Raw genomic sequence first — 61868 nt, forward strand, 5'->3', positions numbered from 1 at the left:
AAATGTGAATGGTCATTGGCATATTAATAGTGGATGTAGTAATTACATGACAGGAAATGTAGATCTTCTTGTTGATGTGAGAACAAATGTAGTAGGGAAGGTACAAATGCCAATTGGAGCATTGATGGATGTAGCTGGAATGGGTTCACTAGTGCTTAACACTAACAAAGACAGGAAATACATTAGAGAAGTTATGTATTTACCTGGTTTAAAAGAAAATCTGTTGAGTGTTGGACAAATGGATGAGCATGGCTATTACTTACTTTTTGGAGGAAAGATGGGCAGTGTATTTGATGGACCTTCACTTGACTGTCTCATTGTTAAGTTAGAAATGAAGAGACATAGATGCTATCCTTTGTCACTGTCATCAAATGATCAGATGGTGTTGAAAACCAGTGTGTCTCATTCAACAAGAATTTGGCAAAAAAGAATGGGTCACTTGCATTTTAGAGGGCTCAATCAGTTAAAGGATAAAAATATGGTACATGGTTTGCCATACCTAGAAGAACACAAGTGAAGTGTGTGAAGGGTGTCAACTTGGAAAACAGCACAGAGATGATTGACCAAAAGAACAAGCATGAAGAGCTAGTGCACCACTGGAGTCAGTGCATGTAAATCTGTGTGGACCTATGAGAACTGAATCTATTACAGGGACTAAGTATTTCATGTTGCTCATTGCTGATCACACCAGAATGACACTGGTGTATTTTCTCATGCACAAATATGAAGTTTTAAGCTATTTTAAGAAGTTCAAAGCTATGACTGAGCTGGTTTCAAAGTGAAATGCTTGAGAAGTGACAGAATGGGAAAGTTTATGTCCACTGAATTCACTCAATTTTGTGATGATTTAGGCATTCAAAGGCAACTTACACTAGCCTACACTCCTTAACAAAATGGAGTGGTAGAAAGAAAGAGAGAACAGTGGTGGAAATGGCAAAATCAATGCTACATGACAAAGGAATACCTTACTATCTTTGGGCTAAAGCTGTTCACACTACAGTCTACATTCTAAATAGGTGTCCTAAAAAATCTCTGGACAACATCACTCCATTTGACGCTTATTGTGGGAGAAAACCATGTATTGCTCATCTGAGAATATTTGGCTCAAAGTGTTATGTACATGTTCCAACTGAACTAAGACATAAGCTTGAATCGAAGAGCACAAAAAAGGTGTTTGTTGGATATGCAACATGTGAGAAAAGCTATAGAGTATTTGATCCAAACTCTAAGAAGCTAATTTTGTCTAGAGATGTAGTGTTTGATGAGACTCAAGCTAGGATTGGAAGTCAACTAGTAGCAGCCAATTCTTTGTAACCTACTTAGAAGGTCAGAATGAAGTTGAGCCTATAATGAATGAGATTGAAGGAACACCAGTATCTAGTTGTGTTCCACATTCAAGGGAATCAACTAGTAGTAGTCAAGAAATCACTGATGTCACTCAGTTTTATGATCACACACCTTTGAAATGGAGGAATTTGAATGATGTTCTTACTCAATGCAATTTGTGCATTGTGGAGCTAGAAAAATATGCAGAAACAGCTCAAGATGAATCTTGGTTAAAAGTAATGCAAGATGAGTTGACCATGATTGAAAAGAATGGCACATGGGAATTAGTTAACAAACCAACAATGCAGCCTGAGTTAAGTGGGTTTACAAAACCAAATTAAACCTTGATGGCTCAGTTTTAAAGAACAAGGCAACGTTAGTTGCCAAAGGTTATGCTCAGAAACCTGGTTTGGAATATAATGAAACGTATGCTTCAGTGGCTAGATTGGACACCATCAGAACCCTCATTGCTTTAGCAGCTCAAAAGAACTAGAAGTTGTACCAACTTGATGTTAAATCTGCTTTCTTAAATGGAGCATTGCATGAGGAAGTGTATGGATCAGCCATAAGGATTTGTAGTGAAAGGCAATGAAGATAAAGTGTATAGGCTCCATAAAGCTCTCTATGGATTGAAATAGGCACCTAGAGCCTGGTATAGGGAAATTGATACATATTTCTCACATTGTGGTTTTCAACTGAGCTTAAGTGAACCAACATTGTATATCAAGTCAAGGGGAGAAAATGATATCATAATTGTTTCTATCTATGTAGATGACATTGTCTACACAGGTAGTAGCATAGAGATGCTGAGAGAATTCAAAGAGGACATGATGATGAAGTATGAGATGACATAGTTGGGTCTACTCCACCATTTTCTAGGAATAAGGGTCATTCAAACTAACTCTAGCATCTTTATCCATCAAAAGAAGTATGCCTCTTCTCTGTTGAATAAATTTGGTTTGAATGAATGCAAATCTGTGACTACACCACTTGTAGCAACTGAGAAATTGAGTAAAAATGATGGGAGTGGATCTGCAAATGAAGAACAGTATAGAAGCATTGTAGGAAGCTTGTTGTATCTCACTACTACCAGACCTGATATCATGTACGCATCTAGTCTACTTGATAGATTCATGCATTGTCCTACTAACACATTATGGAACTGCTAAGAGAGTACTTAGTTACATAAAAGGGAACTTTGGATTATGGCTTGGGGTATGTGAAAGGGAAGAAAACAATCCTAATTGGATTATGTGATAGTGATTGGCGATGATCAATTGAAGACAGTAAGAGTACCTCAGGCTATGCATTTTCTTATGGAAGTGGAGTGTTCTCATGGGCATCTATCAAGCAAAATTGTGATGCACTTTCAACTGCAGAGGCAGAATAGATTAGTGCATCAGAAGCTACAACGCAGGCAATCTGGGACTTTGGAAAACTTCAAACTGAAGCAACTCCATTGCAGTGTGATAACACATATGCAATTGCCATCACTAAGAATCCAGTGTTTCATCAAAAGACAAAGCATATCGATAGAAGATATCACTTCATCAAGGATCCATTGCAGGATGGTGTAATTGATCAGGTGTACTGCCCTACAAGTGAACAATTGGCAAATATCTTCACCAAGGCTTTGACCAAAGACCGATTCAACTACCTTAGAGATTTGCTTGGAGTCAAATCAGCTCAAAGCTTAAGGGGGAGTGTTGAATTATAAGCTATGTTGAATTGTGTATTCATTTGTGCTAAAACTGCCAAGTGTAGGGCTCAAATATGTAAGGCCATGAGTGCCATGTGGAATGATCCTAGTTGTTAGCTATATGAGTGGCTGTGATTCACCTCTAGAGAGAGAGTGATCCAGCAAAGAGTCCTAACGGTTTTATTCTCTTTTTACACGCCTTGTGTGATGTGAGAGTAGTAATCAATGAAAAGAATTATTCCTCTGTGATTTGTAGAGAGAAGAAGCAGCAACCATTTTCTTCTATCAGTACATTCATCTTCTTTTCCGAATTACATCACCTAACTCTAACAGGTATACGTATATCTGTGCACATGAATATATAGGTATATGTATCCATGCCTATCATATTTTGCTCTCTTTTAAACCAATGCAAACGACATCTTTTAATTAGTTAATTTTCTAGTATATATCTTATATTCTTTTTAAGGTTAATTGCATGCTACACCTTGTAATTTTCGAAATGGATTGCCATGTTCTAATTTGCTAACATTGTACTATGATGTTTTAGAATCATATCAATTTATGCGGTTTAGATGTTGAACTTTGTGGTCATTCATTAAGTTGATGACATGATGATCATGAGGACTCATTTATAGGTTAACGAGGAATTAACAACCCGGAACAAAAATAACCATCATCGAGTTTTATCTTCTCTTCATAGTAGACGTTTCGTATCCCAAAGACAACAAATAACGGTACAATTTGGTTATAGTGGTGAAAGTGTGGCTTAATTTTGCACAGCTCATAAATGAATCCTCATCAGTTTAACGGGGGATTAGAAACAAACAAACGAAAGATAAACGAGTATGTTTTCAAAATCTCATTGTCATTATTTTTTTTATAATTAAAAACACTAACATAGAGGATGTAAATTATCAACCTTTTTTCTTATATGCATACCATAAAACCTGAATAGAACTTTCGAAGAAGGATATCTAACATCAAGTTTTCAATTTAGTAAAACAATATTTGTGTCCAGTTCTCCATTTAGTAGAACAGTATATGTGTTACATGGAAATTATGATCACACAATGCTATATATGTACAACCCGATCATCTTACTAACAATTTTCTGTATTTCTCAACCAATGTAACTAGCTAACATGTGTTGATCGATGCAGTTAGTTTTTCTTCCTCTTAAAATGTGTGGGTGTAGTGTGATCATGTAGGTTGAGAAAATAACGTTTTCCTTTATCAAAGTGTCATCTTGCCCCGTACGTAATACTGTATGCCATCTATGGTTTAGTTATCTTGGCCTCGCTTTCCAATAGGTGGAGGAAAAGCCTGAAAAATTAGAGCTAGCCTCATTTGTAACTGCTAGGAATTTTCGTTTTGTACCTTGTTACTTGTTCGCTAGAATTGTTGCACGCCATGTCGTAAATTTAACTTTCATGAATTGTTGTCAAATTGTTATCAGAGTATTATGGTGTCTAATTCAACTCTAACTAGTGCTAGTCAATCAATAATTTGCCTCAAACAACTTCGCGTCACACGTCCTCTCAAATTTCAACCTAATCATCACTAAATGATGGTCCAATTGGAATCCACACGTTATATTTAGTGCATGCTTATGTATTTCCCACAACTAAAGTATGACTGTATGTACGTCACTTTTTGCCAACTAAGGTCATTGTTGGAGAGTGACAGCCGTCTTCGGACGTGGGTTTGGACCTTGTGCTACTTTCCTCGGCACAAAACACACCATGCAACACAATTATTAAGAAGGAATATTAACGAAAAGGTTATAGTACTGTTTATTATAAAGAAAAATAACATTTTTATACTAAAAAATCAATTATTGTACTATTCACTTTACCTTTTATTTTGTCTTTATTGTTAAAACTCAAAGTTTTCAAGACGTTTTCATTAGTATTCCTTTATTAATATGTAAGCATGCGTCCTGAGTTCCGAAGAGAAGGGTAGTGTCATAATCATTGACGTCAAATGGTGGAAACATAACATATGATAATTAATAATAAGAATAAAGGAGTGAACTTTCACTGAAATTTACCAATAATTTGGAAACAAATTATGGTAGTGACATCATGCATTATAGAGTGTGCATACGGAATAGTACATAGATTAATCTGAGAGGTACGTACACTAGGTTAATTAATTAGTAGAAAACTTGGAAATAAAAACACGAATAAATTAAATAAGGGTCGTATTTTGTATTGAGCACAACTGATGCTAGAATTCATGTGATTATGTGAAACTAATGCTAGCATGCGACACGTTTGCATTGAGACTGATGCTAGCATCTCCACTAACTTAGGAAAAAAGTAACGTATTATACATAATACTATTACGGTCAACATCAAGAAGCTAAGATAGATAAGTAGAGCAAGTTGTAAACTTAATGGAGAACTCTGCAGAACGCATTTCCAAAGACCTTTGAGGTGGTGGTGCATTTGAGCCAATCATGCATATCTGCATGCTGAGGTGGCAATAAACATATAAACATAAACATAAATACTACAAACGCTTTTGAGGGGAACTTGAAGACGTACGTTGTATATTGGTAAATGTCACGTCGGTCATGTTGTGCGGAAGCTTCAACAAGTGTAAGTGAAAAATAATAAACCCTAGAAACTGATAACAGATAAATGGAACAATACCAACAAGAATACCAAGATTTATACTGGTTCGGTAATGCCTACATCCAGTTTGGAGACGACGGAGTATTTCACTATAATCAATGAGAACATACAATAGTGTTTATCACTCAATTTCCCAAAGACCCAAATAACCCAAGCTCACACACTTACAATAGGAAGAGAAAACCAAAAATACAAAGCAAGACAATTTGAGAAAATTCTTCTCTATGTCGAATGGCTTCTTGCTATTTTTCTTTCTTTCTTGTTGTATTTGAGTTATGCCTACACCTCCTTTTATAGGCCAAGGCCTCTCATTAAGTAATAAAGAGTTAGGCATAAGTGCATCCATTTTTTTCTTATTTCCCACATGTAGCATGCCAACCATAAAAGTAGCCGAAATCATTTGTTGGTTTTAGACTACTTTGTTCCCACATGTAGCATGTCAACCATAAAAGTAGCCGAAATCATTTGTTGGTTTTAGACTACTTTGTTTGAGCCAATAATCAACAATCTCCACCTTGGCGCAAACCCTCTAATTAGAACTCCCAATAGTCGTCTCCCACTCCCCCATGGGGCAATCAACAAATTTTACAAATGCCAATCAAGTCTAAGCAGTGCTTAAACTTAAGCAACAAAACTGGCTTTGTTAACATATCCGCAGGATTGTCAGCGGTCCCAATCTTTTGAAGAAAAATATCTCCCTCGTCAATAATCTCACGAACAAAATGGAACCTCACGTCAATGTGTTTCGTACGTGCATGATGAACTTGATTCTTTGCTAAATGAATAGCACTCTGACTGTCGCAATGAACATCCACATGGTCTTGTTAAACCCCTAAGTCATCAAGCAACCCTTGAAGCCAAATGGCTTCCTTTATAGCTTCTGTTACAGCCATGTATTCTGCCTTAGTAGTTGACAAAGCAATTGTAGATTGCAGAGTCGACCTCTAACTTACTGGACCTCCAGCAATAGTGAATACAAAACCTGTAGTGGATCTACGCTTGTCTAAATCACCTGCGTAATCAGAATCCACATATCCAACAACACATTGACCAGTAATTTTATCCTGCTGGAACAATAAACCAACATCCACAGTACCCAGAATATACCGTAGAATCCATTTCACAGCTTCCCAATGCCCTTTTCCTGGATTATGCATATATCTACTAACAATACTAACAGCTTGTGAAATATCAGGCCTAGTACACACCATAGCATACATCAAACTACCAACAACATTTGCATAAGGAATTTGAGCCATGTACTGACTCTCTTCAACAGTTTTAGGAGACATAGAAGCACTAAGTTTGAAATGAGGGGCAAGAGGTGTACTAACCGGTTTTGAATTTTCATTCATCCTGAAACGTTGTAGTACCTTCTTCAAATACTGCTTCTGACACAAACTAATCTTGCCCTTCGGTCTATCTCTTTCAATTTCCATACCTAGTATCTTCCGAGCTTCTCCCAAGTCCTTCATCTCAAATTCATTTCTCAGTTGAGTCTTCAACCTTTCAATCTCCACTTTGCTCTTACATGCTATAAGCATATCATCAACATATAAAAGCAGATAAATGAAGGTTCCATCTTGTAGTTTGCGAAAGTATACACAATGATCATAGTGACTTCTTGTGTACTTTTGCCCGATCATAAATCGATCAAATCGCTTGTACCATTGTCTTGGAGACTGCTTCAAGCCATACAATGATTTTTCCAATTTGCAAACCCAATTTTCCTTTCCAGCAACCTTAAAACCTTCTGGCTGAGACATAAAAATCTCTTCCTCCAAATCACCATGTAAGAACGCAGTCTTGACATCAAGTTGGGCCAACTCAAGATCAAACTGCACAACCAAAGCCAACAGAATACGAATAGAAGAATGTTTTACTGCAGGAGAAAATACCTCATTGTAGTCAATGCCTTCTTTCTGAGCATAGCCTTTAGCTACCAATCTGGCTTTGAATCTTACATTGTCTTTTCCCAAAGATTCCATCTTTTTGGCATACACCCATTTACAACCAATTTCTTTCTTCCCCTTTGGTAACTAAACCAGCTTCCAAGTCTTATTTTTATGAAGAGATTTCATCTCCTCATCCATAGATTTCTTCCACAACTCGTACTCTAAACTCATGACAGCTTCTTTGTAGGTGGATGGAATATCATCTTCAATAACGGGAAGTGCATATGCCACAATATCAGTAAATCGAACAGGCTTTCGAATTTCCCTTCTCGATCTTCTGGTTGCAATATAGTCTTGTTGCTGTGGAGGCTCTTAGGTAGGTGCCTCCTCTTCATCATCCTCGTCCTCATCATCATGATTAACTGTAGGACTAGTGTTTGTAACATCAGACCTTACTGGAACAACTGGAGTCTTCAGTAACTCCACCTGCTTTGAGCTACTCATGGTCTCGGTCGTTTCAGTTTCACCTTCATGCTTGTTCTGATTAACCATAGCAGCCTCATTAAAGGTCACATCTCTGCTTACAACAAATTTCTTCTCATCTGGATACCAGAGTCGGTATCCCTTCACGCCAGTGCTAAAGCCCATAAATAGAGCTTTCTTTGCTCTTGGATCCAACTTGCTTTCTCTGACATGATAGTAAGCAGGACAACCAAATATGTGTAAGAACTTGTAATCAGTACAAGGTTTATTAGACCATACCTCCATGGGCGTTTTGCCCTCGTTTGCAGCAGCTGGCAATCGATTAATGATATGGCTTGCATAAGTGATTGCCTCAGCCCAAAATGCCTTGCTTAAACCAGCATTAGATAACATGCACCGGACTTTCCCAAGCAACGTACGGTTCATGCGCTCCGCCACTCCATTTTGTTGTGGTGTCTCCTTAACCGTAAAGTGCCTCACGATACCCTTATCTTGACAGACTTTCAAGAAAGGATCAGACTTATATTCACCCCCATTGTCTGATCTGAGAGTCTTGATCTTTCGATTGCTTTGAGTTTCAATCATCTTTTTCCACTTCAGGAATATTTTCAAGACTTCATCTTTACGCTTCATGGTGTACACCCATATTCTTCTAGAGAAGTCATCAACAAAGGAGACAAAATAATGGCTACCTCCCCAAGATGCATTCTTGGAAGGTCCCCAAACATCAGTGTGAACATAATCAAGAATGTTTTTAGTGTGGTGAATAGCAGTGCCAAATTTTACCCTAGTTTGCTTACCAAACACACAATGCTCACAGAATTCCAATTTGCATGCCTTTGCACCTTTCAACAAGCCTTGCTTCACCAATCCTTGCAACGCTTTTTCACCAGCATGCCCTAGACGCATATGCCATAACCTTGTGGTGTCTTTGTTATCGTCAATAGCTTCGGTTATGGCTGCTCCACCAATAATTGTACTTCCCTGCAAGAAATACAAGTTATTTCGTCTTATACCTTTCATCACCACCAGTGCCCCGTACACAGCTTTAAGAACTCCACTCTTCATGGTGATCTTAAGACCCTTGGATTCCAAAGCTCCCAGAGAGATAAAGTTTTTCTTCATATCCGGTATATACCGAACATCACTTAATTCTCTGACTGTTCCATCATGCATCTTCAAACAGATTTTGCCTATCCCTTGTGTTTTGCAGGCATTATCATTACCCATCAAAACAACTCCACCATCCAGCTCCTCGAAGCTAGAAAACCATTCTCGAATGGGACATATATGATAGGTGCAACCTAAATCCAAAATCCACTCCTTGGAGTGACCATTAGTAGATGAACTAGCCAAAGCAAACTCGAGATCATTATCTCCTTGGTTTACAATATTTGCTTCAGGGCCCGCTTTCTCCTTCTCTTTGTTCTTCAATTTGGGGCAATCTCTCTTCCAATGACCCTTTTGGCGGCAAAAGGCACATTCATCTTTAGCAGGAAACTTCCCTCGTGACTTTGAACGAGATTTTCCCCGTTTCACATATTTTCTTTCCACTGTTCGACCCCTTGCAACAAGTGCCTCGGTTTGTGAATTGTGAGTCTTTAGTTCCTTCTTACGACACTCGTGATTCACCAATGCCGCAGACACCTCATCAAGTTTCACCTCGGTTTTTCCATACAACAAAGTAGTTGTCAAATGATCATAATCATCAGGCAATGAATTTAACAAACATAATGCCTTGTCCTCGTCAGGAATTTTCACATCAAGGTTTGCTAAATCAGCAAGTATTTTATTATAATCATTGAGGTGTTCATGCATAGAAATATCTGGACTATACTGAAAACGGAAGAGTCGTTTCTTCAGGAAGAGTCGATTTTCTGCGCTCTTGGTCATATACTTTTCCTCCAATTTTGTCCATAACTCCTTGGCAGAAGTTTCCTTCATATACGGGTATTTCAACTCCTTGTCAAGAAATGATCGAATAGCAGCACAAGCATGAAGATTAATTCGCGTCTACTGCTTGTCCTCAATATCTTCTGGTTTCTCTTCCAGAACCATATCCAACTCTTGTTGATACAAGACATCCATAACTTCACATTGCCACATACCAAAATTATTAGAGCCATTGAATTTATCAACCTCTAACCTTGTAGTAGCAATTTGGTGTCTGTTGGATGTAGGTGCCGACTCCTTCTTCTTCACAGGTTCACCTTCATCTCCAGCCATTTTCTTCGGCACTATTCACGGGAATGCAGCGCCAAGAAATTTTCCCCCTTTTTTTTTTTTCACTCCCACGAAAAAAACAAAGCCCTAGTCGAAAAACTGGGCTCTGATACCATTTGTTGTGCGGAAGCTTCAACAAGTGTGAGTGAAAAATAATAAACCCTAGAAACTGATAACAGATAAATGAAACAATACCAACAAGAATACCAAGATTTATACTGGTTCGGCAATGCTTACATCCAGTTTGGAGACGACGGAGTATTTCACTATAATCAATGAGAACATACAATAGTGTTTATCACTCAATTTCCCAAAGACCCAAATAACCTAAGCTCACACACTTACAATAGGAAGAGAAAACCAAAAATACAAAGCAAGACAATTTGAGAAAATTCTTCTCTATGCCGAATGGCTTCTTGCTATTTTTCTTTCTTTCTTGTTGTATTTGAGTTATGCCTACACCTCCTTTTATAGGCCAAGACCTCTCATTAAGTAATAAAGAGTTAGGCATAAGTGCATCCATTTTTTTCTTATTTCCCACATGTAGCATGCCAACCATAAAAGTAGCCTAAATCATTTGTTGGTTTTAGACTACTTTGTTTGAGCCAATAATCAACAGGTCAAGGCCACTGTGAGGAGAAATTTTAGCGTTCAGGGAAAATGGACTACTGAATTCCGACGGCACACTAAGAAAAAGTCCATGCCCACCCCTTGATATGAGACCCACATTTATCTCATTTTGTTTTATCCCACTCTCTCTCGTACCATCCTCACTTTCTCTCCCGCACATAAGCCTTTCTTGCAACGCCTGAGTGATTCTTCTGCGAAAGACATAATGGGAATTGTGTGAGAGGTGGGGTAAAAAAATGGAGTAAGACTGAGTCTCAAATCAAAGAGGTCGGCCATGGGTTGTTTTTTAGGGAACTTTAACGAAAAGCTCCGGTATTATTCACTTTAATGAAAAAACCACATTTTTTTTACTAAAAAGTCAATCCTGGCAGTAGCAGATCCAGAATTTCAACCTTGGGTGGTCCTAGTATAAAATATTCAAAGATTTTATAGACGGAAATAGTACACAACGTGCAAAAGATTTTTCTCAATTTTTTAAATGAAACATTTTGTCGAGTACTTTTTGAATATATGAGCGGCCTTGTTTTGTTCTTTGAAGATTAAAAGTCTTGTAAAATTTTCAATGTCAATTTTTCTTGGCATCTAATAACTTGAAAAGTCTTTCTTGAGAACATGTAAATTAAAGGGTTTTTTTTTTTTAATTTTTTAATTTATTAAGATATTCTTAACTTGAAAGGGGTTCTTTCTTTTTAGATATTAATAATTAGGAGGTGAAGTCATACTAGTAATTTAAAAGGTTAACAAAACATATTTAGCATATAATACTTCTGCAGGGGATAGAAAAAAAGGTGAACATCAAAATTGGGATAGAAAAAAGGTATTTAAATAGAATATGGTGGTGGGTCCAAATTAGAAAAGGGATAGAAAGAGTGCAAAACGACAACATTTCTTAAAAGTAAAAAAGCACAACCCTTCTTCATTTTGCCGGTTCTGCACTCAAGCTTTCCGGCAAATAAAACCCAGCGAATGGTGGCTCTTATATCTACTATGTTATCCTATTAATTCACTATAATTTATCCTATAGAGTCCTTCATAATCCTCCGCCTAGGGTTTAGGGTGGTCCTCCGAGGTTCTTCACAAGCGTTTCTTTGATGTTCGGAGGGTCCCGGGATCACCCCGGTCCCTATATAGATCCACCTTTTATTTTGTCCTTATCGTTAAAACTCAAAGGTTTAAAACTCTTTTCATTAGTTTTCTTTTTTTTTAAGGATAATACTTTTTTTTAACTAACGATATTATCTACACAAAGGTTGGTGGGGGAGTTGGCTAAACCTCACAGTGGACTACCAATAATATGGTTCAAATTCCCTTTTGGCGAGAATCGAACCTAAAACCTCAATTATAAGTGAATAGAAATATCACTTGACTATAGTACTAAGTGATTTTTAAGGATATCACTTAGGTCTCAGTTGTGAGTACTTACCTTTTAATTTTGTGTATGATATTTTTGTTGAAAAATATTAGTATTTTATGGTTATTGGATGAATAACAAGTTGGTAGACGATATAGCATTTTGAAGTTTTATAGCCGTTTCGGCATTCCTTTTTATTTACTAATATTTTTATTATTTTATAGTCTTGTCACATTTTGATATTCAACTTTTTCAACCCTTCTTTTTATTATTTTCGAAAATAATAGATATACTATTAATTTTTCTAAGTTTTTAAAAAACATAGAACACGTGAAATTTTTTCATTACACCAATTGAAAAAAATGAGGACACAAAATACTCACTAAAGAGCAGGTCCTTATTTGGATGTGGGTGGAAAAGATCCGGTGTTGAGGTTTCGTACACTAGAATTTCACACCGAGAGCCACGGAATCCATGAAGATGATTCCTCTCCCACAATCGCTTTCAGGACCCACTTGCTGAGTTGGCCAAGGCTCCCACTGTGTAGCTGATGGCCCCACAGTGTCTAGTGTGTTGTGTTGTTTTTGTGCGCTCCAAAAGATTCGCATCACATTTTCTGTCTTATTGCCATGCGGGGTATCTCCCAACTTTCCGCTACTCAGTGTGAAACTTCTGCCCCCAAGTTAAAATATTCCCCTTAATTAGTTGATTAATTTAACTAAAGTGAGTTGTCTCCTAATTTTGCCAACAGATCCTCTTCAGATTCTTTTGATACGAATTCTGAAGATTCATAAATCTTGTACTAAAAAGTCAATTCTTGTACTATTCATTTTACTTTTATTTTGTCCTTATTGTTAAAACTCAAAGTTTTCAAAACGTTTTCATTAGTATTCCTTTATTAATATGTAAGCATGCGTGCTGAGTTCTGAAGGGAAGGGTAGTGTCATAATCATTGACGTAAAATGGTGGAAACATAACATATGATAATTAATAATAAGAATAAAGGAGTGAACTTTCACTGAAATTTACCAATAATTTGGAAACAAATTATGGTAGTGACATCATGCATTATAGAGTGTGCATACGTAATAGTACATAGATTAATCTGAGAGGTACGTACACTAGGTTAATTAATTAGTAGAAAACTTGGAAATAAAAACACGAATAAATTAAATAAGGGTTGTATTTTGTATTGAGCACAACTGATGCTAGAATTCACGTGATTATGTGAAACTAATGCTAGCATGCGACACGTTTGCATTGAGACTGATGCTAGCATCTCCACTAACTTAGGAAAAAAAGTAACGTATTATACATAATACTATTACGGTCAACATCAAGAAGCTAAGATAGATAAGTAGAGCAAGTTGTAAACTTAATGGAGAACTCTGCAGAACGCATTTCCAAAGACCTTTGAGGTGGTGGTGCATTCGAGCCAATCATACATATCTGCATGCTGAGGCGGCAATAAACATATAAACATAAACATAAATACTACAAACGCTTTTGAGGGGAACTTGAAGACGTACGTTGTATATTGGTAAATGTCACGTCGGTCATGGCCACTGTGAGGAGAAATTTTAGCGTTCAGGGAAAATGGACTACCGAATTCCGACGGCACACTAAGAAAAAGTCCATGCCCACCCCTTGATATGACCCACATTTATCTCATTTTGTTTTATCCCACCCTCTCTCGTACCATCCTCACTTTCTCTCCCGCACATAAGCCTTTCTCGCAATGCCTGAGTGATTCTTCTGCAAAAGACATAATGGGAATTGTGTGAGAGGTGGGGTAAAAAAATGGAGTAAGACTGAGTCTCAAATCAAAGAGGTCGGCCATGGGTTGTTTTTTAGGAAACTTTAACGAAAATCTTCCAGTATTATTTACTTTAATGAAAAACCACATTTTTATACTAAAAAGTTAATCATGGCAATAGCATATCCAAAATTTCAACATTGGGTGGTCTTAGTATAAAATATTCAAAGATTTTGTAGACGGAAATAGTGCACAACATGCAAAAGATTTTTCTCTATTTTTTAAATGAAACATTTTGTTGAGTACTTTTTGTATATATGAGCGGCCTTGTTTTGTTCTTTGAAAATTAAAAGTTTTGTAAAATTTTCAATGTCAATTTTTCTTGGCATCTAATAACTTGAAAAGTCTTTCTTGAGAACAGGTAAATTAAAGAGTTTTTTTTTTTTTTTTAATTTTTTTAATTTATTAAGATACTCTTAACTTGGAAGCGGTTCTTTCTTTTTAGATATTAATGATTAAGAGGTGAAGTCATACCAGTAATTTAAAAGGTTAACAAAACATATTTAGCATATAATACTTCTGCAGGGGATAGAAAAAAGGTATTTAAATAGAATGTGGTGGGTCCAAATTAGAAAAGGGATAGAAAGAGTGCAAAACGACAACGTTTCTTAAAAGTAAAAAAGCACAACCCTTCTTCTTCATTTTGCTGGTTCTGCAACTCAAGCTTTCCAGCTAATAAAACCCAGCGAATGGTGGCTCTAATATCTACTATGTTATCCTATTAATTCACTATAATTTATCCTATCGAGTCCTTTATAGAGCTTCGCCTAGGGTTTAGGGTGGTCCTCCGAGGTTCTTCACAAGCGTTTCTTCGATGTTCGGAGGGTCCCGGGACCACCCCGGTCCCTATATAGATCCACATTTTATTTTGTCCGTATCGTTAAAACTCAAAGTTTTTAAACTCTTTTAATTAGTTTTCCTTATTTTTAAGGATAATATATATATATATATATATTTTTAACAAACGATATTATCTATACAAAGGTTGGGTGGGGGAGTTGGCTAAACCTCACAGTGGACTAGCAATAATACGGTTCAAATTCCCTTTTGGCGAGAATCGAACCTAAAACCTCTCAATTATAAGTGAAGAGAAATATCACTTGATTATAGTACTAAATGATTTTTAAGGATATCACTTAGGTACTCAGTTGTGAGTACTTACCTTTTAATTTTGTGTATGATATTTTTGTTGAAAAATATTAGTAGTTTATGGTTATTGGATGAATAACAAGTTGGTAGACGATGTAGCATTTTGAAGTTTTATAGCCGTTTCGGCATTCCTTTTTATTTACTAATATTCTTATTATTTTATAATCTTGTCGTATTTTGATATTCAACTCTTTCAACACTTCATTTTATTATTTTCAAAAATAATAGATATATTATTAATTTTTCTAAGTTTTGAAAAAAACGTAGAACACGTGAAATATTTTCATTACACCAATTAAAAAAAATGAGTACACAAAACACTCACTAACGAGCAGGTCCTTATTTGGATGTGGGTGGAAAAGATCCGGTGTTGAGGTTTCGTACACTAGAATTTCACACTGAGAGCCACGGAATCCACGAAGATGATTCCTCTCCCACAATCGCTTTCAGGACCCACTTGCTGAGTTGGCCAAGGCTCCCACTGTGTAGCTGATGGCCCCACAGTGTCTAGTGTGTTGTGTTGTTTTTGTGCGCTCCAAAAGATTCGCATCACATGTTCTGTCTTATTGCCATGCGGGGTATCTCCCAACTTTCCGCTACTCAGTGTGAAACTTCTGCCCCCGAGTTAAAATATTCCCCTTAATTAATTGATTAATTTAACTAAAGTGAGTTGTCTCCTAATTTTGCCAACAAATCCCCTTCGGTCTTCGGATTCTTTTGATACGAATTTTGAAGATTCATAAGTCTTGTTCATTCATCGTATATCGTATAATTAATTTTTATCAAGTATTATTTATATTTAATTTTAAATAAAAATATTTAAAATAATTTTAAACTTCACAATATACGATAAATAAATATGATTCAAGAATTTTCAAAATTCTCATAAAAAGGATCTAGCGAGGATCCGGATTCCTAATTTTGGCCCCTAATCCCGGCTTTTTCGGCTATTGGCTACTGATTTTTCATTCTTTTTTCCTTCTTTTTTTCGTGTCTTTGGGGTGGGGCAATTAAAGTTATTTTTTCTCTTTAAACAATGACCACAGAGAAGATAAGTTTAACAAAACCCGTAATTAGGGAAATGAAAAAATCATGACGAATTTCTTGTGCAGTGTAAGATTCTTGATTTGCTAATGGATCCGCAGATCTTTGACAATCATATATTGGAAGTTTTAACGAAAAACTCGCGGTACTATTCATTTTAACGAAAAATCATATTTTTACACTAAAAAGTCAGATCTAGTACTATTCACTTTACTCTTTAGTTTGTCCTTATCGTTAAAACTCAAAGTTTTCAAGCCATTTTCATTAGTTTTCCTTTATATTTACCCTACTTCGGTCCGTACTCAACGAAATTTTTTTATTTATTTAAACAAACGATATTATTTATATTATGAGAGATGAGGAGTGAGCTAAGTCTAACAATAGGCTAATAATAATGTGATTCAAATTCGCTTTCGGTAAGAATCGAACCTAAGTTCTCTCGCTTACAAGTGAAGAGGAATATCACTAAGTGGCACGTATTCAACGAAATTAGCACTACCTTTTTAGAGGTCTTTGTCATTAGAAATTAAAATATCTCAGCTCTAATTCTGATATTAAACTAAGAATTTATATTATGATCTGAAATTGACACTCTGAAAAATTCTCTAGGAGTGCATGATTTTTTTTTTTAAATGTCAATGATAGCTCACTTATGAGCTAACATTTTCAAAACCAAACACAATTTACCGTATGGTGGCTTCCTCAAATATATGGGCAGCTTTTTTTTTTTTTTTTTTTTTTTTAAACAAAAAAATTGATTACGATTATACAGTGCGTCAAGAAACCTATTAGATTAGACAAGTAAACAAGAAATTAGCAAAATTGACCAAGCTGGTTAGCACTAAACATATGTTGGTTAGCACTAAACATATGTTACAACAAGATGTTTGTAAACAAATAACACGTTGTATAGAGCCATCCACAAGCCCTGTCCATACTTTTAGGTCGGAGTGTCAGTGATTGCTCAAAACTTAGATTTATTATCATCCCCGATTAGAGAAGACGATGCAAGTTGTAACTTAGTTGGATTATCAAATTTGGTGGACATAGAAAGAACCATTAACTTTCACCTCACTGGGGATTAGAAATTGAAAAAACAAAATACTAATTAGGTAGGTATATCTTTATCCCATCTAAAAATTGGAGACAAATAATTAAGTTTGGTTTCTTCTTGAGACAGATCAAATATATTTTTTTATTTAAGATTATATACACATTATATATGTCAAAATATGAGTTTTGTTCTTGGCCTTCCAAAAATGGAGATTATTCCCTCGCTTTTATTGTAAGACCATGAGAGAGAGCTCAGTTTACAAAATGAAGCATGCCTATTTCTCCTATCACTGTCTGAAAATAAAAAGAAGGAAGAATTTGCACTTGGACTTTTAATTTTCTGAAAAAACATAGAAAAAGGCAAACATGGAATGATAATTTTGTTTGGTTTAACCTAAATATCAACGAACGAACCAATGGGTTGTCACATATATGGACAGTTCACTAAGGTCCCAATACATATTTGTCACAGCGTGCAGGTGTGAGGTGTGCATACAACTACCTATCAATGATAGGACACAATAGGACAGGTGCTTTATATTATATCCTATCTATAATAATATACAAAAACAACAACTTGTACAATATTGCTCAAATTTTGAGTGTTCAAACTTAATCCTTCACATTGCTAGTGGGTCGGTCGGGTTCGGGAGGAGCCAAAACGTGCGACAACAATCGTGGTAACTAAATTTCATTGAAAACAATCCAAAGCAACTTGGGTGTTTAAAATCTTTTGAGTATAGTTGGGCGTGATAAAATTTAGATTTTGAAAGAGACGGAACAGGCAGCTTGAAACAGAAATGGCAAAGTCCGGTGGGCTACACTGAACGAGCATGGATCTTCCAGAACAAAGAAAGAAAGAAAAAGATAACACAGCAATGAAGTTTTGGATTTATACATGCACACTATTGTGTTTGTGCCTTGTCACCTGATGGATGTTCCAACAGCCAGAGAGGTCGGCAAATGGGAGAACAAGCCCACAACTAATATGATTTATTCCTCACCATCCAATTCCATGCACTACTACGTCGAAATGAAATCCGCACAATTTGGAGGGTGTATAACAAGTTTAACTTACTTGAAGTTTGTTGGTGTTAGTTTAGCTTGATACTAGAAGCCATGGTGTATGAGTCGTAGATCGGAGGAGTACTAATAACCGAGGGTTTAACAGTAGGTGGTCTGCTGCTAGTGTGCAAGTCCTACAGGAGAACTGTTACTAGTAAACTATATATAGTCTGAAAGTACGTAGGTGGTCTGCTACTAATTGCAATGAAGCATTTTGAGTTACAACCCCACATATAGAGGTTTGTTAGAATGTTCATGAGTTTTCAGTGGCTCAGGACGAAAACCTACAAAATGTGGCCTCTTTAACTTTATCTTCACATAAAAAAATACAGTTTTTATTTCTCATGTGTGAATCTTTGGCTCAACATAGCTTCACTAAGTGGTGTCTGTAGTTAGGTCATTAAAAGAAAAAAAAAAAAAAAGGGTTGTGCAATCTAAACACCAATTTTTTCCTCTCACAAACCCCTTCCAATTTCTGGTCATATGATTGAATATATTGAATAACATCAATGGACAAAAATTCACGGAAGTGTGTGAGATGTAAAAAGATATGTGCGAATAGCACTATCCAATAAAAAGGGCTTTAACAAATGAGCTCTGCATAGAATAAAATTTTGGGGCCCCTTTGGTGTTGGAGCCTTGGGCGGTTGCACCTGGAGCCTTAGTTCAGGAAGAACCATGTTCAATGTATTGGACCTAGATGACTAAGGTGAGGAGAATATGAGTGCATACTTGGACTATGGTCGGGCTCGTGACACAACAATCGATATTAATTAGAGCCTGCTTTGAAATTGTGATTATTGGGTTTGCCATGTACACGCGAAGGCAACTCAAGCAAATAGCCGTACCAATGAAAAAAGGCGGATTAGAGCATGGCTTTGTTACACGGCTTCACCATGTACACTCAGGCGCAACTAAACAACTTCCTAAACCGATAAAGAAAGTTGGAGCATGCTTGTAGAGCAAGAGCTGGTGGAGCAGAGCTTAAGGAAAATCCCAGGGGCAGTAAGACTAACTAACTGGAGCAAGGGACCATGTCACTCCTAAAGAAAGTGCGAGTGCTGTAGTACACGGGCTATCTTGGCTTGAATCTTGCTAAGTTGGAGATTGTTAGTAGTATGACTTAACAATAATCTACCGATTAAAAGTAGGTAATCCATTACTATCTACATCGAGACTTGTAAGTTTAAACCTGGCGCCAAGAGGTCCATTGACCTAAATAGTTAAAGACGGGGATACAATGAATGCATGCTTGGACTTAGTAATGGGCTCAATACAACAAATTTAAACATTCTCATTTGAAACGATGATCGATGGAGTTTGCCCCTTAGTTTTCTTCTTTTATGTGAAGCCCAAGTTCTATTGTCCAATTCGTCTGCGCAGGTTTCAATGTGCGTTACTCTATTTGGGCTTTGGATTCTATCACGACACCATTCTATCGACCAAATTTGTTGCCAAAGTTTGGTGCTTTATCCGTGAATGTCAATATTTACGTGGGCTTTAATTCAATTCCTCGGGGCTCCATCTTTTAGGACATTTTGGATGGGCACGGTTCAATCTAATTTAGTTTGACACAAAATACATCTAATAGTTCGTTTTGGTTTGGTTTTGATTAATAGTATTATTAAGACCAAACCAAACCGAAGTAGTTCGGCCGGTTTAATCTTATTCCAACACATCAATAAAAATGTCATACATTTGTAGGCTTTTAACTTTTTAAATGTCCATGCATCTCATACATTCCAATTCGAGCAATAGATTTAGTTTTTGAAAACATGAAAATGTCATCAAGCAAGACTAGTTTCAACTAAATAAAATCTCATGCTAGCTAACAAATTATTAGTTACAATTGTGCAAGCATAAAATACAAACAAATCTCGTACTTGTTAATAAACTTATGTTATGTTGGCACTAATAATATGTGTATGGTAAGACCTCAAATAACTTATAATATGTGTAAAATAAATAATTAAAAGATATATGATATGTTCAGTTTGGCTTTGGTTAGATTCAAAAGTATAAAACCGAATCAAACCAGAATAAATGGATTCGCTTTGATTTTTAAATTGCTTGACTTTTTTCTTAGTCAAAATCAAATTAAACTGACCAAAAAAGTTCTGATGGTTAGTTTGATGCCCCTTTATTTTTTTGCTTTTTTATCTTTTGCTAATCGTTGGACAAATTCAGTGTCGGATCCCAAAAATTTGAATAAGTGACAAATACAGAATATCTCATGATCATATGGTTTTCACAAAAATACAGAACTACATCTATATCTCTTTTGTTGTTAATCATGTTAACTATAACACGCTTTAGAACCTACGTGAGACTACTTTTGAAAGAGATAAAAACGCTTTCTGACAATTAAAAGTAATTTCGTCCACATTTACTAAAAAAACCTGTATTTCTGAGTCATAGAAGTTCTTTTTAAGACATTTTTAGGAAACACTTACATAGACAAGTATTCCTCACATAAACTATCCAAACGGACAGCTTTTTGAGATCTCTGCATATTTGTAAATTTATGATTACTAGCCTGACAGTGAAAATTGGCTGGTTTCTGGATTCTCGATTGGAACTTACAAGCACGAGACAAAGAAAAGGATGGAGAAAAGTGAGAAAACAGACACAGGGTACGTTCAATAAGGCATAAGGCACAAGGCTGTGGAGCACATATACCTTTGAGATAATTACCGATACAGGGTCAGACAAGCTGCCAAATTGAATTAGCACAGTGACCTTATGGAAAATATACATGGTTATTGCTTATCACCAATATCCTAATCCCTGGAGAGGTGGACTTGAGACACCTACGTAAAATTCAGTATTCTTGCATTCTTTTTCCTTGAACACTTGAGAGAGATCACTCTAAATCGAGCAGCAAAGTGAGTAAAGATTAAGCTCAGTCAAGTGTTCAATTCCCGCCGAAATAAAAATCAGTTGATAGAGTTTTATGATGGTACTAGCTCGAATTTTGTATCCCTGCCACCACAGTACAACACTACTGTCTCATAATACTCAGTTATGATTCTGTTTTAGTGTACTTGTTATTAGTATGCTTTTTACCTTGATTCTCATTGTGAAAAAAGCTCATATATTATAGCAAAATGTTAAATAAGAAAAGAAAAATTGGAGGAGTTTGACTAATTTATATTTGTTGATTTTCTTTGATTAATTCAATTCAATGACTATAAGAAAAGAGGAGGGCACGGGAGGAGAAAACGGAGTGCAAAAATTATTTCTCAAAACTACCTTAATTTATGAAGAGAACAATTCAAGCTTGTATGTAAGAGGACAAACACTCTACCATAGATTGACCAACTAATCTAACACGCATTTTTCAGATTACTTATTTCAATTCAAATGCTTGTTGGGAAATTTGAAACCCATAAAATGAAACAGAAAATTACCTAAACCGAGAGCAATATTGGACCACAACACTATCATAAATCATAATCATGTCATATGGACCACCTCGTACGGTCGATGGCATTGGGCGCATGGTTTGGGCAAGAAATAATGGAGTTTGTTTTATTTTGCATATCTTTCATTAAAACAACAAATTAAGAACAACCATAGCCAAAGGCAGAGCAGGATTGCAGAGCTGTCTTCACTCCCTCCCTCTGGACTATATAAAATTGTACGTTTGGCATTTCATGAGATAGTGACTTGTTAAGGAGCCAGCCCAGCAAAGGCCATTGGATACCAATCCTGCGGTTTGTGTCGTATCCAACTGGCTATCTACTGCTTCTGCTACAACTGCAAGACTGCAACAAAACCAGGGATAAAGATCGATGGCAAATTTAAACCGTCCGGTTGGATATACTTGGGAGGGATAAAACATAGAAGAAGGACACCATTAACCAGTCACGAGTCGAATGTGCATTCTCTTCTAAATTCATCTGCAAAATATTCATGGATTTCAATGTCCTATGTCTCGTCTCTCGTATCTGTAATAATTTATGGAACAATGGGTCCACTGCTTGCATGCACTTTCGAATCTAGATTAGGGTTCTAGTGGCGGTATGATGACTGAAACAGTTCATTTTTAAGAACATTAATTCAAAATATATAAATTTTAAGTTGATTGTGTGCGTGCATGGGATAGTTAACCATGCACACATAGTTCGCACTTGCATCAATAATTGAAATTTATGTACGCATAAATATGAGATTATTAATAATAAAATTTCTACAATAATGTTGTTCGTATCACATTCTTAAGAACCTTTTGTGGCAATAAATGGTGGTAAGAGATTGATCAATAACATTTATAAAATTCTTAATCATTAACTATTTGATTAATATTGTGATAATCCAATGTTTAATCGAAATATTGCATTTTAATTGATTTCAAATTTGGTTGAATTTTGTCATAGATAATCTTCAACAAAATACGTGACTCATATAGTCAACCTCAACAGACGTGCTTGGTTTAGTAGGTAGAGAATCATAGATCATGCTGGATAATAAGGATCGAAGGTATTGGTGTGATTAAAGTGTCTCATTGTTGATTGGAAAGGAGAAGGTAGTAACTACACAAGAGAACATAACTGGCATTCCTCATTAATAAGTAGTGTGTTGGTGGAGTGTGATTGAATTTGTCGCATTTTTTTCTCATAGCTCTCAAGTAACGGTAGTGCTCATTACATTATTTTTGCTCACCACTTGAGGGTGGTGAGCAAAAATATTCCCTCTAAAACTGTCTCTTGGGACTATTTCTGACCCAATTATACTTTGCAACGCGTTTGTGTTATAGTGTTTTGAATCAAGGACAATGTTTTCACCGTTTCCATAATTCTAAACATAATTGAGGGTCTCCAATCTCCATAGTTATAATTCAGTATCCACTCAGAAAATAATTAGTCCTCACATTGAATGCTAATCGAATAATTACACGATCATAGGAACTAATTGAAATTGCGAGCCCTTAGGTTGATCTCAACAACTGTTCTCCAAATGATTCGCAACCTAATGAAGCTGCATGCATGGCAAAATTAATTAGCATGAACAATATAGAACAATAAAAAACGTTTTAAATACTTATCCCCCCAATTGTTCATCATTAAATTTTACAACCTAATTTGATATGATTGTTGGATCATGTTTATATGGTACGTACGCAATCTTTTCTTTTGTGTTTAGAATTATTGTTTACGTGACTTTCCATTTTATGAGACGTACGTATCATATTATAGGGTAAGTACTTATCAAGTTCTTGGAGTTCGCCTTTGTTGGAATTGAACTCTAAAGCTCAATTCTAATTGATTTACATAGTTGTGATCGAGATAAATAAGAGTTTGGGTTGTATATGGTTAGCTATTTTTTGTGCCACAAGTAATATTGATGACTGATTTTAATTACTAAGGCAATAAGGGATTCTTGTAAGGAAAGTAATCCTATCGACTTCAGTATTCTAGTTATAGGCTCATTAGGGTTTCTTGAATCCGTTGGTGGGTAGGATTAAGCATTGGATAAGGAAGAGGTTCCCATGCATACTGCTATTATAATCACAAACCCTATAACTCCCCATCAGTTCGTGACTAAGGAGCAGAGATCCATGGAAGAACCTTCACCTACCCTATCCTCGTGTACGTGTTCCCTTATGGTGTTTTAATAAGCATGAAACACAATAGAGCTTACAATCTTGTCATCAAACCCTAGCGAGTTACATGTATCATATCATATCATATCATCATAAACTTAATCTTAAGATAAAAAAAAAATGTTACATATATAGTATTTACTGAATATGCATGCAACAATATACCATATGTAAATTGAATCTCGATAAAGTATAATGTTGCATGTAGTATATTTACTAATTGTGTACTTAACAAAGTAAACATATATACGAGGAGCTTGCAAATTGTTAATCTGGATGTTGAATATCTGATTAAGGGAAAAGAAAAGAAAAGGGTGAACTTTGAAGACTTCAAAGATGGCATGCAGCAGCATCGGCCATAAAAGAAGCGATGTTATACCTCTGGAATCCATCTCTCTCTCTCTCTCTCTCTCTCTCTCTCTCTTCTCTGGACATTTATCAACAATTCATATCTTATCATTGTCTTTCTTCCTTTTTCTTTTTTAGGTTGAAATACGCTACTCTTTGCCCTAAAAGCAAACCAAAGTGTAAGGAACAACAAAGACATCTCATACAAAATCAAAAGATATTGTTCCCTGATTTCAGCAATCTCTCCCCACCCCACCCTTTCACCTTTTCTTGCTTTTTCTATCCAAGTTCTTTTGGTTATGTAAAATTATTTCTTTTTAATCTTCTTCTAAGTGATAATCCCTCCCCTTTACGTTGATAATCCGGCTTAATTCTCCACTTTCTTTTTTGGTTCCTCTTTCCCATAATTCCCACCTTTCATGCACTGCACTTTCACGTCTCTCAATGTCAAAGATTTTTCAGTATAACTGGAATAAAACTGTACATCACATATCATTATACAACTTGAAGAAAGTTTTTTTTTTTCCGTAAGTGTTCCTCCAATTACATAATAGCATGTGACATATCATCCTATGTACCAATCACACTAAAAAAATCTATTCTTCTACAACATTCATTTAAAATTTTGTAGCTTTCATATTTTATAATACTCCGACAATCGCGGTGCATGAGCAAATCAACAGATTTAATTATTCAATTGTGCCTAAGCAAAGCTTAAACACTAAGCATGCAATTTTTCTCAAAAGGGGGAAGTAAGTAGAAAGCACATGCAGTGCTTATTGTGAGTATGAGTAATGCTAAGGTGACCAAATTTACAAATTAAATTATGTGTCATCAATAAGAATAAACACGTTTATCAACGTTTAAGAAATAAATCAATCATCAACTTTCATGTCCTTTAGTTTTCAAAACTCTTTCCAAATTTAGTCTTCCTAACATTACCAGCTTACTATGAGTGTCTTTTGTGCATTATCGACAATTAATTAGTGAGATCAATTGGTAAATTCAATTCTTAACTACAAGTGGCAGTAATCTAATGAACAAACACAAGATTGGGATAGAACTTATAAAAACATTAAGTAAGTGGATATTAATATTTAGGTACAACGGTCATATATAAATCTAAGTTAACTAAAGGGTTTGAGGAAAATATATGTATATATATGACCATATTGTAGATGAAGTACAAAGGTCTTCACTTGTTTGGTGGGGGGTGCTACTACATGTCCCCTTTGCTCTTTGGAAATATTGAAGGGTCCCTCATAGGGCACATTTCTTTTGATTATCAGAAAGCGTATTTGACATAAATAACTACAATTGTTACTAAACAATAAAAACGCACCATCGTGTTTTAAGAAATTACACAGATCATCAAGCACTTCGAACTACATTTCTAGAAAGCATTTGTTTTGCTAGCTAGTAAAAACTTTCTTGTGCTTCTATTAAGAGCGCTCGGAGCAAAAGTTTACACAAAAGAGTTTTACACGTAGGCAATTTCATACGAGCACTTAGTCCCTATGCGCTTTAAAGTAATTATATCAAGATTGAAGCTAAAATATAGCATAAATGCTAAATAGGCAACAAAACTAGTCAATAGGTGTGCATTGAAACACGATGTGGACGGTGTTGCTGCAGATTTGGGTGGTTTACAACTGTTGGTCTTTGTTCCAGTCGTTAGGGCAAAATTTCAAACCCCAAGTCATACAAGATTAGCTCATCCATCGAGGTCAAACCTTATTTAGAACACCAAAAATACTATTGGCCGACAACATGTTTCTCTTACTAGGAATTGGATTCGGGACATTAATGTTTGGAACCTAAAAATCAATTCATTTGAGTCGCTTATTGTAAAAAAAATCAGGGTCATTGATTTTATGTGATAAATCAAACAAGTAAGTTAATAAAGAACGTTGAATTGAATTTGTACGGCCCAGATGAATTGATTCATAGACTTCAAACACTAAAGTTCGGAAGGGATCCAATTCCCTCTAACTAGATGCATTCAAACGTCAGATTTTTTTAATGTGTAAGAATCTCGGTCCGATATATCAAATGTAATAATATAATTGTAAATTTAGAAGAAAAAAAACTCTAATAACACTCGGTATATCGAACTGTATTTCTAACACTTTGAAAAATTTCTACATTCAACCCCTCCCTTCCTTTCCCAATCCTCCCTCCTGAATGCTGATCTAAATATATATATTTAGGGATTTTTAACAACATAATATTTAAACAAATTAAGAATGATGAGCAATTATAAACAATGTGGAGCTAGCTACATAAGTATTATTGTTTTCTTTTTTGTTTTTTGTTTTTTCACTTGAAAAAGGCCATGCAAGAGAGTAAAAGGAGAGATACATAATTATTACTGCCCTACAGCTGCTGCAAGTACTCTCTTCATTGCTATGTTCTTACAAACTTTCCTCCGGATAAAATGTCAACCATCTCCGTTTCCTAATCCCATACATCCACCTTTCCACAAGGATCGGATCGTTTGGATTGCACTGGATTGGATTGGATTGGGAAAATTAGGATGAAAACCCAGAGATGGTAGGCCATTTAACAAATCCACATAAGAAGAGTATTATTAGACATAGAAAAAGACTATTTTTTTAGGTCCTTAAAGAAAAAAAAATTGGAACCAATTGCGGAACTAGCGAGGGATGATGCCGAGGATATCTGCATTACGGTTGTGGTCGGGATTCCTCTTCTTCGACAGAGGCTCCGGCGAGGATGAGACCGATGATCCAATGGCCCACGAATCATTCGAGCTATCAGAGCTAAATGACACATCCATCACTCCATTGGGACTGCATGGAACTGAACCAAACTTACGCTTGTTGGATTGTTTGCCACTGCCATTGCCTTCGGAAGATGTTAATTCGGAGATGAGCTTCGAGCATTCATCCACTTTGTCCTGTTTAAAATTCAATTGAAATCTGACTTCAATTAAAGTTTCAAAATTTCGCGTTCGAAATGGAAAAGATTAGTACTTTTCGGAGATTCAAGGTAATGATTAGCGAACCTTATCGATTCCGAGAATTCCCAGGAGCTGGTTTTGGTATTCCATAAGTAGACACGGTTCTATGTTGTTGACAACATGCAGCATTATGGCAGTGGCAACTACAGATGGAAGGAAAGACATGAACCTAGAATCTGCAGTTCACAAAAAAAACGTTCAAAATTCCAACAACATTGTAAGACAAAGCGTAAAGATCGCAACTTTACTTTGTTTTCGATCATGTTATTACGAAAAACAAATCGAATTAATGAGAGAAGAACAAGATTTGGATACCTGAAATTAGACTCAGAAGGATGAGCTCACATCTTTTGAGGACTTCCCAGCAGAGATGGTTTTTCAGACCGAGTCTTCGGGTGATGTAATCGATGAATGAAATCGGAGTGACAGGATTCATCTTCCATTGGAGAGTAGAGAGCACCACAATCTCCATTCGTTTGATTGTTCTTGCTTCAAACACATACTTGCTATCCTCCACCTTAAAAAACACAACAAAACACAACAAATTTCAACAACCAAACACAAACATGGGACAAGATTCAAGAAACCAAGACAAACATTGTACCAAACAACATACTTGGAAATCCAGCAAAAGGGGAACTTGGGTCTCCTCAACTTTGGCAGCAAGAGAGATACAAGCCACGGCAGCGAGCTGGGTCATCCACGGCTTCTCAACCTGAAGATGGAGGCTCGACAAGAACCTGTCGAAGTAATCCGCCGCGAGCACCGCCGTGAGGGCGGAGAAAGAGTAGTGGGAAGCGACTCTCAGCATCCAGTCCACCGCCTCTCTGCGAGCTCCGGCCAGAGAGGGGCTGATTTGGAGGGGTTTTTGGAGCTCGTTTTGCTCCGATTCTTTGGATAACAGAGAGATTAGCTCCTCATTATCCCAGAACAGGTCTTGCTCGACTAAGATTGGAGCTTTTATTGGGTTAAACGAAGAAACGTTGCTGTTAAAGCTGTCTTCTACTAATTCCTCTTCTGGGAAATAATCCACTGGGCTCACTTGCTCATCCACCAAATGCTCCTCCGAGCAGTACAGAGCGTCAAAAAGGAAAACTGGGTTTTGCTCTTCACTTGATTCTACTAGTTGTTGATGATGTTTTCGATCCATCTTCTTCTGAGAAGAAGAGATTTGATTCTGGGTTCATTACTTCATTGAAAAGCCAGAGGCTGAGAGAGTGTGAGCAAGAAGAAGGAGAAAGAGAGCGTCTCTTTCTCTATCTTAATCTCTCTCTAAAGAACTCTTATCTGTCTCTGATTGAAGAGCAGTGGGGGAAGAGGAGGGAAGGGACTGACCACAACCCCAAATATGTGTATAATATGTGGGTTTTTGTTTTTCTCAAACACTGTCACTGTGAAAACTCTGTATTTTTGTTTTTATTTTCGGTTGAACTTTTTTTTATTATTATTTTTCTGGGTTCTCGTCGGGGCATAAGCAAAAAAATATATATATATATATATATATATTATAAGACCATCATGAAGTAACGAGATTTTAGTTATACTTGTAATTAACAACTAACGACAAGAAATAGGAGTTTGTTAAAAAAAATAGAACCAAATTGCATGAGAAATCCAAACGAGCCAAATTATTAACAACAAAATTCTTTCACTATAAATAGATCTAATTCACAAGACCAAGTTTAATAATAAGAGCATGATAATTTGATACTAAACTTTCCAAAGATGATCACTCACTTTGCATTTAAAATCAATTTTACTACAAATTGAGAATTTGATTCCACCTTGGTGCATATAAAATATCATCTCATAGTGTTTGTTGAAATAAATTGATGTTGAAGATGATAAGTTAAATTGGCTAGCTATTTTAAATTTTTGACACTATTTAATAGCTAATTTAGCAAAAATTTTAACAAAACTATTGGGAGATGCCTTAGAGTCGCAGTGTTGTATTTGAAGTAATAATATACTAGTTGCGAGAACAAAGTGACTAATTCGAGAGAGTAGTGTAGACTTAACAATCGCACTAACGTCATGACTCATGTGAAATTATGCACAATTCAAATTCACATGTTAACTTATCCTGCTCAAATATATAAATTTGAATTCATCATAAGTTTTACGCGTCGCACCGTGTTTTATTCGTTTACATGTCGCTCTCTTTGTTTTCAATCAATCAACTATAATATAAAAGTCATCGATAAATATCAAGGACAGCAGATGTCCAACCATTTCCGAAGAAAACATACCTAAAAGAAGTAAGTTATATGCTAAAACGATTTTTCAAAAGAAAAGATAAATAAAGGATATTCGATAAAGTTCTGTGAGTGAACATCCATCTAACCGGTTACCTAACGTATACCGCGTCAACTTAGTTACCACATTTTGAAAAGGCTTTGACTTAATTATATATTTTTCGTGCGTATGTGTATTATGTTATTAACTGTTCTAAAAATCTTTGCGCTAAACAGGAAGTTACGGTCTTGATTAGTCTATAGGTGTTTGAAAATAAAGAAAGTACTCCTAGATTCTCTTAGGTGTCCGCCTAACCTATCTAAGCACACGCCTAACCCGTCTAAATCCACCTAGGAATTCGCCTAGGTCACAACTCTCACTTAAACAAAAAATCAATAATTTTCACTTTGCATTTAGACTTGTTGAATACTTGAATGAACACTCATTATATATTTATTTCCCATGTTTTCAATATGTTTTAATACTTTATATCTATATTTCATTTTATTTTGCAATTTAGCTATTCCAAAACAATTATGTGTTTATTTATAAATATACACTTATTTAACAAAGATAATAAATTTACTTAAATTTGCCTAGTTCGATTAAGCGCTAGGCCCCAACTTGTCATCCAATCAGCGCCTAACGTCTTTCAAAACCTTGATGTTATCATATCATACATTATTACCATGTGTAGAATAATGTACTAGTCCAACCATGTGAAGGTGCGCACATTTTAGAAAAACTGTGTGCCAATATGGTAGTATACTTGTGCGCATGTCCATTGTGAACTATACATGTTTATTTTAAACCAGGTAGATCTTAAACCCTAAAGTATTACTACATCTTTGGTAATATACACTCAAGTACAGGTCAATAGTCAGCTTTTTATCATTGACTATGTATGATTTTAATTCATATAAAAAATCATGAAGTATTTGTCAAATTTTTCTCGAACTTATAAAGAGTTGTCACTTTTCTTTCATGAACTTTAATTTTAGCCAATTATCCCCTTGAATTTTAGTTTTAGCCGACTACAGCCTGATCTTTTATAATTGATCAATTTCCCCTCTAGCGTTAGATTTTGAAAATTTTCATACATCTTGGTCACGTACACGGTACATGACAATTGTCTGAGGTAAAAAAATGTAATTTTATCCCTAATGTGGACAACGTATTGTTTTTTCCTCTTTTCTTCTACTAGTTCAATCTGTACATTTTTTGTTTGAATTTTATCTTTAATGCAGACAACTATGAATCTTCTCCACGGCCTTGCTTTTTCATAAACATGTTGGGGTTGTGATGCAATTTCCTTAGCATTCCTTGTGACTTGATTCACATGACCGTCTCATTTCACATATTTCAATTCAAGATCCAAATTCAAATAAGAAAAGTAATTACTCATCTCAACAAATTTATTGCTAGAAATTGGCCAATTATGAACGTTTAGAGCTTAATCGGTTAAAATTAAAGTTCATGGTTGAAACTGGCCAATTATAAAAGTCCAGAAAAAATAATCGGCTAAAATTAAACGTTAAGAGAAAAATTGACAGCTCGTTATAAGTTCGAGAAAAAAAATCAATGAATACCTCAAAAATCAATAATAAAGTTTTTGCGTTGATTGGTTTGGGTAAAAGGGAAAGTAAAACTTTAGGCAGATAATTTTGAGCTTTAGCCCAGAGCACAGAAGTAAAGGCATCCGTGAGCAAACTTTTTCCTTTTTCTTTTATTTTCTTTCTCGTTTTTCACTTTTAATTTTGACGATCGATCGTATTCTCTGGCGTGGGGTTTAGGGTAATCTTCTCAAGTTTTCAATCTTGTTTGCGACATTCTAGTGTAATGATTGGTATAAATAATACAAACAATATTGAAGGAAGGACAATATATTGAACCGAATAGAAAAACTCGAGTGTCGAGAATAAATGCTTTAATCACATGAACTACGTAACTCTCAAATTTCTATATCTACCTCTTCCCCGTTGAATGTTCAAAACAAAACAGAAGAAAAAAGTTTGCTTGCGTGACAACCTATTACTCAAACTTTACACAGAACAGAAGTGTGCTGTAAAACTCTAGCATACAACTGAGTTCAACTAATTAAGGTTTAAGATTATGAAACGCAGATTAATTATCCTTTTTTATGTTTCTTTTTAAGGTTAAACTTTACCGTACTATTATCTCTTTGTATAATCGATTATATATGTGGCTGTGTCTATATGTACAGGAACATAGCCATAAATTTCTTCTTATAGAGGTAACTGAAAACAACTAAGAAAATCTTATTATAGTATGGTTATACGTAATATGATATTAAGGATGATATCAAATAATGATGTATCACAATTCTAATGTTACAAAAATTTCAATGTAGTAGTGGAAAGTGGCAAATTGATGAAAAAAATATAAGTATAGGATAGACGGGGGAGAGTTTTTTACAGTTTGAATGACAGAATAAGAGCACTATTGCTTATATAATATTTGATATAAAGTATAAGTAAAATGAATGTATGTTGGATATTCAATATATATATTTTCTTCAAAGATAATCCGTGTATATTATATAATTGTAATAAGCAACTAAACAAACGAATTACTTAAGTATGGTATCTACCCACAGTTGGCTTTCATTGTCCCCGTGTGTGTGTGTGTGTGTGTGTTTCTTGCAATTACACACTTCCCAGTAGAATTTACTATCCCACCAGCAGCGCAGGACAACTCAGTTCCTCTTTTGTACGAAAAGTTGGTCTCTCCCTCTCTTCTCTCTCTCTTTCTGCACTGCAGTCAACCATTATGTTTACAGCAGCAAACCATTACAGAAGAGAGAGAAGGCGTAGAGAGAGAGAGAGAGAGATAGAGTATGTGCGTATCAGTGTATGTCTTCAAGTTTCTCTGTGTATTTCCCGCTATGCCATGCAAACAAAAAGAGAGGAAAGGAAGAAAAGGGGACACGTGGAGGGCTTCTAGGTCTTTTTCTTTTGAGATGTAGCGTTCTTTTGTTTTCTTTTTCTTTCTTTTCTTTCATCTTTGTCATCTTAGTCTTATTTCTCCTACTTGTGGTGCATTCATCGAGAAATGAAGCTAGAGAGCCAAGGTAGGACAAAAAGTGTTGGTGCTATTGCAGTTTGTAGTGTGGGACTCTGCATCAAATTAGACTTTCATGGATTTGTTGGTAGATTTTGTGGTGGTGGAGAGCAGCTTACCAAGCAGAGTTAGGACGTTATCTTAACATTTCGTCTTAATGATATAATAATATATAAAAGGAAACTCATACTTCATTTTATATTGACATTGAACACCAAAACAATGGTGTATCCGTCCCATAAAAATCCTTATCGTGGTGCTTGAATTTTTAACACAATACAACAAAGGCGAAATTGCACAAATCATCAATGTAGTGTGTTTTCATAATTCATATGTCAACGTTACTTCTGTGTAGTAAAACTATGTCGTTAAATCATTCGGTTACAAATATAAAATCTTGATTTAAAGCGAACCTTACATCTAAGTTCTATCACTTTTATGATTATAAAATGATAAATATATTTTAATCTAAGGAGTTACCCAATTCTCTTTCGCTATATCAACTAACCTCGAGAGAGAGTTCAATTTTGCTCATGTGAATTATCGTGTAACCATCATTTTCAAGGGCAGAAATGTCCTTTGAGCCCATCTAAGCGTGTTTTAAATATAAATCAGGTTTGAAAGATCAATTTACCTATGCAAGTGATGAACGTAGAAGAATTTCAGTGCAAAATTCGATGTATACTAAGATTAGTAACGGACTTAACCACGAAATAATTATTCATAAAATCGCATGAAAATGGATGCTTCGTGGAATTTGGCGTATACCAAAAACACCCCTCCAAAAATCAACCAGAACTGAACAAAGGTTGGCACTGTTTTACTATTAGAAAGCCTTCAAAGCAATCTCCTTTTTTTTTTTTCCTTTTACTTTTTATATGATCATTGGCAATTTCTTTTCTCTTTTTTTTTTTTGTTTGTTTTGTTTTCTCAGATTTGTAAACAATAATACCTCTTCCTTCATAATTCTAGTCAAAGTCAGACATGCCCACTCCTCAGAAAACTCAGAAAGTGGTTCATTTTCCTTGCATAAATTTCAATCACGGAGAGGAATTGTCTGCCCTATCATTTTCATATTTTTCCTATGCACTTATGTGATATGTGGTCACAGCTAAGCCACGTTAATATTTTATATTAATTTTTTATAAAAATAATAAAATAAAAAATAATAAAAATATAAAATATTGACGTGACTTAACCGTGACCACACAAACAGAATGACATAAGAAGAGTATGGAAATGAGAGGACAGACAATGCACCTCCTTCAATCACCCCAACGGAAAGTAAAGGCCTTTATTGGAACTCATCAAACCATCCGCATAGCTCGTGGTTGATACTTGATTAGACCCTTGCACATATCACAACCCTTCAAATGCTCGAAGATGGATTGTCTGCCCTTCCCATCTCATTCATTTCTCATCTCCTCTTATTTTTATGGTAACGGTTAAACCACATCAATATTTTATATTTCCATTATTTTTTATCTTATTATTTCTATAAAAATAAATAAATATAAAATGTTGATGTGGCTTAATCGTGACCACAAAAATAAAAGAGCATAGGATGGGGAAGGGCAGACAATCCATCACCCAAATGCTCTGCTTCACCATTGACGCGTACTTGCCCTACTTATTTGGATTGCTATTGTAACGGTATTTTAAATAAATAATGTGTTATCATGCGTTGAAGTTCAATCGTGTAAGAAAAAACGTTCCACATGCACTAGTACAGTGAGTCTCAACCAGGCCGTTCAAACATTGCAGGTGCAACCTAAACTTGAAACACCACCGCAGTAACGTTCCAAAGAAAGTCTATGATTCAAGATCGCTAAAGATCTTTCAACCCCCATGTCTTGCAAGCAAAAGAGAAAACTAATGTGCTATATGGAGTGTGAGGGGTTACGTCCCACATGGATCCTCCATTCCAGCTGTGTGGCACTCTCGAATTAGCGGGAGGCCCACCAAGTACAGTAGGCAAACCTAATGATGATGTTTGTCCAGTAATTATGGCACCACCCTACAGAAGTTGCTCATATTGACTGTAACCATGCACGATAATGGAAGACAGTTGACCTAAACGAGCAACCTTTTCTCTTATTCACCTTTTTCTTAATCCTCAAACACTATAGTTAATACATGCATTATATAATTAATACCTTTTTTTTAGCAAAAATAACTCATTGGCATAACTCTTCACTTTGATTTTTGAGTTTTAAAATTGATAAAAATAATTCCTGAGATTATTCACTGTCAATTATTTTGAACATTTAGTGAAAAATCTCTATTAAATTGAAAAACCACATATTCTAGTGAAGGGACTGATTTGACAAAAATACTCTCAATTTAACAGAAATCTTTCACGAAATGATCAAAAGAATTGATGGTAGACAATATGAGGGACTACTTCTATCAATTTTAAATATCAGAAACCGAAGTGAAGAGTTATGTCAATCTCCATGACCATTTTAACTAAAAAGCCCATAATTAATTACACTAGATTTCCCATTATTTCATTACCCCATAGTTTCTATAGTGAGGCCTCCTAGCCACCATTCAACGCTCTAGCCAATGCTTCAAGTCGATGGTGTGGGCATGAGGTGATTCTGGCCATTGATGTATCGTAAATCTCACAAGCATTAACAGTCAAGATCAGCATGCGCGACTAACTCTAGTACTGATTTAATATCCTGAAATGAGTAACGTTAAAACTAAACCATATATGATCCTCAAGAAAGATTAATTGGCTAATATTCACTCCCTTCTTTTTGAATGGTACAAGAAATGAGAGGAAGGGTGAAATTTGAGTGCATTTATATATCACATCAAAAGAGGAGGGAAACAGCTGGTTTTACTATCTTTGTGTGTTGTTCAAAAATTAAGGCAAAGTAAAAGCTTATGGGTGGGGAAACATTAAAGTTGAGAATATTCCAAACATTTTTAGACCACAAAGCATTAAACATCCTTGAGGGAAAGTCCCTGTTTCTAAGTCTCAAAGAATAAATATGTTTGAAGGGTAACTGCCTGTAGGGAGCATTTCTCTTTTTTTTTTTTTCTTTTTTTTTTTTTTTTGTGGAAACAATAGGGAGCATTTCTTTTGAGCATAATTTACCACCAGAAATATGATGTTCGTCTTCAACATTAACCACATTCCTGCAGCCATTTCACGGTTTTGACAGCGCAAATAATCTTGGGTGCTCCAGAGTACCTGATACTCCGGAGTACTCAAGAAAGTCCCATAGAGTCTAGACAACGTTCATCTGTGAGAGCTTGACTCTTTTGACTCACAGTACCAGTCTCAACTACTGGATTTCTACTAGTTGGTAAAAAGTACGGGACCACGAAGGCAAATGACTTCAAATTATCAGACTTCTAAGCTGTCAGACTACAAAATTTCCATATCTTCACTCATGATACTACCTAAACTGATCAAGACCAAGTCCTATTGGATGGACCATCCATTGCCGGCCCGTTAAACACGATAAAAACTAGGCTAAGGGTGCTCGACTATCATCTGTAGGGAAGCTCTCATGGACCCTATGTATTTTGGTCTCACCCGACCCACCATATGAGAAAACTCCTCAAGTCAGTCTACCTTACCGAAGTTTTTTTCTTATTAATCGCAGCCAAACATAGAGACAAATATCATCAATAGTTGTCACAATGCAAAGTTATTATCTCCGTTGAAGGTCAGCCAAAAAGCTATAAGACCATTGATCACCACATCGAACATCTTCAGAGTGATGGACTATACTGGCACAAGTCTTGAACGCCCGACAAAGGACTCACATATTTTCCTCCGTCTGAATTTTCTAATTATGCTAAAACGATTGATGAAGCTTCTAATCAATGAGAGAGCCAGGTTGTTACCTAATGAGCTTTGAGGACTTACAGGTGCAAAGCTAAGTAAATCAACCACCCCAGTAAAAGCAGGTCCTAGGAAAGACAGAAAAAACCAAAAGTCATAAAATTAAAAAAACATGTTCAAGGCCAAGGAAAGGAGATGCAAGTCAACAAAGTGAAGTCAACTTCAATCATTTTCTTAGTTGTCATTCTTAAAGATACATGTGAGTTTCAGTCAAGGATTATCTACTACATTGACAATTTGTAACTCTAGGTTATATGTGGGTCACTGAAGATCTGAAAACGAAAAGACATTCCCCTTCCAAGGGATAATTTGAATATCATTTCATACGCATCTGTAACTACCAAAGCAAAATTAAGCCCCAATACAAGCGTTAGGAAGGAGTAATGCACATTAGCCACTACCACGTTTAAAATGTTCCTGAATGAATCTATCTGCATGGGATGGGTACTTATCTCGGATATATGCTCGGAGACACTTCTGGTAGGAGAAGTCTATCCATACACCATCAGTTCTTATGACAAATAGGCACCTCGAGCGTTTAAATTGGGGATGCTGATCAACCTTCAGCAAGACAAGTTACAAAGAAAGTGATTAATTTGCACAGGCAAACACAAGAATCCACATCGCAGAAAACACATGGTTGATCATATATAGAACGAAGGACTGGTTCAGAAATCAGTAAGAACTTAAAATGCAATGTTAAATAGTTTAAAAACTCAATGTCAACAATAGTCATTTTAAGTTCTATTAATATAAAGATCAGACTGAAGAAGAGAAGTTTTGAGATAGAGACAGATAATTTCATGTCCCAGAAATATACAGAAACAATAATAGAAATAGTTTTATCTACCACATATTACACTCGTAACTTGTTTCTGAACCAACAACCTAAGGAAAATGTAGCCAAAGAAACAGCAGAAAAAAGTTACACCAAAATATTAATAGTTTACACTTTCAGCTTCGCTATCATTGAATTGTATTGAAATGGTATGAAATAAATAATCTAGGGAAAACTAAGCCCATATAGTCAAGGATAAGTTATAAACATCCAGATCTAAAGTTCCAAACACTTGCCCAATTGCTTAGGACATGCCCTATAAAAGGTTAAAGTGGTAAGAAAAATGCAAAGGCATGTAGCTCATTAAGCTAGAGCACCTGTGACTGGCCTCCCATTGAACTTCATCTTACACAGAGGGGGACAAAAATAAATTTCAGCCTAGATAAATGCTTTTCTATTCACATAATCATTAAGAGATGCCATAAACTTCTTAGTTGTGGATGTTTGTGCAGCGATACTTCAATCGTTTCTTTTATTATTCGGTTGCAATAGAGTTAACATCTTGCATTCATCTCAGGTTTCCTATTACATTGGTTGGTGACACCAATTTCCTGTTAAATCTTTTGGTTGACACAAAAATTGCAATGACTCATGAGCAATAGCATATTAAAAATAGTAGAAGACAGGCCGAAAACAAGGAGAGAAGGGCAGATGTAACAGGGAGAGAAGGGGAGAAGGAGAGAAGGGCGGATGTAACAGGGAGAGAAGGGGAGAAGGGCGTATAAAGATAAGGAATTAAATAAATAAGGGTAATATGATTAGTATCACAATCTTTTAAGCCGTGATGAGTAAGGGATTGGTGCAAATAGGATGAACATCAACTTGCTAGCTTTTCTAACCTATTTCCCCACCCGAATCACTTGCCTTTTTCTCCCCAATTAAATCTCTATAATCCACACTCCCTCACTTCTTGGCCTCCTTATACTTCAGAACAACCATGACTTTTAAATTACCTGCCGCATTCCCTTCGAACATGTTCAAGTTTTAGTCTTCAACAGTCAATATGTTCACCACAAAACTAATACACAAACCCTAAACCCCCTCTTTATATGATTTCAACCTTTGAAACCCTTTTTCGGCTGACCCAAACCGCTCATGAAAACATCAACAGCCTTGTTTCTCTATACAACATAAACTTTCATACTTAAAAGAAGGCACACAATGTGCATTCACACCAACAGTGGTCTGTGACACACAACAACGCGTCTTCCAAACCATCCTTCACACTTCAACAAACAACTTGGTAGATACTACAAATTTAAAACAGACCTTCCTAGTCAATAATAATTCGAGGCTACATTCAAAAGGAACGAATGCACCGATGCTCAAAACCCATCATTTACACCACAGAAAACATATTGGCAATGACTAATGAGTTACTTACACTCAATATTTTATATATTTGATTACAATCCAACCTAAATTCTTCACAAGACATTCAATTAATGGAAATCTCCGACTGTGAATGGTGGAGGAGAAAAAGTTACCATGATAGAATCAATTGCGCAGCCAATTTTATCCTCTGAGTGTGGATGATGAGCAAGAAGCCTTTCCACCACAACCTTTTCATCTTCCTCCGTCAGCCGCTCACCATCCATATACCTGCAAACCACCAAAACCAGTTCACAAAGTAAAACGACGGGGCTCAACGTCGTTGCGAGCTAAGCTCACAGTAAGCATACCTATCAGAGTGCAGAATCTCCTTGGCCAGCAAAACGACGGGCTCGATGTCGTTTAAAATCTCCCGTTCCTTATCCTTCCACTTGCAGTAGTCAGGGTCGTCCCAGCAAGGGTACTTCGGTGGCTCCTTCACGCTTAGCACTCCTCTCAGTGCAGACCTGCCCACCAAGGTACAATAGACTCTCCGGCCGAGTCGACTCGCTCGCCCCGCTACACCACGCCCTGCCGCTCGGGACCGCAAGCCCGAGGCCCAGGCGTCGGTGGTGGACTCGAGCGCAGAGGAACGAAACTGTACGCAGCAGCAACGGGTTTAGAATCGCCATTCGCGTCGTCGTCGTCATCTCATTGTTTGAGTGGCATCAGTCGGCGGTGATGATGACTCAGTGAGTCGTGACTGATGCCGTGGACTTTGTGGGAATATTGATATTTGCTTCGGGTTTTTGGGAGAATAAACAAAATTACAGGCCCATTATGAGGCCCAATTTGAATTGGGGATAAGTAGTTGGGGCCGATAGATGGGTTATCTTATGCCTGATAGGTCCATCACGTGTTTTGTTTTGTTTATATTTTGTGTTGTCCGAGAGTCCAACGAACTGAAAATGCGTGGCCCACACTGCTGGATTTGGGTTATCATTCAAGGTTTGAAACTTTGAACTTTATAGTTAAATGACAGAGGTTTTGAAATGGTAACGAGAGTTGAGAGTATGAATTCTCACATACTTAAGGAGTTTTGTATGTATTTATAAGGAGTTTAGGTATTATTAGGGGCATTTTGATATAGGCGCCTCGTTTTTTAATTTTTTAGACTAAACATATACTTCTTTTGAAAATTTGATCAAACATTTTCCTAAAGTTTTGGTTATTAATTTCAGTTTTTCACATAAGTACAATTTTGTTTAGAACTTTAGTTTTTCACGACTTCTCCTAGGCATTTGCGTTCTTTTTTCTTTTTTCTTTTCCTATTATCCCTATATTTATGCATTTATTATCCATCTCTATGCATTTTTTTATTGTTTGTTGTAAATTTTACTTTTTTTGTGAATATAGTAGAATATTTATAAAAAAAAAATTGTCAAATTTTATTATTTAGAAGACCCAACACATAATAAAGATTTGTTTGATTATATAGCTACGTCTAGTTACCTATAATATGGACACATTTAGTTTTATAGTAGATTTGATTTTTTGTATTTCTCGGTACATTTGGAATGTAAATGTACCAAAATGGTTATCTGATAGAAACAATTGGTTTTGTGGTACAATTGGGAATTTTTTTGTTCATTTGGTCTTTTGGTACAATAGGAATTTAAACGTACCAAAAGGGTTACCTGACCATGGGCACATTTGGTTTTATGGTACATTTGAAATTTTGATACATTTGGTTTCTCTGTATATTGGAAATCTAAACGTACCAAAAGGGTTACATAACAATGGGTACATTTGGTTTTATGGTACATTTGAATTTTTGGTACATTTGTTTTCTCGGTACATTTGAAATCTAAACGTACCAAAAGTCGATACTTTTGTTCTCAAATGTACCATAAGTTTTAAGTATATTTTTTATATATCTATACAGGAAAAAAATATGTATTGAAGACCTTTTATTGAGACAATTTTAATAGAAAGAGTTTTTTTAAATGAGGAATTAGTTAATTAATTTTTTATTTTATTTTATTAAAAATGTCATTTAATGCGTAGAAGGGGATTGACGAAATTAAATTTCTATATTATAGGCAATTAGTTACTAAGCTACCTTATGCCTCTATATAAATGCATTTAATAACATGGAAATTAAATAAATAAAAATTATTGAGGTGTCAATTGATCAAAGCACCTTAATCAAATATTTAAAATGGATGAATGTTTAATCTAACAACTATAGAAAAGATGTAGAGCATTCTAATTTTCCCTATTATTTATATGTATGTCAATTAGTTGTATTGTGTATACTTTTAATTTTTATCATGATACCGAAGCAATTTAGTTTATGTGTTGAGCCAACAACCTATGTCGGGGCGGAGCCACTAAGAGACCAGGATGGTCTCGAGCCCAACCTAATCAGTCTTCCCTGAATATTCTAATTTTGATGATGAGGGTGAAGGCATAGTCAAGGCAGGGGATGCTGTTGAGTTAACTGAGAGGCCTTCCACTTCTGGTGAGAGGGTGAAAGCATAGTCGAAGCAGATGATGATGATGTTTAGTTGCATAAGAGGCCTTCCACTTATGGTAATTAATCTCTTTTCTATTTATTTACCAACTCACTCTATTCATTTTACATAAATGTTCTAATTTCTGGGTAGAGCTTTTATCATACTTGCCAAATTACAAGATTATTCCAACAAGTATAACTGTATATATAATGTTGCAATGTACTTGTAACTCCCAATATCGTGATTTGCAATGCTCTAGTTTTGTTTTATTTTTAAAATCTCCAGAAACTATATGCAAGAAAGTAACAATTTATAGTCACAAAATTTTGCAGGAAGTTTCATGAGCATGCTTTTGGGAGGCCGGAAGACCTCAAAATTCAAATGGCTGGATTTGCCAAGACCCTCCTGTGGTCTGATTCAGCTGCTAGTAGGTACAAGGTTTACAAACAATGTTGCCTGAAATAAACTGAGACCACTACACCGGAGCTCACTTTGGTCGGGTGCAAAAATCATCGAAAAGGAAGAGTGTGGAAATAGGTAATCTCAAATTAATTGGGGTGTACAGTTTATGCATGCATGTTTCGTTGACCTCTTGAAGTTTTTTCATTAATCCTACCCACCTGACTGTTGCGAGTGCTGTTAATGAATGCAGGGCTCACATACTTTGGCTTTAGAGGAAGTGAGATGGAAATGGAGAGAAAGCTGCATGCATTACTAGAACCGGTGGCTGGCTGCTGGATTACATATTTCACCGGAATGGTCTTTTCCTTTGCTTTCAGGCAAAATGAAGATCGTCTGGACATAGGCACATTCAAAAGCTCCATTGCGTGGTATGTGTAGTATAATGCAGGGAGCTCCAGACTTGTTTGAGGTCTTCAGTATATTTCTCAGAAAAATGTTGTTCAACTACTAGAATATTATTCACTGGACCTGCCGGGTACAGTGCAAACTTTATGTAAATACTAAACAAATTAGTAAAGTTTGGCAAATTGAACATAAACAACTGAGAAATTCAAATAGAAAATGTATTATGAAATAATGGTACGCTAGTTAGCACCAAGTTTGCTTCAATGTCATCAAATATGCATAAACCCGGGGAAGGAAATAATTCAAATAGCATTGAGATAACCTTAAGACGTTCTCGTCGAGGAAAAAAAAGAAAAAAAAAGCTTTCTTAGATTGATGGACCGTGATTTTAAAATTTTGAATCCTCCGACCAAAATATGAATTTATTTATGCTTTTTTTTTTTTTCGTTTCATTTCAATTTTTTTTTTTTTTTTTTTTTGATTTTGGAGTGTATTGCCTGTAAAAATGAACTTTGAATCCTCCAACAGAAATTGTTTTAAGTCCAGTACCAAAGTCAGAAGCTCTTTAGGCTGCCATAACTTGTGTGGAGTGTACCATCAAACTGGTTGTGCGACGAATGCAACTCCTGAATACACACTTCCCAGTGGAATTTACTATCCCACCAGCAGCGCATGACAACTCAATTCCTCTTTTGTACGAAAAGTTGGTCTCTCCTCTTCTCTCTCTCTGCACTGCACTCAACCATTATGTTTACAACAACTGCAAACAATTACAGAAGAGAGAGAAGACGTAGAGAGAGAGAGTTTGCGCGTATCAGTGTATGTCTTCAAGTTTCTGTGTGTTTTTCCCGCTATGCCATGCAAACAAAAAGAGAGGAAAGGAAGAAAAGGGGACACGTGGAGGGCTTCTAGGTCTTTTTCTTTTGAGATGTAGCTTTCTTTTATTTTCTTTTTCTTTCTTTTCTTTCATCTTTATCTTCTTAGTCTTATTTCTCCTACTTGCGGTCCATTCGCCGGGAAATGAAGCTAGAGGACCAAGGGAGGACAAAATGTGTTGGTGCCATTGCAGGCCGTAGAGTAGGAGAAATTTTTACTTGTGACAGAAACATAATTGGTACATTACGTGTTTTAATAAGAGTGGTGTGAAATTTTATTTGTTAAGTTATTAACTTTTTAGCACATATATCCCACTATTTGTATAGTGGCACGTGGTATGTCATCCCGCGTACCAATCACACTAAAAAAATCTCTTGTAGAGTAGGACTCTGCATCAAATTAGATTTTCATGGATTTGTTTTAGTTTTTGTGGTGGTGGAGAGCACTTACTAAACAAAGTTAGATCGTTATCTTAATATTTTGTGTTAATAATATAATCACGTATGAAAAGAAACTCACACTGAACATCCCATGACGACAGTTTACTCATCCCATAGAACTTATTCTCATGGTGTTTTGAGTTTTTAACGCAGTACAGCAATGGCGAAATTGCACAAATCATCCATGTAGGCATGTATCTTTCGTAAGTAAATTTATTATATTTCGTATAAATAAGTATCTGTTTATACTTAAAATATATATAGGTTCAACATAAATTACAAAATAGAATTACATATATATTATGAAGTAATAGAACATAATGATAAAATGAGGAACCAACATATAATGTGGGTTCATTTAAGTATTCAACAAATCTCTTACAATTTATTTATAAAAATAAAATGCAAAATGAAATTATTTATATTTTGTCTAAAGTGAATTACAACTTAGGTGAGTCTGAGCGAGCTAGGCACATGCCTAGGCGAGCGCCTTAGTAGGTCTATGCTTTTTTTTCTTAATTTTCAAACGCCTAGACTTTAATCGGAATGGTAACCGACCGCTTAGCGCCCATGCTAAAGGAGATTTTTAGAACAGTGAATATGTTTTAATATAACTTATTACCCAATTTTCTCTTGCTACTTGAACTAACCTCCAGTGAGATTCAATTTGCTCATGTGCACATCATGTAACCATCATTTTCAAGGGCAGAAATGTCCTTTGAACCTATCCAAAGCATGTTTGACATGTAAATCAGGTTTAAAACATCAGTTACCTATGCAAGCTAGTGATGTACGGAGAAGAATTTCAATGCAAAATTCTAAGTATACTAAGATTATTAACGGACTTAACCACGATATAATTGTTCATAAAACAGCATGAACATAGATAACTCTTGAAATTTAGCGTATACCAAAAATACCCCTCTAAAATCAACCAGAACTGAACAAAGGTTGGCACTGTTTTAATATTAGAATGCCATCTAAGCAATCTCCTTTTTCTTTTTTTTTACCCTTTTACTTTTTATACGATCATCGTCAATTTTTTTCTCTTTTGTTTGTTTTTGTGTTTTTCTTCTCAGATTTGTAAAACAATAACACCTCCTCTTTCATAATTCTAGTCAAAGTCAGATATGCCCACTCCTCTGAAAACTCAGAAAGTGGTTCATTTTCCTTGCATGCATTTCAATCACAGCAACGGAAAGCAAAGGCCTTTATTGGAACTCATCAAAGCATCCTCATAGCTCGTGGTCTATAGTTGATTAGACCATTGCACGTATCACAACCCTTCAAATGCTATGCTTCACCATCGACGAGTACTTGCCCTACTTATTCGGAACGCTACTGTAACGGTATTTTAAATAAATAGCATGTTGTCATGCGCTAAAGTTCAAACGCACGAAAAAAAAACATTCCACGTGCACCAGTACAGTAAGACGGTTAGATTTGCACAACTAAATTCTTAGAGTCTCAACCTGATTGTTTAAACACTGCCAATGCAACCTAAACTTAGAAAAACCACTACACTAACGTTCCAAAGAAAGTCTGATTCAAGATCGCTAAAGATCTTTCAATCCCCATGTCTAGCAAGCAAAGAGAAAATATGGACTGCGAGGGGTAAGGTCCCACATGAATCCTCCCTTCCAGCTGTGTGGCACTCTCAATTTAGCGGGAGGCCCACAAATACAGTAGGAAAACCTGATGATAATGTTTGTTCCGTAATTATTAGAGAATTTTAATTAAAAACTCACAGAAATGTTCACTTTAACGAAAAATTATATTTTTACATTAAAAAGTCAAACTTGATACTATTCATTTTACCTTTTATTTTGTCCTTATCTTTAAAATTCAAAATTTTCAAACCATTTTTATTAATTTTCTATAATTATTATGGCACCACCCTTATATTTCAGAACAACCATGAATTTTAATTTACCTGCCGCATTCCTTTCAAACATGTTCAAGTTTTAGTCTTCAACACTCAATACGTTCACCACAAAATTAATACACGAACCCTAAACTCCCTCTTTCTATGATTTTAGCCTTTGAAACCCTTTTTCAGCTTGTTTCTCTATACAACAAAACTATCATACTTAAAAGAAGGCACACATTGTGCATTCACACCATGATAGAATCAATTCCGCAGCCAATTTTATCCTCTGAGTGTGGATGATGAGCGAGAAGCCTTTCCACCACAACCTTTTCATCTTCCTCCGTCAGCTACTCACCATCCATATACCTGCAAACCACCAAAACCAATTCCCAATAACTCAGTGAGTCGTGACTGAACCGGTGGACTTTTTGGGGATTATGATATTTGTTTCGGGTTTTTGGGAATAAAATTACAGGCCCACTATGAGGCCTAATTTGTGTTGGAGATAAGTAGTGGGGCCGATGGATGCATTATCTGATGCCTGATGGGTCCATCACGTGTTTTGGTTTGAACTACGTGGCCCACATTGCTGAATTTGGTATTCAAAGTTTGAAACTCTGAACTTCACAAATAAGTGACACAGATTTTGAAATCGTAATGAGAGTTGAGAGTATGAATTCTGGAGTTTTGAATGTATTTATAAGGAGTTTAGTTGTATGGTATACTTTTAATTTATATTATGATACTAAAGCAGCTTAGTTTACGTGTTGAGTCAACAGTCCATGTCGAGGGTGGAGTCACTAAGGGACCAGGATGGTCTCGAGCCCAACCTGGCTATGGTGTCGGAAACTTTCCAATGGTCCCAAGCTTGCAGTTTTCATGAGACATAAGGAGGAAGATGAATTGTTGCTCGTGAGAAAGTCGAGTCGAACCACATCTTTTGTTGTTTTGCCTTTGTAGTTTAATGAAACTGTGAGTTTGTAGATGAGGTTATTAAAATAGATTTTAATATTATTTCTAAATCAACCTAATCAAATATTATTTGCAGACCTCTTGTTTTGCCCTCCTCCTATTAAAGGATGCAAATCAAAATTATTTTTTTTGTATTTTTAATTTTTTTTAGTGATTAAGCTGCTCTTACCGCTTAGTACTAATGTCTCTTCACTTGTAATTGAGAAGTCTTAGGTTTGATTCTTACCAAAGGTGAATTTGAACCATATTATTTCTAGCAAATGGTGATATAGGAGATTTCTTTCGGTTGGTATAATTTTTATATACTTTTACTCTACTTTACTTATGCTTTGAAGTCAAATGTGAGATTTGTTCAATTTCGCTCACATGCGCATTCTTGTAATAGTAACTTTTAGGTTTAAATTTATTCACATTTTTTTTCCACATTACTACACTTTATGGATTTGTTACCTTCTGGGTGTCTACCAACAAAGCTTGATTTGGAGTCCAAGTGGACATTCCGAGTCGGGGTGTGTCACTAACTCTCTCCACCAATGCTAAACAAAAATAAAAATCATAGGCAATTTAGTAACTACATGTAACATATTATAGATATTATATTAAAGTGTGATTGTATAAATCTTAGATATATTTGGTTATTAGTTATTCTTTCCCTATTAGGATTGTATTTACTTGGAGGACAAGTATTTCTCTCATCTTTATTACTATAAATAAATGCACTGTGTAAAGAGAATAACATCTCATATATTTAGAGAAATCACTACACTTTCTCCACTCTCTCTTATCAGATAAACTGGCCACAGCACAACATGAATTTTGTTGTTTTTTACACTACCTTTACAACCATATAAACACAGCAAGCCTTAGTTAAAATTTAAAAATAAAAAATAAAATAAGTAAATTTATTCTAACCTCTTTCAAGCACACTCGTAGTCGTACGGGTCTGTACAGTTTGGAAGTATATGATACAAATAAGCTGACAACTGACAAGGTAAAAAGTATCAAACTTTAGGGCAAAGTGCTTTTTTACACTCCTTTTTTGGGGGTGTTAATCAAAAGGACCACGACCTAAAGTTTTTAAATTGCACCATTTTATGCCTTTTGTTGGTTTAACCATTATGTATGCCGTTAGATTATTGATGTAGCTTTTATGAAATCTATCTTGAGTTGTGTCAAAGAAAAAATTGCAACTTAACAGCATATACATAACAATTAAACTAACAGAAGTCATAACATGATGCAATTTAATATCTTAAGAATGTAAATTGACAAGAAAGATGATCAATAATGGCTCTTGAAGAAATAAGTGAGGGATGACTCACCTCTACCCTATTATTTGTCTAGCAGGCCCATATTCTTATCTCAAAAGCATAAATAATTTTCAGATTAAAGTTTAAAAGTATGTGTGAATCGTCAATCTAACTTTTGACTTTTGAGATAAAGATTCCTGCTTTCTTCCTGGTCAATAATGGCTGTCGAAGAAATAAGTGAGGGATGACTCACGTCTACCCTACCATTATTATTTGTCTAGCCAGCCCATATTCTCATCTCAAAATTTGGCCAGAAGAAAAGTGATACCATATACCATACCAATCCTCTTCTTCTCACTTCATATCTCTTGTTTTTCTCTGTTTCCACTGCTAACCAAAACATGGCTGAGGCACTCATTTCCGTGCTTCTCGAACAACTGGCTTCAGTAACTTTCCAATACGTCGGAGAAGAGTTGAAGCTGGTTTTGAATGCGGAGAAAGATGTTCAAGAATTCGAGGCCAAACTTAAAGTGATTGGTGCTGTGCTTGAGGATGCGGAGCTGAGGCAGGTAAAGGAGGCCAGCGTCAGAAATTGGCTGGAGCAGCTGAAAGATGTGTCGTACAAGATGGACAATGTGCTGGATGAGTGGAAGACTGAAATTCTGAGACAACAAGTTGAGAAACAAGAAGAGCACGGTGGAAGTACTTCTCTTGTTGCTAAGAAGAAGAAGAGGGCGGTATGTTTCTCTATTCCCTCCTCTTGCTTTTGTTTTGGCCAAGTCGGCCAAGTCAGTCGGGTAATTCTTCGTAGTGACATTGCTCATAAGATCAAAAGTCTGAATGAAAATTTAGATGTGATTGCTAAGCAAAGAGAAACATATAACTTTCAATTCACAGAGAGAACGACCACTGAACAACCTGAGCGAGAGAAAACTTCTTCTTTTGTTGATGAATCTATCATATTTGGTAGAGAACAACAAAAGGAAGTTTTGGTTGGCAAGTTGTTGAATGAGAGTAGTCAAGAAGAGAGGGGCCTCCTTGTCATCCCTATTGTCGGGATGGGAGGAATGGGGAAGACAACTCTGGCCCAATTGGCTTTTAACGATGAAAATGTTAAAGTTTGTTTTGGGATGAGAATATGGGTTTGTGTTTCAGACCCTTTTGATGAGATGAAAATTGCTAAAGCCATCATTTCTGGTGCTAAAGCTGTCAGCCCAAATTCGGATGAGTTGGAAGATTTCTTTCAATGTATGTCTGAATCCATCAGGGGAAAGAAGTTTCTCCTTGTCCTAGATGATGTGTGGACTGAAGACCAAAGAAAGTGGGAGAAATTGAAGTTGCCATTAGTACAAAGTGGCGCCCATGGCAGTAGAATATTGGTGACCACTAGAAAACAGGTGGTTGCTGATATGGTGGGAGCTCCCACTCACACCATTAATTTGGAGAGGTTGAGCAAACAAAATTGTTTGTCAATATTCAACCGTATGGCATTTTATAATAGGGATAAGGATGGTGTGTTGGAAGCCATTGGTGAAGAAATAGCAAAAAAGTGCAAGGGTTTGCCTCTTGCTGCAAAGACTCTGGGTAGTCTCATGCGTAACAAGAAAACGAGGAAAGAATGGCAAGAAGTTTTGAACAGTACGATATGGGACTATGAAGAGGTTGAGCAACAAGTTTTCCAACCACTATTACTGAGTTATTTTGATTTGGCACCTGCGGTCAGACGATGCCTTCTATATTGTGTTATCTTTCCAAAAGATCATTGGATCAATAAAGATTATTTGATTGAGTTGTGGATGTCACAAGATTATCTCTATTTGAAAAAAGACATGGAGAAGAAAATAATTGGCCAAAGGTTTTTCAATAACTTAGCAATGCGATCTTTCTTCCAAAACTTTGAAGAAGATGTTCTAGGAAATATCGTGAGTTGTAAAATGCATGATATTGTGCACGACTTTCTGCAGTTTCTTACTCAAAATGAATGCTTTACAATGGAGGTTAAGGGTGGTAACGATACAATAGAGGCCTTGGGTGCCAAGATCCGCCATTTTACCTTAATGCTTGCACCCAAGGGTCCACTCTCATGTGTTTCGTTTTCCAGCTGCGATCTACGTACTCTTGCAACTTTTGATTCAAAATTTAATGCTGTGGACTCAACTTTGATCTCGCAGTTGAAACATATTAGGACATTAAATTTGAGTGGTGGTTGTATTGAAGTGCTTCCGGAAGAGATAGGTGAATTGGTGCATCTGAGGTTCATTGATTTGTCTGGAAATGATGGTTTGAAAAAGCTACCGAATGCGGTGTGTAATTTATACAATTTGCAGACATTGCGCCTTGAAAGATGTGGGAAACTTGAAAGTCTACCTCAAGGCATGGGTAAGTTGATTAACTTAAAGCATCTTTATGTTTGGGATTGCCGTCAACTGAAGTACTTGCCGAAAGGGATTGGGAGATTAACAAATCTAAGAAGACTAGATTGGTGCCCTGTTGGCGGTGGTAAAGACGATGATGAAGCGTTTGAATTGGGAGATTTGAGAAACTTAGACCAACTTCATAAACTCTGGATGGTATTTTATGGGGAAGTTAAAGTTGCTGTGGGTGAGGGTGAGAAAGCATCACCCCTGGGGAACAAACAACAACTCTTACGTTTGGATGTAAGTTTTGAAGATCGGGAAGGTGACGAGGGAAGAAGAAGCAGCAGTAGTGCAGAAACACTGAATTTTTTACGACCGCATCCAAATTTGGAATTGTTAAGAATTGAAAGGCATAATGGAAGCACTGCCCCCAACTGGATCATGTCATTAAACAATTTGAGACTTCTCACTCTCTATGAATGGAATGAATGTGAAGTTTTACCTCCTTTGGGAAAATTACAGTCTCTCGAAACACTCAGGCTTCGGAGCATGGAAGGAGTAAAAAAGGTTGGAGTTGAGTTTCTGGGAATAGAAAAGGAAACGTCATCAGCATCATCATGCATTACTCTATTCCCAAAATTGAAAAAACTCATATTTGAGTCCATGGGGGCGTGGGAAGAGTGGAAAGGAGTGGAAGAGTTGAAGGAAGAGGATTCTCATATTACCATAATGCCATGCCTTTCTTCTTTACAGATTTGGGAGAGCCATCAGCTAAAAACACTGCCAGACTTCTTGCGGAAAACACCACTTCAGACACTTGATATCAGTTACTCTAAGAGTCTTGCACGAGGTTGCCGAAAAGGCAGAGGAAAGGAGCGGCCCAAGATTTCTCACATCCCCAATATCACAATCTGGCCTAAATATTCTGATTCTGATGATGAGGGCGAAGGCATAGTGGAAGCAGAGGATGATGTTGAGTTGCAGGAGAGGCCTTCCACTTCGGGTAAGTAAGCTCTTTTCTATTTATTTACCAACTCACCCTATTCATTTTACATCAATGCGCTAATTTCAGGGTTGAGCTTTTACTATACTTGCCAAATGACAAGATCTCATGTTCCAACTAGATAAGTTATTATGCAACTTTAAACCGGAAATTATACTTGCCAAATGACAAGATCTCATGTTCCAACTAGATAGTTTTATTTTATTTTTAAAATCTCTGGATTTGAGACTATAAGCAACTTTAAACCGGAAATTATATGCAAGAAAGTAACAGTTTATGGTCACAAAATTTTGCAGACCTCCAGTAGTGTGATTTAGCTGCTAGCAGTTAGAGGATGGACGCAGGAGAGGAAGTGAGATGGAAAGGGAGACAAAGCTGCATGCATTACTAGAACCGGTGGTTGGCTGCTGCATTACAGATTTCATCGGAAACGTCTTTTCCTTTGCTTTCGGGCAGAATGAAGATCGTCTAGACTCTAGACATAGGCACATTAATTGTGTGTATGTGTGTACAGTATAATGCAAAGATATCATTCACTGGACCTGCGGAGTACAGTGCACATTTTATGTAAATACTAAACAAATTAGTAAAGTTCGGCAGATTGAACAAAAATGCTATCGAGAAACAATCGATAAGTACATGCCTTCGCTGTTTGCAGCGAGTGGATTGATCGGTTATTCTGGGAAGCTCTTGACATCACCTTGCGGCTGCACATCAAAATTCTCAAAATTCAATTAAAATGCAAGCTTTATCAGTTGAGGCAGTTCATCAAACAGATTGTGTGCATAATAAAGGAGGTCATCTTACCTTGGACCAGGACCAGTACTGGACAGAGCCAGAGGAGGCAGAAGGCTCGCGGAGCTGAGAGGAGGCGAGGAACCGTTTGCTGAAACAAATGAGGCCTTGAGGCGGAGAGGCGCAGAGCTTGTAGCGGAGCTGGTCGGCGCCGGTGCAAAGGTCACAGCAGCCGATGGTTCGTTGGATATTCAACTTGTAGCGGAGTATCGATGGATTGGACTGGTGAATTGGGGTTTCTCACAAGGGTTTCATTGAGCGTTTGGGAATCTCGAATAGAGTAATGAATTAGGGTGCGAATGGTTCGTTTCGGTACAGTTTTGAGTGAAATCGAAATTTTTTACGATTTAGTTCGGTGCAATTTTAAAGTTAAAATTAAACTGAAACCAAACTGCTTGATCTGAATTGATTTTTTAAGAAGAAAAAATGTACAGTTTAAAATTTAACATATTGATATGCATTTTCATATACAAATTTTAAAAGTTACATTTAACAATAATTCCTGCAAAACATCAAGAAGTTTGATTAGAACAAATGCTAGTACGCACCTAGTGCAACAACAGCAACATGAAAAAGACATTTGTTATGGAAACAATTAGTATAGTGCATGCAGTCGTGATGTTAAAAGAAGTTTGTGCAACAAAAGGGTGTCACATACAAGGTGTAACACAAAACAAGTTGAATAACTTTTAATTCATATATGTTTTTGTGTGTGTATGATGTATAAAATAAGAAAGGTCCTTCAAATTAATGAATGAAAGAAAGTGATGAATGATGATATTCTAGTGTGGTTGAGTCCATACTAAATGTATAGACTCTAACAACAACCAGTTAAACATGACATCTACTATAGACATTTAATTAAATGTTAATTAATATTTGTGGTGCGGTTTTCAAAAATCGAAACCGAAACCAAACCGTTTACTACACCTTGATTCGGTTTCAAAATCGAAACCATTTGAAAACCGCAAAATCGTTCGGTGCGGTCTAATTTGTTTCGTGTTTCGGTTTCAATTTTCGATTCCAAGTGCCCACTCCTATAACAGATACGTAAAATGTTGGTGGTGCTGCTCTCTGAGAATTTTGCTAGGGTTTTTGAATGGCTCGTAGCCAAGAGAGCAATTTTGCTAGGTTTTTGAATGGCTCGTAGCCAGACACAAAAGGTCGGAAAGGTTCTCAAAATGAGGTCGTTGGCAATTGTTTGAATGTTTCTAATTGTTGTCCTCAACTCATGGCAAATTTTATTTGAACTCATATAATCTCTTTCTATATTCAACTTAAGTTTGAAATCTGAGTTGTCGTTTTGGCTATATTATAGTTACCATCAAGTATAAGATAAAATTAACAATAAAACTAAAATATATCAATAAACCCACACTTAGTAATCAACTCCTACCATAACGTGATCCTTTATCCTACGTTCATTTTTGCTAAAACCATAAGACGCTCCCACAGAGAAAGACAAGCTTTCTTTACCTGATGGATGATAATTTTGAAGTTTTAAATCTTCCAACTAAGGTATGAACTCATTTGCGCAAGTTTTTTTTTTCGTTTGATTTCATATTTTTTAGGGTTTAGGAGTGTATCACCTGTAAGAAGGAACTTTGAATCCTCCAACTGAAATTGTTCAAGTCCAGTACCAGAGTCAGAAGCTCTTTATTCTGCTATAACTTGTGTGGAGTGTACCATCAAACTGGTTGTGCGACGAATGCAACTTCTGAATACATGTTGAACATATCAATAGGAATATGACCTTTTAGGGCATTGGCCTGCACAAACAAACACTCCACCTGATCTTTATTGCCAATCAAGTTTGGAAAAATCAACACCATATGTATATTGTCAACCCGAAGGTAGTTGAATCTAAAGCTAATCCGAAAATAGTCTTTTAATCTATTTGGGCAAATGAATCTTGGTGGCAATTACATATTATCAACCTGGTAAGTTTAAAAGTTTAATGAATTTATTTGATTATTTTATTTTTTGAATGGGTGTAAGGATAAATTTACATATTGAATTGGATTTGTGAGGGTGATTTAGATAATAAATTTGGATTAAAAAAGATATTAATAGTTTAATTAAAAATAATATGAGTTTAGGGAGTAAACTGGGTGTAAAAAGAGATTATACGAGTTCAAATAAAATTTTCCGACTCTCAATTATGGATTAATTTTGTATACCTTTCCATTGTTCAAAAATTCGTATATGATATATAAAAAAACAAAATTGTTAATTGGTGTCCATTGTTGATTGATTCCGACTTCTTTCATTGACACCTCTTAAGGTTTTTTGTTTTTAATTCGACCGTCGATTTGAATTTTAGAAATTTAATCGGCATTTTTTTGAAATGTAGCTTTCTTTTTATTTATTTTTTCTTTCATCTTTATCTTCTTTAGTCTTATTCTCATTCCCGCCTTATTTACAAAAGAGAGAGACAGTTTGCGCGAATCAGTGGGAGAGGGCTTCTAGGTCTTCTTCTTTTGAAATGTAGCTTTCTTTTTATTTATTTTTTTTCTTTCATCTTTATCTTCTTTAGTCTTATTTCTCCTGCCTGGGGTACATTCTCCGAGAAATGAAGCTAGAAAGCCAAAGGGAGGACACAACGTGTTGGTGCTATTACAGGTTGTAAAGTGGGACTCTGCATCGAATTAAATTTTCATGGATTTGTTGGTAGATTTTGTGGTGATAGAGAGTAACTTATTAAGTACAATTGGGTCATTATCTTATCATTTCGTGTAAATGATATAATAAATTAGTGCTAGAGTCAGTCATGCAAAAAAAAAAAAATTAGTGCTAGAGTCAGTATGCATGACTGACTCTAGCACTGCTTTACTATCCTCAAATGAGCGACGTTCAAACTAGTTTTGATGTGTTTTTTTATTTTGGGGGGGGGGGGGGGGTGGTGGAACTGGTTTTACCATCTTTGTGTGTTGTTCAAAAATTAATGCAAAGTAAAAGCTTAGATCATCTTTAAAAAAGCTGTCAAATTTTAAACCTAAAATTTAAATTTAAAAGCTTACAATGACACTTTGGCATCTTTTAAAATTTTGCTCTATAACTGATATGTCAAATTTTAAACATAAAATAATAATTCCTATGTACTTTCTTTGCATTGGAAATGAAAAGAAACAAAAGGATAATGCTTTAAACCAATAAAAAATTAATAAAAAGCATTTAATAATTAATTAAAAAAATCTGAAGGTGCTGTCAAATTTGGCAGCAAAAGAGGAGAGATGTTAATCTATGTCATGCCACATCAGATTTGGCTTCTCGATTGGAAAACATTAATGCTGTCTTTTGTTACCGTTGTTGCTGATCTGAACAATTTGATATCTCCTTTGGAGATGCTCTTATCGGTGGGGAAAGCATTTTTTCTGAGCATAATTTACCACCAGAAATATGATGTTCGTCTTCAACGTCAACCACATTCCAGCATGCATTTCACGGTTTTGACAGCGCAAAGAATCTTGGGTGCTCCGAAGTACTCAAGAAAGTCCCCCGGAGCCTAGACAACGTCCATCCGTGAGAGCTTAATTCTTTTGACTCACAATACCAGTCTCAACTACTCGATTTCTACTAGTTGGTAAAAAGTATGGGGCCATGCAGGCAAATAACTTCAAATTATCAGACTTCTAAGCTGTAAGAATATACAAAATTTCCATATCTTCACTCATGCTACCACCTAAATTGATCAAGACCAGGTCCTATTGGATGGACCATCCATTGCCGGCCCATTAAACACGATAGAAACTAGACTACGGGTGCTTGACTATGCCATCCGTAGGGAAGCTCTCACCCAACCCACCATATGAGAAATTTGAGGTCAGCCTACCTTACCGAAGTTTTTCTCTTGTTAATCACAGCCAAACAACGACACACGTTCGTATCATCATCATTTGTCACAATGCAATGTTATTATCTCCATCGAAGGTCAGCCAAAAAGCTACAAGATCAATGATCACCACATCGGACATCTTCCGACTGATGGACTCTATTGGCACAAATCCTGAACGCCGGACATAAGGACACATATTTTCCTCCATCTAAATTCTCTAATTAAGCTAAAACGATTGACAAAGCTTCTAATCAATGAGAGAGAGCCAGGTTGTTATCTAATGAGCTTTGCGGACTTCTAGGTGCAAAGCTAAGTAATTCAATCCTAGTAAAAGCGGGTCCTAGGAGAGCCATGTTGTTATCTAATGAGCTTTGAGGACTTCAAGGTTATATGTGGATCACTGAAGATCTGAATACGAAAGACATTCCCCTTCCAAGGTATAATTTGAATACCATTTCATACGCATCTGTAATTACCAAAGCAAAATTAAACCCCAATACAAGCGTTAGGAAGGAGTAACGCACATTTAGCCACTACCACGTTTAAAATGTTCCCAAATGAATCTATCTGCATGGGATGGGTACTTATCTCGGATATATGCTCGAAGACACTTCTGGTAGGAGAAGTCTATCCATACACCATCAGTTCTTATGACAAATAGGCACCTTGAGTGTTTAAATTGGGGATGCCGATCAACCTACAGCAACACAAGTTACAAAGAAAGTGGTTAGTTTGCATAGACAAACACAAGAATCCACATCAAACAAAATAAAGGTTGATCATAGATAGAAGGGAGGACTGGTTCAGAAATCAATGAGAACTTGAAATTCAATGTCAATAAATAGTTTACAAATGGTCAGTTTAAGTTCTGCTCAAGTAAAGATCAGACTGAAGAAGAGAAGTTTTGAGAAAGAGACAGATAATTTCACGTCACAGAAACAATAATAGAAAGATCTTTATTTACGATTACATATTACACTCGTAACTGGTTTCTGAACCAACGTGCTAAGGAAAGAGTAGCCAAAGAAACAGTAGAAAAAAATTAGACCAAAATTTTAATAGTTTACACTTTCAGCTTCCACTATCATTAAATTGTATTGAAAAGGTACGAAATAAATAATCTGTAGAAAATAATCTAGGAAAAACAAGCCCCAATAGTTAAGGATAAGTTATGAACACGTGGATCTAAAGCTCCAAACATGCACTAAAAAAGGTTAAAGTGGTAAGAAAAAAGCAAAGGCCTGTAGCTCATTAAGCTAGAGCACCTGTGACTGGCCCCCCATTGAACTTCATCATACACAGAGGAGATAAAAATAAATTTCAGCCTAGATAAATGCTTTTCTATTCACATAATCATTAAGAGATGCCACAAACTTCTAGTTGTGCATGTTTGTGCAGCGATATTTCAATGGTTTCTTCTCTTACTCGGTTGCAATACAGTTGACATCTTGCATTCATCCAAGGTTTCCTATTACATAGGTTGGTGACACCAATTTCTTGTTAAATCTTTTGGTTGTGACAAAAATTGGAATGACCCATCAGCAATAGCATATTAAAAATGGTAAAAGACAGGAACTGTTTTGGAGAGCAATCCTTAAAGCTACAAGAGCAACAACATCAAAGAATAGCTTTTGCTCAAAAATAAGTGTCCTGGTGTTTGTTAAGACATTAGCGTTTTAGTTCAAGGAGTTAAGGATACTCGAATAATGTTGAGTTCACTGGACATTTTCCACAAGGGTGCTTCTATTTGGACTGACATTTTTACTCTTTATACTCGCCTTCCTAAAGTTTCTTTAACTTTCTCATATTATTCATCAATATTTTCAATTTCTTTCTTTTAAACTTAAAAATAGATACCTGTAAAGGCAAGTGCCAAGGTTCTCGGGGAAGAAGAGAAGAAGGAACTGGATAGGGAAGGGAGGAGGTAACAGGGAGAGAAGGGCATGTAAAGATAAGGAATTAAACCAACAAGGGTAATAGAATTGGTACATAATGTTTTTAAGCAGCGATGACTAAGGGATTGATGCAAATAGGATGAACATTTAGGCCTCCTTATACTTCAGAACAACCATGACATTTAATTACCCGCTGCATTCCTTTCGAACATGTTCAAGTTTTAGTCTTCAACACTTAATACATTCACCACAAATCTAATTCACAAACTCTAAACTCCTCTTTCTATGATTTCAGCCTTTGAAACCATTTTTCCACTAACCCAAACCGCTCACGAAAACATCAACAGGCTTGTTTCTCTATACAACATAAACTATCATACTTAAAGAAGGCACACATTGTGCATTCACACCAACGGTGATTTGTGACACACAACAGTGCGTCTTCCAAACCATCCTTCACACTTCAACAAACAACTTGGTAGATACTACAAATTTAAAATAGACCTTCCTAGTTAAATTTTTCAGCCCACACAAAATTTGATCGGTGCATGAGTATCAACCCTATATATAACTAATTAGGGGCTCAATTCCAAAAGAACGAATGCACCGATGCTCGAAAAACCGTCATTTGCACCATAGCAAACATATTGGCAATGACTAATGAGTTACTTACCCTCAATATTTTATAAATTTGACTACAATATAAACCTAAATTCTTCACAAGAAATTCAATTAATAGATAACATAGGGCAATCTCCGACGGTAAATGGTGGAGGAAAAAAGTTACCATGATAGAATCAATTGCGCAGCCAATTTTATCCTCTGAGTGTGGATGATGAGCAAGAAGCCTTGCCACCACAACCTTTTCATCTTCCTCCGTCAGCCGCTCACCATCCATATACCTGCAAACCACCAAAACCAGTTCACAAAGTAAAACGACGGGGATCAACGTCGTTGCGAGCTAAGCTCACAGTAAGCATACCTATCAGAGTGCAGAATCTCCTTGGCCAGCAAAACGACGGGCTCGATGTCGTTTAAAATCTCCCGTTCCTTATACTTCCACTTGCAGTAGTCTGGGTCGTCCCAGCGAGGGTACTTCGGCGGCTCCTTCACGCTCAGCACTTCTCTCAGCGCGGAACTGTCCGCCGAGGACGATAGACTATCCGGCCGAGTCGACTCGCTCGCCACGCTGCACCACGCCCTGCCGCTCGGGACCGCAAGCCCGAGGCCCAGGCGTCGGTGGTGGACTCGCGCGCAGAGGAACGAAAATGTTCGCAGCAGCGCCGGATTCAGAGTCGCCATTCGTCGTCGTCGTCGTCGTCGTCTCATTGTTTGAGTGGCACCAGTGTATCGTGGATCATGGTAGTGACTGTACTAGACTCGTCTGAGTCGGTGGTGATGATGACTCAGTGAGTCATGACTGATGCGGTGGACTTTGTGGGAATTCTGATATTTGTTTAGGTTTTTCTGGAAAATAAGTAAAATTAGAGGCCCAGTATTAGGCCCGATTTGTGATGGAGATAAGTAGTGGGGCCGATGGATGTGTTATCTGATGCCTGATGGGTCCACCACGTGTTTTGCTTTGTTTTTGTTTTCTGTTGTCTGAGGGTCCAACGAAGTGAAAATACATGGCCCACACTGCTGGATGTGAGTGTCGTTCAAAGTTTTGAAACTTTGAACTTTACAGATAAGGACGGAGATTTTGAAATCGGAACGTGAGTGGAAAGTATGAATCTCACGTAGTTAAGGAATTTTGTACGTATTTGTAAGAAGTTTGGGTACTCTTTATTTTATTAATGGTTGCATGGTATAGTTTTAATTTTTATCATGGTATGAAGGTAGCTTTTTTGGTAACATAGGGGGTTGAAACCCTAAAAACCAGCTCAAAGCGTTACTGCATTAATTTTAGTCTCAATGACTCTCATCATGTTATCAAATAATTGAGTTCTAATCCAATCAGGAGGATTTCCAAAATAATGGTACCTGAGATCTATATTGTAGCTTAAATTGACAGAGTCATCTGCCACCATGTTCTTCTTCCGCTAAACATATATTAACTCGCATTCGGCTATGCATGTTAAAGCAGCTTAGTTTATGTGTTTGAGCTAACAACTTGCGCGCTCTCACTCACGTCACAAAATATGTATATGATATTTAAATAATTTTAAGCCCGGTCTCTTTATCAATTAAGTTCGCAGCTCACTTAATTTCGCAAGAGTAGTTACATGTAATTAATTCAATCATCATCTCGACATTTTGATATTACACTAAATATATACATTCACATGAATAATATTTAACTATCATCGATAATTATAGTAAATACATGCATGTATTTTAGTCAATATCTCCACATTTTGATATGATTTCAAAAGTACGATATTCATGTGTTGTATACTAATCGTCACACGTGTTCCCACAACCTCCAAGTGATGTAAGAGTGGTGCAATTTAAATGGGCGTATACGGAAGAGGCTTATCAAAGAGAAAAGTACATGAAGAGCCCATCAAATAATAAGTTAAGATTTTTAATACAAAATTCGTATTATTAGATAAAATGGAGATGATGATTATGACATATGAACAAAACCGCTACTAGAATATTAGACTGTATTTTATGTGACAATCATTAATGGATAATGGTGGACAAATATTTGTTGAACATTAATTTTGTAGAGTAGTTGTACCATCGTAATCGCAAAAAAATTATTCATATGACGTATAATGCGTATCGTCTAGACAATCAAATTAAAGAAAAAAATTGTGGATTATGTATGTGATGCACCTAACGTGTGACTAGTATCTCGCATTATAGAAATGTATATCTAAGTTGAACCAGTTGATTTGTTCCACTTTCGTACCTCCAAATTTTAGTTATCCTTATAGATATAGATTAAAATATCTCAATCATATTATGGAATACGGAACGTTCTAAAAAATAATTTGATAAAGTTTTGATATTACACATTTTATGAGTTTTAATTCTCGTTCCTCAATAAATAATAGAGTCGAATTTATTTTTAATTTTTTTTCAGTAAAGGTGATATTCTACATTTAAATTCCCATTATGAGGATGGAATAGGGTTCAAACTCGAAAATCAGAAAATTAAAGAAAAAAAAATCCTACATTTAATTACAAAAATTCACAATTTTCTCATTATTCGCAGCAATTGGTTGAGATTGAGAATTGCTCGGATCCTTTGAAAATCGAAAAACTCCCTTATCCCACTCTGAAGCCCCAAAATTTTCGAAACGCAAAGTTTCAATCTTTGTCAAAATTCAGAGACCCCCTTGGTAGGACACCAAAACCAAAATAACTATTAACAGGTGAAATTGATAACTTATTAGTTTAACGGGTTGAGTTTGATTGACCCATTAATTTAACAAATTAAATTTAAGTAATCTAGAACTTAACTAATCGGGTCAAACCCGACCCAAACTCAATAAAGCTAAACAGTTTACAAATCTAGCTGTAACAAACGTGAGCACGGTCAAAGACTCATATTAGTTGTCAATTTTTTATTTTTGGAACTTTTGGCGTAAATTGCATCGTAGTTGCTATTTTTGATTTAACACCCACAGACGACGACGCACCTGAATTGTCGCTATCCGCAGTCCTAACTTCAAATTTAGTTTTGGTTTTACTAGTCGCCCAAATCTTTAATCAAACCAATTAACGGGTTTAAACTTAAATTGAAATCAAGATCGCGGGCCCCACAAGCCAACGAGCAAAATAAGGAAAGAGTGCACACAATAATCACATGAAAGCGCCCGCTTTTGATTTTTCCTCCGGAGTGGAGATTACTATTATGGAATACGGAACGTTCTAAAAAATAATTTGATAAAGTTTTGATATTACACATTTTATGAGTTTTAATTCTCTTTCCTCAATAAATAATAGAGTCGAATTTATTTTTAATTTTTTCAGTAAAAGTGATATTCTACATTTAAATTCCCATTATGAGGATGGAATAGGGATTCAAACTCGAAAATTAGAAAATTAAAGGGAAAAAAAAAATCCTAATCACAAAAATTATTCGCTACTTCTATGTCAAATTCACAAATTTCTCATTATTCGCTGCAATTGGTTGAGATTGAGAATTGCTTGGATCCTTTGAAAATTGAAAAACTCCCTTATCCCACTCTGAAGCCCCAAAATTTTCAAAATGCAAAGTTTCAATCTTTGTCAAAATCCAGAAACCCCCTTGGCAAGACATCAAAACCAAAATAACTGTTAACAGGTGAAATAGATAACTTATTAGTTTAACGGGTTGAGTTTGATTGACCCATTAATTTAACAAATTGAGTTTAAGTGATTTGTAACTTAACTAATAAGGTCAAACCCGACCCAAACTCAATAAAACTGAACCGTTTACAAATCTAACAGTAATGAACGTGAGCACGATCATAGACTTATATTAGTTGTCAATTTTTTCATTTTTTGAACTTTTGGTGTAAATTGCATCGTAGTTGCTATTTTTGATTTAACACCCACAGACGACGACACACCTGAATTGTCGCTATCCACACTCCTACCTTCATATATAGTTTTGGTTTTACTAGTCGCCCAAATCTTTAATCAAACCAATTAACAGGTTTAGGCTTAAA

At 36.1% G+C, this 61868-nt stretch overlaps 4 protein-coding genes and 2 long non-coding RNA genes across 7 annotated transcripts; 2 read left to right on the forward strand and 4 right to left on the reverse strand.

Moving 5' to 3' along the window:
• Positions 1-26712: 26712 nt before the first annotated feature.
• Positions 26713-28687, reverse strand: LOC103945321 (cyclin-D3-1). The gene is made up of 4 exons (XM_009355881.3): positions 27929-28687; positions 27628-27829; positions 27358-27488; positions 26713-27249 (listed from the first exon to the last, which is right to left on the reverse strand). The coding sequence occupies exons 1-4, from the start codon at positions 28460-28462 to the stop codon at positions 26986-26988; spliced, it is 1131 nt and encodes a 376-aa protein (XP_009354156.2). The 5' UTR covers positions 28463-28687; the 3' UTR covers positions 26713-26985.
• A 7957-nt stretch (positions 28688-36644) lies between these two features.
• LOC103945328 (protein DCL homolog, chloroplastic) lies at positions 36645-39439 on the reverse strand. The gene is given in 4 exon segments (XM_009355888.3): positions 36645-37054; positions 38819-38933; positions 39014-39183; positions 39185-39439. Coding segments are annotated over 4 exon segments (624 nt in total). The 5' UTR covers positions 39353-39439; the 3' UTR covers positions 36645-36883.
• Positions 39440-40990: 1551 nt separating this feature from the next.
• Positions 40991-42140, forward strand: LOC103945327. The gene is made up of 3 exons (XR_007256938.1): positions 40991-41237; positions 41494-41698; positions 41814-42140. It is a non-coding gene; the product is annotated as an uncharacterized LOC103945327 (long non-coding RNA).
• A 5396-nt stretch (positions 42141-47536) lies between these two features.
• On the forward strand, positions 47537-51348 carry LOC103945326 (putative disease resistance protein RGA3). Its single transcript, XM_048580213.1, has 2 exons — positions 47537-50736; positions 51033-51348. Exons 1-2 carry the CDS (start codon positions 47778-47780, stop codon positions 51041-51043), a joined length of 2970 nt encoding a protein of 989 aa, XP_048436170.1. The 5' UTR covers positions 47537-47777; the 3' UTR covers positions 51044-51348.
• On the reverse strand, positions 51246-52361 carry LOC108867105. The gene is made up of 2 exons (XR_001953033.2): positions 51544-52361; positions 51246-51443 (listed from the first exon to the last, which is right to left on the reverse strand). It is a non-coding gene; the product is annotated as an uncharacterized LOC108867105 (long non-coding RNA).
• A 3065-nt stretch (positions 52362-55426) lies between these two features.
• LOC103945325 (protein DCL homolog, chloroplastic-like) lies at positions 55427-58986 on the reverse strand. Of its 2 annotated transcripts, XM_048580214.1 has the most exons (4): positions 58244-58986; positions 58049-58163; positions 55955-56063; positions 55427-55834 (listed from the first exon to the last, which is right to left on the reverse strand). In XM_048580214.1, exons 1-4 carry the CDS (start codon positions 58588-58590, stop codon positions 55764-55766), a joined length of 642 nt encoding a protein of 213 aa, XP_048436171.1. In that variant the 5' UTR covers positions 58591-58986; the 3' UTR covers positions 55427-55763. The 2 variants fall into 2 exon arrangements, with proteins under 2 accessions (XP_048436171.1, XP_048436172.1); XM_048580215.1 differs by having other exon boundaries at positions 55776-56063; positions 58244-58972.
• Between the last annotated feature and the right edge of the window lie 2882 nt (positions 58987-61868).

Source organism: the organism of the source record quoted next, unplaced genomic scaffold (assembly GCF_019419815.1).
Source record: "Pyrus x bretschneideri cultivar Hongxiangsu unplaced genomic scaffold, Pyrus_bretschneideri_v1 Contig15, whole genome shotgun sequence".
Taxonomy (NCBI): Eukaryota; Viridiplantae; Streptophyta; class Magnoliopsida; order Rosales; family Rosaceae; genus Pyrus; species Pyrus x bretschneideri.

Bases quoted from the DNA above. Each gene is read 5' to 3' on its own strand.
- LOC103945321 (XM_009355881.3), bottom strand. From the start codon at position 28,462: ATGGATCGAAAACATCATCAACAACTAGTAGAATCAAGTGAAGAGCAA. The intron at 27,830-27,928 runs GTATGTTGTTTG...GTGTTTTTTAAG, and splicing joins CCCTTTTGCTGGATTTCCAA to GTGGAGGATAGCAAGTATGT. The intron at 27,250-27,357 runs GTTCGCTAATCA...AATTTTAAACAG, and splicing joins GAATTCTCGGAATCGATAAG to GACAAAGTGGATGAATGCTC.
- LOC103945326 (XM_048580213.1), top strand. From the start codon at position 47,778: ATGGCTGAGGCACTCATTTCCGTGCTTCTCGAACAACTGGCTTCAGTA.
- LOC103945325 (XM_048580214.1), bottom strand. From the start codon at position 58,590: ATGAGACGACGACGACGACGACGACGAATGGCGACTCTGAATCCGGCG. The intron at 58,164-58,243 runs GTATGCTTACTG...GGTGGTTTGCAG, and splicing joins GAGATTCTGCACTCTGATAG to GTATATGGATGGTGAGCGGC. The intron at 56,064-58,048 runs GTAACTTTTTTC...GTGTTGCTGTAG, and splicing joins GCGCAATTGATTCTATCATG to GTTGATCGGCATCCCCAATT.